The 72089-nt window shown below is 38.5% G+C and overlaps 4 protein-coding genes and 3 long non-coding RNA genes across 7 annotated transcripts; 4 read left to right on the top strand and 3 right to left on the bottom strand.

The window, feature by feature from the left end:
• Positions 1 to 41592: 41592 nt before the first annotated feature.
• On the top strand, positions 41593 to 43089 carry LOC110907232 (protein FAR1-RELATED SEQUENCE 5-like). The gene is made up of 3 exons (XM_022152242.2): positions 41593 to 41676; positions 41759 to 42328; positions 42427 to 43089. The coding sequence occupies exons 1-3, from the start codon at positions 41593 to 41595 to the stop codon at positions 43087 to 43089; spliced, it is 1317 nt and encodes a 438-aa protein (XP_022007934.2).
• Positions 43090 to 44952: 1863 nt separating this feature from the next.
• On the top strand, positions 44953 to 45430 carry LOC110905806. The gene is made up of 2 exons (XR_002573433.2): positions 44953 to 45040; positions 45118 to 45430. It is a non-coding gene; the product is annotated as an uncharacterized LOC110905806 (long non-coding RNA).
• Positions 45431 to 48057: 2627 nt separating this feature from the next.
• On the bottom strand, positions 48058 to 49277 carry LOC118486536. Its single transcript, XM_035983048.1, has 4 exons — positions 49225 to 49277; positions 49026 to 49128; positions 48516 to 48782; positions 48058 to 48430 (listed from the first exon to the last, which is right to left on the bottom strand). Exons 1-4 carry the CDS (start codon positions 49275 to 49277, stop codon positions 48119 to 48121), a joined length of 735 nt encoding a protein of 244 aa, XP_035838941.1. The 3' UTR covers positions 48058 to 48118.
• Positions 49278 to 50467: 1190 nt separating this feature from the next.
• Positions 50468 to 52773, bottom strand: LOC118486535. The gene is made up of 9 exons (XM_035983047.1): positions 52726 to 52773; positions 52571 to 52618; positions 52433 to 52489; positions 52302 to 52343; positions 52161 to 52217; positions 51309 to 52084; positions 50999 to 51208; positions 50652 to 50910; positions 50468 to 50553 (listed from the first exon to the last, which is right to left on the bottom strand). The coding sequence occupies exons 3-9, from the start codon at positions 52449 to 52451 to the stop codon at positions 50468 to 50470; spliced, it is 1449 nt and encodes a 482-aa protein (XP_035838940.1). The 5' UTR covers positions 52452 to 52489; positions 52571 to 52618; positions 52726 to 52773.
• A 227-nt stretch (positions 52774 to 53000) lies between these two features.
• Positions 53001 to 53923, bottom strand: LOC118486393. The gene is made up of 4 exons (XR_004878771.1): positions 53576 to 53923; positions 53440 to 53496; positions 53136 to 53213; positions 53001 to 53057 (listed from the first exon to the last, which is right to left on the bottom strand). It is a non-coding gene; the product is annotated as an uncharacterized LOC118486393 (long non-coding RNA).
• A 2815-nt stretch (positions 53924 to 56738) lies between these two features.
• LOC110909159 lies at positions 56739 to 58639 on the top strand. Its single transcript, XR_002575199.2, has 3 exons — positions 56739 to 56904; positions 57419 to 57485; positions 58393 to 58639. It is a non-coding gene; the product is annotated as an uncharacterized LOC110909159 (long non-coding RNA).
• A 4809-nt stretch (positions 58640 to 63448) lies between these two features.
• On the top strand, positions 63449 to 69626 carry LOC110909160 (glutamate decarboxylase). The gene is made up of 7 exons (XM_035982802.1): positions 63449 to 63796; positions 63997 to 64201; positions 66876 to 67076; positions 67175 to 67389; positions 68046 to 68299; positions 68392 to 68444; positions 68946 to 69626. The coding sequence occupies exons 1-7, from the start codon at positions 63708 to 63710 to the stop codon at positions 69414 to 69416; spliced, it is 1488 nt and encodes a 495-aa protein (XP_035838695.1). The 5' UTR covers positions 63449 to 63707; the 3' UTR covers positions 69417 to 69626.
• Positions 69627 to 72089: the final 2463 nt, after the last annotated feature.

Raw genomic sequence — 72089 nt, 5'->3', positions numbered from 1 at the left:
TGAAGAGTGTCAATTTCCTTAACCGTCTTAAACGGGAGGTTATTTTCACAAAACAAAACATCTCTACTTACAATGATCCTTTTACTTTCAATATCGTAAACCTTGTAACCTTTTGTACCAAAAGGATATCCTAAAAAAACTCCAGGTCTCCCCCTTTCTTCAAACTTATCCCCCTTCGTGTTGTGATTTTTATAATATGCTAGGCAGCCAAAGACTCTTAGGTGATCGTATTTGGGTTTTTGATTCCAAACTAACTCATAAGGCGTCTTATTTTTAATGACCTTGGAGGGCAGTCTGTTTATTAAATACGCAGCGGTCAAGACACATTCCCCCCAAAACCTTTTTGGGACATTTGCTTCAAACCTTAAAGCACGAGCCGTTTCAAGGAGATGCCTATGTTTCCTTTCAACGACCCCGTTTTGTTGGGGTGTGTGAGGGCAAGTAGTCTCCAATATGATCCCATTTATATTGTAAAAATCAATCATAGTGTTTGAAGTAAACTCTCCTCCGTTATCACATCGAACCCTTTTAATTTGTTTTCTAAATTGAACTTCAATTAATTTTTGAAAATTCATCAGACATTCGCTGGCTTGACTTTTGTGTTTTAAGAGGAAAACCCACACTGATCTACTAAAGTCATCAACTATGGTGAGGAAAAATTTTGCCCGTGTGTAGGATGGCGTCCTATACCCACCCCAAATGTCACAATGGACAAGTTCAAAACAATCATTGGTTTTAATAAAACTAGAAGGAAACGAGGTTCGGGCATGTTTTGCCTTGATACAGGAATCACAAAAATTATTACTAGGTTTAATAGAATTACTTTTGAGAAAGTCTATATTTGAGAGCTTTTCCTTTGAAGCATGACCCAATCTCTTATGCCACGTGTCTACCGTAACCATCATAGCTTTTCTGGTCATCTTCAAATGATACAATCCCCCTCGGCATTCACCCGCTCCGATCAAGTTCCTCGTACGCAACCCCTGTATGACAAAGAAATCAGGAAAAAAGGTTACAGCACTTTGTAATTCTTTACTCAACCGACTTACTGAGAGAAGATTGCATTTAAAATTTGGAACATAAAGAACCCCTTTTATTTTAATTCCTCCTGTAATGATGGATTCGCCTCTTCCCTTGACAGGAATGGCGTCTCCGTTCGGAATCACAACCGGAGCTTCGCAGGAGTTTTTCTTGGGATTTTCAATAAGTTCAGGCTGATGGGTTATATACTCGGTGCAACCCGAATCCATTACCCACGAGCCGCTTTTTATACCTGCCATGTTGGCCTCTGGTCTCACATTTTCTCCATTGCTACTTCCTGAAAAAAAATCCACAAAAGATTTGTATTGATCATCGGTTAGGCCAGGAATGGGACACGCTCCTGCCTCGACACACCCAGCCTTTGGTTTGGTTTTCTCTTCTCTCTTTCCAGGCCACCAGTCTGGATACCCGACAAGCTTGAAACACCCCTCGCGTTTGTGGCCATTCTTTTCGCAGAAGGTGCAGTAGAGATTTTCTTTGGTCTCCTTCGGCTGTCGACTTACTCCCTTTTCTTTTGATTGCCCAGATCCTCCGTCGCGTCTTTGGAAGGCTTTGAACGCAGCCTGTTCAGGCACGGTTCGGCTTTCGTTTGATACTGCCCTTTGTCTTTCGTCTTCCGCCACCATGTGGTAAGCCACTCCCAAGGTGGGAGTTGGTTTGGTGGCCAAGATCTGGGTCCTAATCACAGCAAAATCATTGTCTAGTCCCATGAGAAATTCATAGAGTTTTTCTTTCTCAAGGTGTTGTGTGATCTTTTTGCCCAGTTCACAGGTGCACTTGTTACAGGAACAACGTGGAAAGGATTGTGTTGCCTCGTCCCACAACGAACGTAGCCGCGCGAAGTAGGCGGAAACCGTGGACCCATCTTGTCTGGTAGCCGCTATCTTTTGTTTTAGCTCGTATCCTCTGGGCGCACTTTCTTTTCCGAACCTCTCCTGTAGATCCGACCATATCTCTGCTGCGGTAGCGACATATTTCACGCTGTCACGTATATTTTTCTCCATGGCTGTGGTGAGCCATCCCTTTATCATAGCGTCGCACCGGATCCATGGTTTGTATTCAGAAGCGGTGCTTTCCGATTTTGCAATGGTGCCATCAACAAAATCGATTTTGTTTTTGGCAAAGAGAAAGTTGGTCATCTCCTGTAGCCAATCGGCAAAGTTGCTGTCCGTGAGGACGTCATTGAGATGGAGCTGTTTGGGAACGTCGGAGGGGTGAAGGTAGTAAGGTGAGTCATGATCGATGGTGGTGGTTTTTTGTTCTTTTCCGGTCATTGTGAGTTGATGGGTTTAAGTTTTCAGTACCTGCTCTGATACCATAATAGAATTGGTATTGCAGAGAACAGACCCTTTGGTTTATTATTTTCGGATACATAAACAAGACGAATACATGTGAATAAATAGAACCTACCAATTACAAAGAAAAGGAAACCGAATAACATAAACATAGAAATAGGATCGCTGGTTGGCAGACAATAAGGAGAAAAATATGGAATGATTTTGGTTTCCAATAGAAGATGGGGGTTCTCATTGTGACCCCCCTCCGGCGTTAGAATAAGAAATCGCTTTGAGGATAAGTGTGTGTATAGAGTACGAGAGTGAGAAAACGAATTTTTAAACCTGGAGGTAAAGTCTTCTATCTATAGTCGGAGAATAGTGAAGGAGGAGACCTGCTAACTAGCCAGCGTTCGCCAGCTGTCCGACCATGAGGAATATTCATTCTGTCCCCTCTGACGTTGTCAGTCTCGGAGGTGACGTGGCGTACGGTTATTCGCTCTAGCTAGGCATTCACTTGTACTGGCTTTCGTCTTGTCCTCCCAGGATCTTACAACCGCTGCTGGCGTCTCGCTATTGGTGCCACATGTCGTCATTGCTGTCTGCTGGAGTATCTTTTTGTCACCAGGTGTCTTCTTCCAGAAGCTACTAGAACCTTCTGGATGCCTTTGTGTGAGGGGTACGCCAGCTTGGAGTGGTGTGGTCCCTTTAACATGTGTTCACATGTAATTTGAGATCATACCTTTGCAGTTAGATTTAAATTAATTTGGTTCTTCATGATCTACGCAATCGTTTTTCATCGTCTGGTCAGATTTCAATCCCATATGTTGTTGTTTGTTCAATGTTTCTTCTTCATCTCTTTGGTCAATTATTGGTTTATTAATTAATTTGTTTTCAGGTTCAAATATATTTGTTCGGACAGTTATTTGTTTGGCTTTGACATATGGTAAAAAAGATGGGTTCTGTTAGGGTATTTTAGTTAATTTACATTAATTTTTTTAGAATTTAAACATTCCATGGGCATGGCGAAGAATTTATAAATTCCCTTGTTTAGTGGAATTTGATGGAATATTTTCCAATTATAATTATCTAAAACCAACCAAACACAATTCCTTATGGAAAGAAAGATTTTCAATTTCAATTTCAATTTCATTTCATGAAATAAACTACCCATAATTCCTTTGAAACATTTTAATTCCGTTAAAAAAATTTCATAAACCAAATGACTCTTAGGCCATGGGGTATACTTTAACATCTAGAGTGTTAATAATGACATGACATGTTAACTAACATTGCAAACTTCTTCCTCCGTGTATTAAAGTGCATTAAATGAGTTATGTGTTAACATGTTAACCCAATGTTAAGAGATTGAATTAATTATTATTTTCTTTTTTAGACAAAAACTCAATGTTAAAGTGTATTAAATGAGTTATGTTAACATGTTAAACCATTTTCTTAGAGTGAGACAAAGTGAAATGAGGAAAAAAAGTTAATCTGTCAGTGTGTCACTTAGGTGGAATTAAATTAGATTAAATCATACCCAAAGGCCTTATAGTATTCTTGGTGCCTAGTTTTGGATCTATATAAAAGTGAGGCATATTTGTACAAGAGTAATGATAATACTAACATAGGTCTAATAAATGAATATAATCGATCGAGAATTCAATACTTCAATTGATTATAATATTCTTTCCCTTTTTTTTTAGTAAATTACTTGAATCCAAATTCAAAAAGTTTAACGCCCTAAGTCCTTATCCGTTCATTTTGTAACATTTTAAGTCCAATTTTCTAAAACTTGTGCTTTGATTTTGGACTCAAGTGGTTAAAACTACTAAGACACATGGACCCAAAACGTTATAAAATGAGCGGTTAAGGACTCAGAGCGTTAAACATTTTGATTTTGGACTCAAATGGTTAAAACCCCTAAAATACAGGGACTCAAAAAGTAATTTACTCATTTTTTTTTGTGCATGTCACACATGTCTTGTCTCATGTTTTAATATTTTTAAATATATGAATGGTTTGTTAAACTTGCACCTCTATGTCAACAAGATTAGAGATATAGGTTTTTTAGACATCGATTAGATAAATGTTATGGACTTTCAAGGGAGTGTATAGAGTTGTCTTACTCCTTTCCTTTAGGGCCTTAGCCTTTCATACACCTTGATGGTGTATCAAACGATTTAGTGACATACATATCTATCCGCTTTTATTTAGATCCAAATAGTTAACTGGTTTTTTTAGAATGAATAACTCACATACCCTCTGATTTTACTTTCTAAATCCACACCTTTTATTTATCAGAGCACTTGAACCCTTACCACTTTGCAATGGATATATTATCCAACATCTTGATATTGGTAGGCCAAACACGCTTTAGTATGGTTAGTCAGTGGGTGTTCATAAATTCTTCTCACAAAACTAAATAGTGATACAGACGTGCAGGTTTGTTTCGTTATCTCCTCCGCAATTGAATGCATGTGGAATAAGTGGATGGAGGTGCGGACCTTGTGATTGCAATTTTTGGCTTTAGATATTTATAATTGTTTTATTAAAAAATAAAATAAAAATTAGATGTTTATTCTAAAATCAAATTATCCAGTCTTATATTATATTTCCCTTAACTAATGGGTGATGGTGTATTGGTAAAGACAAAATCTTTAAACACTTTGAAGGGGTATGGTCCCAGATCTCGCGTCAGCATCGACCGCGAGTGACTATTACCCTTATCAAAACCCCTACTAGCTAACAACCTACTTATGTCCGTGCGGGAACGCATCGACACAGTGGTTGAATCCAATCTGTCCAGTGATGGAGGAGGACTTACCTGGAATATGAGAACGGTATAGCGATGCGGCTGGCACTGCATCTGGTGTATGAAAACGGAAGTATTCACAGCGATGCGGCCTGGCACCACATCCAGTGAACACTTCTATCAATACAGAGAAGCTGGATAACAGCAGCAGTCACCACAGACGACGATGCGGCCTGGCACCGCATCTCGCGTATTTCTTGATCAAAGAGTAAGACGCAGGAACATCTACAGTTACCGCAAACAGCGATGCGGCTTGCACCGCACCCTGTCTACTCGTCAAGTGGGACTGACACCACAGAGCAAGTAGCACCAATAGCAGCCGCCTGTCAGGACTACGTAAGCAGCAGACTGACGTGGCGTCGCCTCCCTGGCCGACATGTCTGACACACCTGCAAAGGTGCAGCATGCCGTCAGTCTATCCATCCACCTCCTCCTTCACTCCCCGGCAATAAATACCAACCCCAAACCAGGTTTGAGGTATCTCTTCACAACTCTCTCACTACTACTACTATCATACTTTGCTTCCCAAGCAGACTACTGATTCTTACGCCGGAGAGTGGTAATGTGACAACTCGAGTTTCTGACTTTCACTTTCGCATTTAATGCGCGTTGACTCTGACTGTCTAGCTGTTTGAATTATGGATTTGTAATTGTATTCGTTGTGTTTTAATGAGACATATCGTCATTTTGCCTATATGTGATTACTTGCCTATATGTGATTACTTGCTAATAGAAATTAGTATTGGAATTATTATTAGAATTATTATTAAACACTTAGTCTAGATCGAAACATAGTTCGAAGGATTCGAAGGACCACGAAGGATAACCTTCGACCCCGAAACATATCCTTCGAGCATGAAACATATTCTTCGACATTGTTCGGCCCGAAGGATCACGAAACATATCCTTCGATATGTTTCGGCCCAGTCTTTCCAATGGGCTTGGCCCATTACTGTGATACGTATATATGGGAATGCATGAAATCAGTAGTTATTTTTCTAAAAACCCTAGAGCATCTTTACTTGTGACGGCAACCACAACTTACGGAGACTTTGCTGATCAATTCTTTTGCTTACTATCCCGGTTAGTGTCCACAGTACATGATTTCTTGAATTGTTAACTGATTTGTAAGATGATTGTGTATGGGTATTAATCGGACTTGTATGCTAATCGATTATGTATGTTAATGGGATATGAATGTTATAATTGCCTAATCGTTTTGCAATATGTGTTTTTATGATCGGTTAGTATGGATGTTTTGAAAGATACTAGGGTTGTATGTTAATCGGTTGTGCATATTGGTAGGATTTGGATGTTCATCGGATTTGTATGCAAATTGGATCTGTTGTGATTAGGGTTAATGATAAGGCTTGTGGATTGGTTGTGATGTATACACTACGGATTGTTATTGTTCACTGTTCTTGAAAACGGAATCGTATAGGATAAAGTGTTATGCTTGTTAATCAAATTAGGGTTCTTGAGTGAAACCTTGTGATTATGCTTGTTTGATCCTGTTGACAATAACTGATTAGTGAAATTGTGTTAATGGATAAAACGTAACTGCCATGACCGAAAGATATCAATGGCCCGAACCATGGTAGTTTGACCGAACCATAATCTGATCGAACCATAGTTGACCGAAGGATACTGGTTGACCGACAGATAGTTGGACCGAAGGATAGTTTGGACCGAAAGATGTCATGGTCCGAAACATGACATTCGGTCCGAAGGATCATTGTGACACTTGTTTTCGAAAGATGATAGTATGAGTCGAAGGATACTAGGGTTTTGAATAATGTTTGAACAGTGGAACATACGTTGATTTAATTGACATGCCATGCTTAGTGATGAACGTGCAATACTACGTGCCGTGCTGATATGCAAACTGACTGCAATGTGAACAATTAATTGCATGCGTATCATTTTGAACATGAACTGATTTGTTATACGTGCATACACTAGGACGTGATTAATTACTTGTGAGTGCATAACTTAGCATACCGAGCAAACCAAGGTGAGTTCACACAGCCAAGGCATGGGTTCCCAGGGTGGGAATGGGTTGGATGATTACTTGTGCATACTTTGATACTGTAACGAACGATTAAACTGTTGATGCTTACGAACTACTCAACTGCCTTCGCACCCACCCTGGTCGGTAAAGACTATGGTCGCGAACGAACTGATAAATTGCCTTCGCACACACCCTGGTCGGTAAAGACTATGGTCGCGAACTAACGAACATAATCTTCGCACACATGCCTGTGAGGCCGCGATGGAACTGATACGATACGAAACTTAATTGAACAAACGCACCGTTACCCAAACTAAACTATAAACTGTGAACTCGCTCAACTAGTTTGTTGATTATCTGCTGCATGCCTTGCAGGACCTTAGGTACTTATGGAGCTTGCACTGGAGGAGCGGGACGTTGTGGGCAGTGGGTTAAGAACGCTATGTTTAAACATTTCGAATAATTGAACTTATGGTTTACTTGGGTTATTTACTTATGCTTCCGCTACTGATACTATGATTGTTTTGAAACGTCAATTGTATTGAATGGGGTTTTACGAATTACTTTATTTATATTATGCTATGTTCAATATGATTGATGGCTTGATCCTGGTCAGTCACGCTCCCAAGCGGTGATACTCCGCAGGTGGATTTTGGGGGTGTGACAGATTGGTATCAGAGCCATTGGTTATAGAGAACTTGGTTTTAATATGGGAAAACGTTTTATTAAAACCAGACTATAACCAGAACAGTGCTCTCAACGATCCACAACGACGCTTCGCTCCACGTGCAAGACTCAACTTCCTAGGTAATAAGGTTTATGTTTATTGCCTACATGCTAGAATTTGCATAGAACTTTGCTCGTAGTATGCTTACATTACCTTGCTCACAACTTGACATTGCATGAGAATACTTATGTGCTTACACTCTTCTGTCATCGCACTACTCGCGAACCTTTCTCACTTATGTTGCCTTTGATGTGAAGATCAATGGCCGCACGAATTACCATGACTCAAGCCCAGCTAGAGGCTCTCGTTGGTGCGGCAGTTGCAGCCGCCCAAGCAGGTAGTGTACCCTGCAGTATAAACACTAGGATCTTTAGATCCTACATTAATTCTCGTACTTAACTTTGCCCTATTCGTACACAATAGGTCAACCCGCTCAGCAACAACCTGGGTGCACCTTCAAGAACTTCATGGAATGTCGTCCCAGTTCGTTCAGTGGCACGGAGGGAGCAGTTGGACTCCTCCACTGGTTTGAAAAGCTCGAGTCGGTTTTCGAAATGTGTGAATGCCCTGAGGCTCGCAGGGTGAAGTTCGCCACTGGCACACTTGAAGGGATTGCGCTCACTTGGTGGAACGCACAAGTGCAGATCTTAGGGTTGGCAGCTGCTAACGCCACACCCTGGAATGAATTCAAAGAACTGATCAAGAGAGAATACTGCACTAGAGAAGACATTCACAAGTTGGAGGATGAGTTGTACAACTTGAAGATGGTGGGTTCAGAGATTGAAGCTTACACCAAGAGGTCGAACGAGTTGGCTGTGCTATGTCCAACCATGGTAGACCCACCATACAAGCGCATTGAGTTGTATCTCAAGGGGCTTGTACCAGAGATTCAGAGCCACGTTACCTCGGCTAACCTCAACAACATTCAGGAGATCCAGCGTCTCGCTCATCGCATCACTGATCAGGCAGTGGATCAGAATAAACTGCCAAAGCGTGTCGGCGCTACTGCTACAGCTGTTACTTCAGTCACTCCAACTGCTGCTACTTCTGCCACACCCAGCGAGAATAAAAGAAAGTGGGACGGGGATTCCAGCAGGGGATCAGCGTCTGTTCAGTCCCAAACTCAGCAACGTCGCACCAACGATTACCAGAGTCCGAGTCAGCAGTCATCGGGCAGTCAGGGACATAGTGGCTATAAGGGAAATCACCCGTGGTGTAACAGGTGCAACAAACACCACAGTGGAAGATGTCGCAGGAGTCAATGTCAAAGATGCCACAAGATGGGCCATGAGGCCAAAGATTGTAGAAGCGCGCGACCAGTGAATCAGAACCAGCAACTTCCACCGCCAGCTCCACAGAATCAGCAGCAGCAGCCACAGCGTGGAAACCGGGGGTGTTTCCAGTGTGGGGCTGAAGGTCACTACAAACGCGATTGTCCCCAGTTGAACCAGAATCGCAATAACAACAACAACCAGGGCAACGGGAATAACAACAATCAGGGTAATGGTAACAACAACAACGGGGGAAACAACAACAACAACGGCAATGAAGCTCGTGGTCGTGCTTTTGTGTTGGGTCGAGGAGATGCAGTGAATGATCCCAATGTGGTTATGGGTAAGTTTCTTCTCGACGATATTTATGTTACTGTCTTATTTGATTCGGGTGCTGATACAAGCTATATGTCCTTGAAAATGGGTAAATTATTAAAACGTACACCAACACCCCTAGACACCAAACACGTCGTAGAACTAGCCAATGGTAAAAGTGTAGAAGCCACACAGGTAGTCAAGGGTTGTAGTATTGTTCTAGCGGGTCAGACTTTCACGATTGATCTCATACCCATAGTCTTGGGTAGCTTCGACGTCGTCATCGGCATGGATTGGTTATCTCAACATCACGCAGAGATCTTATGCAAGGAAAAAGTTATTCGTATTCCTCGCTCCAGTCAAGAACCTCTCGAAGTTCAGGGCGACAAGAGTGGTGCTGTGGTTGGCATCATCTCTTACCTGAAGGCGCAGAAATGTTTACGAAAGGGGCATACTGCCATTCTGGCTCTCGTTACTGATGCATCAGCAAAGGAAAAGAAGCTGGAGGATATCCCAGTTGTACGTGACTTCCCTCAGGTGTTTCCTGAAGATTTACCAGGCTTACCGCCTCATCGTCAAGTCGAGTTTCAGATCGAATTGGCACCTGGAGCAGCGCCAATAGCCCGCGCACCATATCGTTTAGCTCCAACCGAACTGGAAGAACTGTCGAAACAGCTGCAAGAGCTCTTGGAAAAGGGCTTTATTCGTCCAAGCTCTTCGCCTTGGGGAGCTCCAGTGTTATTTGTGAAGAAGAAAGACGGTACGTTCAGAATGTGTATAGACTACCGTGAACTCAACAAGGTGACGGTGAAGAACCGTTATCCTCTTCCGCGCATAGATGACCTATTCGACCAGTTGCAAGGGTCGTGTTACTATTCCAAGATCGATTTGAGGTCAGGGTATCATCAGCTGAGAGTCCGGGATGAGGACGTCTCCAAAACTGCTTTCAGAACTCGTTATGGTCACTACGAGTTTCTTGTCATGCCATTCGGGCTTACGAACGCGCCAGCAGTCTTCATGGATCTTATGAACAGGGTGTGCAAACCCTATCTCGACAAGTTTGTTATCGTCTTCATCGACGACATTTTGATCTACTCCAAGAGTCAGGAGGAGCACGAGCAGCACTTACGCCTTATCTTGGAACTTCTTCGAAAGGAGCAACTGTATGCAAAGTTTTCAAAATGCGACTTCTGGCTTCGTGAAGTCCACTTCTTAGGCCATGTGGTGAACAAGGATGGGATTCATGTTGATCCATCCAAGGTTGATTCGATCAGAAACTGGCCAGCACCACGTACACCGACAGAAATACGCCAATTCTTGGGTTTGGCAGGTTACTACAGGCGATTTATTAAAGACTTCTCCAAGATCGCGCAACCACTCACTATGCTTACACAGAAAGGTGTCGTTTACAGATGGGGTAATACACAGGAGACCGCTTTTCAGTACTTAAAGGATAGGCTTTGCAGCGCGCCTATTCTCTCACTGCCCGAGGGCACGGATGACTTCGTGGTTTATTGTGACGCATCGATACAAGGGCTTGGTTGTGTATTGATGCAACGGGATAAAGTTATCGCATACGCCTCTCGGCAACTCAAGGTTCATGAACGGAACTACACGACGCACGATTTAGAGCTGGGAGCTGTTGTTTTCGCGCTTAAGATATGGCGACACTACCTGTACGGTACCAGGTGCACGATTTACACCGATCACAGGAGTCTCGAGCATATTCTTAAGCAAAAGGATTTGAACATGCGTCAACGAAGATGGGTTGAACTTCTGAACGACTACGAATGCGCCATCAAGTATCATCCAGGCAAGGCCAATGTTGTGGCTGATGCCCTCAGTCGGAAAGACACTCTACCTAAGCGCGTGCGAGCGCTACAGCTTACCATTCAGTCCAGTCTTCCTGCACAGATACGAGCAGCTCAGATAGAAGCACTAAAACCCGAAAACGTCAAGGCTGAAGCCTTGCGCGGTTCAAGGCAACAAATGGAACAAAAGGAAGACGGCGCCTACTATGTAACGGGGCGTATTTGGGTCCCGCTTTATGGCGGTTTACGCGAACTTGTGATGGATGAAGCGCACAAGTCTCGCTACTCGGTACATCCAGGGTCGGATAAGATGTACCACGATATCAGAACAACTTATTGGTGGCCAAACATGAAAGCTCTTATCGCAACTTACGTCGGCAAGTGTTTAACTTGTGCAAGGGTTAAAATCGAGTACCAGAAACCATCAGGCCTACTTCAGCAACCAGAAATACCACAATGGAAATGGGAGCAAATTTCCATGGATTTTGTTACTGGCCTACCTAGATCCCAGCGTGGGAATGACACTATCTGGGTGGTCGTTGATCGGCTCACAAAGTCTGCTCACTTCTTGGCTATCAAAGAAAAGGATAAGTTTTCTACCCTAGCAGACATCTACATGAAAGAAGTTGTTTCGAGGCACGGAGTGCCCACCTCTATCATTTCGGATCGCGATGCACGATTCACGTCAGAGCTATGGCAAGCAATGCATAAATCCTTCGGCTCACGATTAGACATGAGCACAGCATATCATCCTCAGACGGATGGGCAGTCTGAGCGAACTATTCAAACTCTAGAAGACATGCTTCGAGCGTGTGTCATCGATTTCGGCAACGGCTGGGAAAAGCACCTCCCTTTGGTGGAGTTCTCGTACAATAACAGTTACCATACCAGCATTCAAGCCGCTCCATTCGAGGCATTGTACGGACGTAAATGCCGGTCACCTCTCTGTTGGGCAGAGGTGGGGGATAGTCAGATTACGGGTCCAGATATTGTTGTGGACGCCACAGAAAAGATAGCACAGATACGACAACGCATGGCGGCAGCACGCGACCGTCAGAAAGCCTACGCGGACAAGCGTAGAAAGCCATTGGAATTTGAGGTCGGGGACCGGGTTTTATTGAAAGTTTCACCCTGGAAGGGTGTGGTACGTTTTGGTAAACGGGGCAAACTCAATCCGCGGTACGTCGGACCGTTCGAAATCTTAGAAAAGATTGGCAAAGTAGCCTACAGATTAAACCTACCTCCTGAACTCGGTGCAGTTCACAATGTATTTCACGTGTCCAATCTGAAGAAATGCCTATCAGATGAGACCCTTATAGTTCCTTTTAAGGAACTCACTATCGACGAGCGGTTGCAGTTCGTCGAGGAACCAGTTGAAATCACGGACCGGGATGTTAAGGTCCTCAAACACAAGAGAATCCCTCTTGTTCGAGTTCGTTGGAACTCCCAGCGTGGTCCAGAGTATACCTGGGAACGCGAAGATCAGATGCAAGAAAAGTATCCCCAGTTATTCGAAACCAATGCATCCACTTCTGAGGCTGAAGCTACTACTACTGAATTTCGGGACGAAATTCCAAACCAACGGGGGGATGATGTGACACCCCAGGAAAACCAGTGAACAATGTAACTTGTAACTTACCTAGCTTCCTCAGTGAGTGCGTACCAAATTTCGGGACGAAATTTCTTTCAAGTTGGGGATAATGTGACAACTCGAGTTTCTGACTTTCACTTTCGCATTTAATGCGCGTTGACTCTGACTGTCTAGCTGTTTGAATTATGGATTTGTAATTGTATTCGTTGTGTTTTAATGAGACATATCGTCATTTTGCCTATATGTGATTACTTGCCTATATGTGATTACTTGCTAATAGAAATTAGTATTGGAATTATTATTAGAATTATTATTAAACACTTAGTCTAGATCGAAACATAGTTCGAAGGATTCGAAGGACCACGAAGGATAACCTTCGACCCCGAAACATATCCTTCGAGCATGAAACATATTCTTCGACATTGTTCGGCCCGAAGGATCACGAAACATATCCTTCGATATGTTTCGGCCCAGTCTTTCCAATGGGCTTGGCCCATTACTGTGATACGTATATATGGGAATGCATGAAATCAGTAGTTATTTTTCTAAAAACCCTAGAGCATCTTTACTTGTGACGGCAACCACAACTTACGGAGACTTTGCTGATCAATTCTTTTGCTTACTATCCCGGTTAGTGTCCACAGTACATGATTTCTTGAATTGTTAACTGATTTGTAAGATGATTGTGTATGGGTATTAATCGGACTTGTATGCTAATCGATTATGTATGTTAATGGGATATGAATGTTATAATTGCCTAATCGTTTTGCAATATGTGTTTTTATGATCGGTTAGTATGGATGTTTTGAAAGATACTAGGGTTGTATGTTAATCGGTTGTGCATATTGGTAGGATTTGGATGTTCATCGGATTTGTATGCAAATTGGATCTGTTGTGATTAGGGTTAATGATAAGGCTTGTGGATTGGTTGTGATGTATACACTACGGATTGTTATTGTTCACTGTTCTTGAAAACGGAATCGTATAGGATAAAGTGTTATGCTTGTTAATCAAATTAGGGTTCTTGAGTGAAACCTTGTGATTATGCTTGTTTGATCCTGTTGACAATAACTGATTAGTGAAATTGTGTTAATGGATAAAACGTAACTGCCATGACCGAAAGATATCAATGGCCCGAACCATGGTAGTTTGACCGAACCATAATCTGATCGAACCATAGTTGACCGAAGGATACTGGTTGACCGACAGATAGTTGGACCGAAGGATAGTTTGGACCGAAAGATGTCATGGTCCGAAACATGACATTCGGTCCGAAGGATCATTGTGACACTTGTTTTCGAAAGATGATAGTATGAGTCGAAGGATACTAGGGTTTTGAATAATGTTTGAACAGTGGAACATACGTTGATTTAATTGACATGCCATGCTTAGTGATGAACGTGCAATACTACGTGCCGTGCTGATATGCAAACTGACTGCAATGTGAACAATTAATTGCATGCGTATCATTTTGAACATGAACTGATTTGTTATACGTGCATACACTAGGACGTGATTAATTACTTGTGAGTGCATAACTTAGCATACCGAGCAAACCAAGGTGAGTTCACACAGCCAAGGCATGGGTTCCCAGGGTGGGAATGGGTTGGATGATTACTTGTGCATACTTTGATACTGTAACGAACGATTAAACTGTTGATGCTTACGAACTACTCAACTGCCTTCGCACCCACCCTGGTCGGTAAAGACTATGGTCGCGAACGAACTGATAAATTGCCTTCGCACACACCCTGGTCGGTAAAGACTATGGTCGCGAACTAACGAACATAATCTTCGCACACATGCCTGTGAGGCCGCGATGGAACTGATACGATACGAAACTTAATTGAACAAACGCACCGTTACCCAAACTAAACTATAAACTGTGAACTCGCTCAACTAGTTTGTTGATTATCTGCTGCATGCCTTGCAGGACCTTAGGTACTTATGGAGCTTGCACTGGAGGAGCGGGACGTTGTGGGCAGTGGGTTAAGAACGCTATGTTTAAACATTTCGAATAATTGAACTTATGGTTTACTTGGGTTATTTACTTATGCTTCCGCTACTGATACTATGATTGTTTTGAAACGTCAATTGTATTGAATGGGGTTTTACGAATTACTTTATTTATATTATGCTATGTTCAATATGATTGATGGCTTGATCCTGGTCAGTCACGCTCCCAAGCGGTGATACTCCGCAGGTGGATTTTGGGGGTGTGACAGGTAACAAGGAGCACCCCCCCCCCCACCCCATCCTCCTTGTTACGAGTCACGGTTTGCTTCCTTGTGCAGGAGATCGACCTGCCGGTGATCCAGCCAGCGATCCTCGAGAGGAAGGGATTAACCCTTCTTGACGAGACCAGTGAGTTAACCCTGCCCGGTTAACCATTGTTTCATCATTGGCGCCCACCGCTACTCTTAACACTTTTTCAACCATCCTTCTCCCTCTCAAAAGATCATAACTGATCACCAAAACAACACTACCGTGGATAATCTACTCCCCACCAACCCAGGAAATGCGGGGACTGCTCCCCCGGACCTAAATCCGGGCCCCATTGGCACATCAACGCAAAGGGGTCCATCCCTAACGTTCGGACACGACCTATCACAGTACGCATCTGTGATCCCTCCGGACATGGACCCTCACACCTGGTATGACCAGCAGGCCGCCCTGCTGGCCGCAACATATAACCGAGCTTGCGCTGAAGCGCAAATACAAGCCGGGCCTACCCCGGCACCGCACACACCTGCGGGTCGTATTTTACAATATGACGGCAGGGCACCCTCACGTCCAGCCTCCAGAAGCAGGCGTGAGGACCGCGGATCCTCTTACTATGAGGTCCGCACAATAAATGAGGACGATTCCTTATATGGGTTCCGCACCAGGGCCCAATACAAAGCCGTCTGCGCCCCCAATGCGATAACAGGCGGCAATCCACAGTCCACCGCAGTTCTGGCATCCACAGCCGGCTGAGACTGCTGCCCTAGTATGAAGGTTATGGCCGTACCGACCCGGACGACCAGAAGCAGACCGGGAGGACGCAACTATATTCCTCCCACTCATCCACGCAACACATACCTCAGGGCTGCAAAGCGCCCTGAGAACCAGCCCTACAGGCCAAAAGTTGCGGCCGAAAACACCAAATTCGCCCCGCGAATTGCCCACGCCCATGTCACCACAACAAAATTCCCATTCAACGTTGGGAAATACAACGGTTCGTCCGACCCTGACGACCACATGAACGTTTTCATGGGCGCGGGATGCAACGGCCAGTGGGACGAACCCACTTGGTGCAATTTTTTCCCCCAGACCCTCACAGGTCTGGCCAGGGCTTGGTTCGATTCTTTGCCAGTGGCGTCACTGGCCTCATTCGAGGACTTGCATGCAAAGTTCCTCGCTCATTTCAGCCAGCAACGACGTCACGAACGTGATTCATTAGACGTAATGAATATCTGGCGCAGGGACGACGAATCTCTAGAAGCATTCGTCGTCCGATACAATAAAGAGTGCCTAGAAATAGGTGACGTGACAGACCAAATGGCACGGAACCATTTCATCAAGGCCGTCAGGGACAAGCAGATGGTTATGACCATCTCTAGCAATGAGGGCTTGCCTAAAAAATGGGAAGATGTCATGGCCGCAGTCAAGACATACGCCCAGACACAGCGGTCCCTTGAACCGCATATGGCAAAGGCACAGCCCTAAGCCGAAACCTCCCACCAGGGGTCCAAGCGTAACAATAAACGCAATCGGGACGTTGGAAATCGCGACAACATTTCCAAACCATACTTCCCGCGAACCAACCCGTTTGACCCAAGGAACCTCAATCCCCAACGGGACAACCGGGTGTCAATGAAATATTCTCGGGACCGCAACTGGACCGAGATCACTGTGTCGCCAAGCGAAGTCCTTCTTACGGACGCACAGCTCTTGCGACCGGCCCAACCAATAAAGTCCAAGAAAAATCAAGATCTCACTCTCTATTGTGAGTATCACAAGGACTCGGGCCACACCACAAACAACTGCATCAGTCTTCGGCTGGAGATTGAGCGAGCCTTAAAAGAGGGGAAACTGCAACATCTTTTGCTAGATGGGCAGAAACCCACCAAGCGCATCATCCCTCATAGCGAAGGAACCTCCTCAGGGAAGAGGACCATGTATGTGGCCTCAACCCACATGATCAACGGAGGTAAAGGTAGGCCGCGCAAGGCGGCGAGAAGACTGGACAATGACTGGAAAGACGAGCAAGTCGTCTTTCCAAAAGTCCGAGGCGGCCCGTGCGACCGACGCGCCGTCGTTATTACAGGCCAACTGGCTCATTACTGTACCGAGCGTCCATTCATCGACCCGGGCAGTACTTTCGATATCATCTATGAGCAATGTTTCAACCAGTTCGATCAGGAGGATAAAGATCGGTTGCAAGCAGTGGACTACCCGTTGGCCGGGTTCGCAGGGGAAACTGTCTTTCCCCTAGGCCAAATTACGTTCCCTGTGCGCCTTACCAGCGGAAGGCACACACGAACAGAAGAGGTAAACTTCATGGTTTTACCTCATACTTCCAAATATGACGTACTCCTTGGGAGAGAATCACAGGGTGATTTCAATATGATTACGTCCGTACCCCACTCTGCTATCGGTTTCCCAACCGAAACGGGGGTCGCGATAATCTATGCACGCAGAGACATCATGATGTCGGACGAAATGCGTCCGACCAAGATAGCAAGGCCTACCCCCAACAACCAAATGGAAAAATGGGTTCTCAACGCGAGATATCTAGAACAAAAGGTTACGTTGGGCCACGCCTTGTCCGCTAACACCAAAGCGCACCTGAAGCAGCTTCTCTTCAGGAATCAAGACATTTTCGCGTGGACACCCGCAGACATGACTGGTGTCCCGCGTGAAATCGCGCAACATTGCTTAAATACCATGCCAGGTATTAAGCCGGTGATCCAAGGCTAACGCCACTTTGGATCCGCTAAAAACCAGGCGATGCATGAGCAGGTGGAAGAACTGCTCTGCGCAGGCATCCTGCGGGAAGTTAAATACCAGACTTGGTTATCCAACCCAGTCATGGTAGAGAAACCATCCGGGGGCTGGCGCATGTGCGTCGATTACAAAGACCTCAACAAAGCCTGTCCCAAGGATTGTTACGCACTTCCAGAAATCGACGAAAAAGTCGATAACCTCGCGCCTTTCAGATGGAAGTGTTTCCTCGATTGTTATAAAGGCTACCACCAAGTACAGATGGCAGTCGAGGATGAAGACAAAACGGAATTCCGCACTCCCACCGGGAATTACTGTTATACAAAAATGCCGTTTGGGTTGCGCAACGTGGGCGCAACCTATCAAAAACTGATGAACGACACTTTCCGCGGGCAAATAAGCAAAAGTGTTGAAATCTACATGGATGACCTAGTCGTCATGAGCATGGAGGAAGATACCATGCTCACTGATATTGAACGAACATTCCAAACTCTGTGAAGCGTTAACATAAAGCTCAATCCAGGGAAATGCTCGTTTGGAATGGAAGAAGGCAAATTCCTTGGATTCATCGTAACCAAAGATGGGTTCATGGTAAACCCGGAAAAGGTTCAGGCGATCGAGCGCATGCCGTCGCCTTCAACGATGAAAGAAATGCAACGGCTGGCCGGCAGGCTAGCCGCACTAAATAGATTCTTAGCCAACCATGCAGCTAAGTCATATCCGTTCATCAAGACCCTGCGGAACTGTTTAAAGAAAGAACAATTCCAGTGGACCGCAGAGGCCAAAAATGCTTTCCGGGAAATGAAGGAGTGTTTGATACAACTCCCAACTCTAACCGCACCACGCAAGAATGAACCACTCATATTATACTTATCTGCCGCAGACAACGCGGTAGGTGCGGTACTGATAGTGGAGCGGGAGGGGGTTCAAACGCCCATCTATTACATCAGCAAGATGCTCAACGACCCAGAGACAAGATATTCAATAATGGAGAAATTGGTATTAGGACTAGTGCACGCATCAAGACGGTTGCGACCCTACTTCGCAAACCATGTTATCACGGTGCTAACCAATTACAGGATCGGCCCGATCCTATCCAAACCTGACATTTCTGGGAGATTAGCGAAATGGGCAATCGAGCTAGGCGCGCACACGCTGAACTATAAACCGCGCCCCGCGATTAAAGGCCAAGTCTTAGCTGATTTCGCCGCCGAGGTATCGGCCAATCGCATTCAAGAATGCGAAGAAGCACAAAATCCCCCGCCAGCACCATCTTCCTCGGAAACTTGGGCACTTTTTACTGATGGTGCCTCCAACGAGGAAGGTGCAGGCGCAGGTCTGCGACTCGTCAGCCCTGATGGCCAAGAACTTACATATGCAATCCGCCTCGATTTCAAAAGCACAAATAACGAGGCAGAATATAAGGCTCTACTGGCAGGACTACGTTTAGCAGTCAAACTCGGCGTGCAACATTTGTAAGCACATGTCGACTCTTTGTTGGTGGCAGGGCAGATACGCGGCGACTATGCCGTAAAGGGGATATCATGATCCTCTACCTCGAGCAAGCCCTGCAACTAACATCAAAGTTCACTTCATTCAATATCCGACATATCAACAGAAGTGAAAACAAATCCGCAGATGCACTCTCAAAGCTTGCATCCACCAGCTTCCAACACCTGGCAAAAGAGATACGCATCGAAATTCTGCAGAATCCTTCGGTACCCCTGCGCCAGGTCAATGTCATCCAATACGGCACAACATCTTGGATGACACCAATTATTGCATATTTGCAATCAGGTGTGACTCCCGAAAGCAAGTCAGAGGCACGCAAGCTACAATACAAAGCGTGCCATTATCAAATGGGAGACGGTATCTTATACCGTAAATCATACCTAGGGCCACTCCTACGATGCGTCAACCCCCAGGATGCCACATACCTAATCAGAGAGATACACGAGTGAATGTGTGGCATACACGCAGGACCACGCATGGTAGTGGCCAAGATCATGAATGCTGGGTATTACTGGCCCGGCATGCACCTGTACGCCGTCAAAGAGTTGCGCAAATGTATTAATTGTCAACGACATGCTCCAAAAACTTTGCGCCCCAAGAACAACTTGGTCCCGGTCACCACCGCATGGCCCTTTCAGAAATGGGCAATCGACGTGGTCGGACCCATCCCAGACGCACCAGGTGCGGTCAAATTTATCATAGTAGCGGTTGATTACTTCACAAAATGGGTAGAGGCGAAACCGCTAGCCTCAACCACTGCTATGATAACAAGGAAATTTATTTGGGAACACATCATCTGCCGTTTCGGTCTACCAATGTGCATCGTTACCGATGACGGCACCAACTTTGCTGCCGATGAATTTCAAAAATGGCTAGAAGAACTACACATTGAACACATATTCTCATATGTGGCGCATCCGCAAGGGAATGGCCAGGTTGAGAGTATCAACAAAAGTCTAGTTGAAGGCATCAAAGCAAGGTTGGGAACAGCCAGGCGTGGCTGGGTCGATGAACTCCCAAGCATCTTATGGGCTCACCGCACAAGCCCAAAAACGAGCAATGGGGAGACACCTTTCAGCTTAGTTTATGGCTCAGAAGAAGTGATCCCCGCGGAAGTAGGCATCCCTTCACCCAGAATGTTGGCTATTGAAAAAATAGACAACAGTATGGAACGCAGGATTGACTTGGACCTCTTGGAAGAAAGGCGTGAAAACGCTGCCATCAACGAGGCCAAGTACAAATCCAAGCTTGAAAAGTACTACAACTCACGCGTCCGTGTTTATACTTTCAACCCGGGAGACTACGTCCTCCGCAACAACGAAGCATCTAATGCTGAACGCCCAGGAAAACTTGCCCCCAAGTGGGAAGGACCCTACCTCATCAATGAGGTCTTGGGAAAAGGCGCGTATAAGGTACAAACGTTAGAAGGCGAACCTATCGCACGTACATGGAATGCACAACAGCTTAGACGCTGTTACATGTAAGCCATGTTTTTACATTTTCATGTAACCTATCGGGCTGCAGGCCATTTGCAAATAAATAAACGATCAATTCAATGCAATATTGTTTGTTACTACTATTACAAATGCGTGTTCCACTTTACGGTAACCGCAAAAACAGATTGTAAAAATCTTCATTCGCGATACCCACACAAAGTGCTAACCACACACAAATATTGTAATAGGCCAGCAAAAGGCAGAATATTAAGTGTCCCACCGGCTGGATAGACAAGTTTTTACAAAACTTACACAATTCCTAAACCCTAATAAGGCAAACAAATGGAATTGACCCAATACTCATACGACAAAGGCATCGAGTATACTCAACCCCATTCACAATGGGTAGAGTTCTGAACAAGCTTTTACAAAACTTGCACAATTCCTTAAACCTAACAAGGCAAGCAATGGAATTGACGCACACTCATACGACAACGGTATGGAGTATACTCAACCCAATTCACAATGGGTCGAGTTCCGGACAAGTTTTTACAAAACTTGCACAATTCCTAAAACCTAACAAGGCAAGCAATGGAATTGACGCATACTCATACGACAACGGTATGGAGTATACTCAACCCCATTCACAATGGGTAGAGTCCCGCATACACACGTTCAAACATGCAAGAGGTAAAAACACTTGTACAAATTGAACAACAAACTTTATATTCAAAAAATTCAGGCACTCACCCGGTGCACAATGGATTTACATAAAGTTCCAACATATACAAGAGGAAAACAAAAAAGGGACACACAGACCAACCTAAGTCCTATTTTGTACCACTGGTACCCGCGCCATCTTGGCCGCCACCAGCAGGATTTTCCCCTTCCGCGTCGGCATATAGCATCCGCAACCGGTCTACATAATCCGCGGCTTCTAAGCATTCGTCAAGCTTCTCCACACAGAAGAGAGACGTGTCATAAAAGGATGCAACGGCCGCATCAAGAAGCGCTTCGGTGTCCACATCACGGAACCCGGACCGTTCTTCAGTATAGCCGCCTGTAGACATGACGTTCATATGACCGATACAGCGGCTATAACCAGCTTTAAAACCAGCATCACGGGCACTCTCCTTGACCAAGTCTAAACCAGTTGCGGTTTTAGGGGCATCCATGATGGACTCAACAATCTGCAACACAAGAACAATAAGGTCATCACGTGCTAAACATTTGATACAAAGGCACGAAATACTTACATGTGCAATATCGCGACTCCGCATCCACTCGCGGTCAGCCTCAAGCTGGTTAAACGAAGAGGTCAGAGCATCTCTGGCCTCGACAGCCTCATTAGCCCGCTTTTCAGCAACAGTCACGCGGGCCGTGAGGTCTGCAACCTTGACCTCGCGAGTCTGAACCTCAGCCTTTCAAAAGCAAGAAACAGTTTGCACGAAATTAGTAAACATTCACAAAGGGCAGAAGGAAAGATAAAATAAAGAGACAAATCATACCTGAAGGCTAGCAACAGTCTGGTTTAAGCGAGTGCGGTCAGCATTCGCTTCATCAAGGGCATTAGCAAAACGAGCCCCCGCTTTCTTGGCCTCTTCAAGAGCCTTAGCGGCCCGGGCCTCATCCTCCTTAGCCCTGCCTGCAGCCGCCTCGGCCACAGCCTTCTCTTTGGCCAAAGCAGCATTTGCCGCCCTAAGATTGGCCAACTCCTGGCGAGCACGAAACAAATTTTCATTCTGTTTAGCCCAAGATTCTTTCCAGGTCTTGCGCTCATTGGAAAGTTTTTCATTCCAACTCTTGCGTTCATCAGAAAGTAACTTAGCAAGAGTACGAACCTGTTTCAGCTCAGCAGTGGCAGCCCACTCTGCGGTCTGTTTCTGCTTCTCAAAAACAGCCCTATCCCTTTCAAGCTGCTCCGCACCCGCACGAGCAGCCTTCACCAACTCTTCCGCTTCGGCCCGTAAGCGAGCAGCTTCCTCCTCCCTGCGGCCTAGCACCTTGTAATCTTCTAGAATGGCATTCGCCACTATGGAACTTCCCACTAACATGGTGGAAAGTTGGTTGAGCAGTTCACGGGGTGCGGAACGGGCACGATCAGTTTCAAATGGGGTGCCCAGACCACCCAGAATCTCCTTACATGCAGAAGGATCATTAGAAATATCACCCCCCTGCATAACAGCCCAGGGGGGTCGATGATAACACGTACTCCGATCCGGGGTGTACGTACGGTAGTAATATTCCAACTCAGACTCTCCAGGCTGAATTGGAGGTCCTTCATAACCCGCACCCCCGGATGAGGAACCAGAAACCTTCTCAGCAGTTGGAGACTTCTGCGATCCAGCCCCAGATTTTTGTGGTCCAACATCAGAAAACCTCAAGTCCAATCCTTCACCATCATTTGGACTGATCAGGTTGTTGGAGGAATCCACAGTATCAAAAATCTGGGACGCAGTCTTCTCCACCGTTTTCTCCACCTGCACGGTGGGATCAGGAACCACCTTAACAAAAGGTGCAGCAGGCTCCTTTGGTACCCCCGCATCCGCAGCTGTGGTATGCGAGGGAGACAAAGGAGCATCAAAGAAAGAAAATCCTGCATCTTGTGGTTCTGCAATACAAGGAAGGCAATCACTATTAATAAACAAGTTGTGCTTACAAAACACTTGCAAAAGTTATACTTACCAGCAGCGACCGCAGACTTCTTTTGCGTCGGAGCAGCCCTTTTAGACTGCAGCTTCCGACGTTTCAATTCACCACCACCAGTAGCTGTCTGCTCCGGTTCCTTCTTTTTACCGGCAACAGTAGAACCCGTAGCGGTTCCACCCACAGCCACACCACTACCTGGAACACCCAAACCCTCAAGGGTGTCAGATACTACCACGTAATCGGTACATCTGCGGTAACAAGAACGATAGATACCTGCGGCCTGTGACACCAAGGGAGGGGCAGCAGAACCCTCAGTCTTCTCCTTACCACGAACCCGCGCGGTTTCTTCACTTGCTTTTTCTCCACGTGTTTCTTGGGGAGACACTTTTCAAACTTCCCCAGATCCCCAAGAATACCTGCATTGAAACAATCAAGCAAACAAGTTACAAAGGTGAACTTTGAAAACAAGAGCAACTTAGAATATACCTGCGCCTTCGGGCACGGGTGCCTTCAACACATCACGTGTGGGAACGCGGAAATTGCCAACAATCTCCAGGCTGAAACCTTCCCGTACCTCACACGGAATTAGCTCAACTTTGCCCTCAAAATCGGGCTCAAACATCCTCCACAGGCCAACCGCATTCACTGATAAAACACACACATTACTAAAGGGATAAAGAAGCAAGGAAAATAATCAAGAGTAACAGGCTTACCACCACTCTTTTCCCGCAGAACGGGTCTTGCCTTCCTATCCGGCCTACTGAGCATCATCCGCAACACCCACAACTGGTTGTTGTCTAACTTCTTGAGTTCAATAGGCCGCAGCCTAGAGAACCAATCCACAGTCTTCGCGGTGGCGACAGGAATATCCTCATCGGTAACACCCACATTTACGTTTCGGAAAGTCATATGAGCGTAGACCGCACAGGCTTTGACGTAAAAAAACTTTGTCTTCCACTTTGAGACACCCTTGGGAGGTGTCATCAACTTCAAACTCCCATGACGTTGATTAAAAGAAAAAAATCCGGTGTTCACCGTTAATTGGTAAAACCGCCGGAAATTCTCAACTGTAACGTCCAACCCATGGGCACGAAAGGTGTACTCAAAGTTCCTAATCCGGAACATCCCAAATGGACTTAGTTGGGAAATATGGAGATGATAGTACTCTAACACCTCAGCAACGAACACTGTCACCGGCAATCGAAGGTTGCCCTCGGTGAGAAAATCAGCCCACAGGGTGATATAGCCGGCCGGAGCATCGGCACCAGTATCACCCTCTTGTGGGTAAGTGGCTTTCCAATCGTCGGCCATCTGAATACTGGTCATCAGGGTTCTAAAACCACCCTTCGTCCACTTCAATACCGGTAGACCACCACCGACGGCACCACCATCATCATCATCATCTTCTTCATCTTCTTCAGCCCCTGCCAGTGGCTGCTCGGGGTTTTCACCCTCCACATTGTGTACATTTGATGGTTCAGCCATCAGAAATATAGACCAAGGGAAGAACGTGAGTGGAAAAACTCAAAAACCTCAGCGGAAGTTCAGAAAATCTTTTCGGAGAAGACAAAGGAATTGTTTCTCTCAACGGAAAATTTTGAAATTTCGAACAAGTGAGGGGAAACCACGAACGGTTTTCGCTTATATACTCACCGCAATAAATGCAGCATGGAAATTGAATCATCACGTCCAAAAAGAGCGAATTATGCGGCACCACGTGTCAAGCGACGTTTCCGCTAACGGTTATCACGCGCGCGTGGCCGCCCACGCACCTGACAAAAGAGACGTTTACACTCCTGCTACAGTGCATTTAATGACCTCGGGCAGTGCAAATGTCCTTTCATTTCAGCACATGCCAGAAAATCTCACCAACTTCCACCAACTCACACGTGCGCTCAGCCACGTATACCACAAAAAGCTACAACATTATCCAAACACAAGCGGCATGCGGTTTCTCTGGCATACCGCACCTTAACCCATACCGCATGTCGTTTTTTTTACATACCCCATAAAATAGCCAAAAAAATTATATCTTTCCATGGTTAAGGGGGTATAAACATGTCCGCACATACCCACGAGCACACGTGGAATATGCGGAGATGACACACACGAGCCCGTACAGGTGTGTCAGATACTCAGAACCAGCGTTGTTCTTTGGACTGAACCGCATCTCAGAAACAGGTAAACCGCATTGCCTTCATTCTCTTCAAGCTTCAAATCCCTCCTGTCCGGTTCACAACCACAGAGGGTGCATAAACAACTTCTTCAACAAGAAGAAGGAAGGGAATGTACGCGCACGCACATCAGCAACCCTGACTCCTGATCCTTCAAGAGCCACATCCGAGCAACACACCCGTTTCAAACGAGTATGGGGTGACAAAACCGCAGACACTCATGAGTCGCTGCGGACACACCCATAGCTCCGCAAATGGTTGCTACGGAAGAGCCACAACTAAGTCATCACATAGATGAACGAAGCTACTTCAAGGAAAACTCCTCGGTATTGGAGCGTGAAGGAAGGTGGCTAAGGAAGAGGTGTGGACGAGATCCCCAATGATCATACGAGATCTCGTCGAAAAACAAGCGGCCGAACAGCGGTAACAAGTCTGCTTACGACTTTGTTACCCTACTTGTAAGACGGATAGAATAAACAATGGTGGGCATTACCATGCCTATGACCATGTTTATTTGACCATTATCCAGATTCACATTGTTCGACCAAACATGGCCAACAATGATGCAAGTACCCAACATTGTTCACACAATCGTGGCCAATAATGTCAAGCAATGAGGTAACCGCAAAGGACGTGCGGTTACTAGAGAGCTAATTGGAAGAACATGAACACCCCACAAAAGGGATCATCATTAGATGTCCAATTAGGACAGAGGAACACTCTCTTCTTCATTCACCACCTCAAAGGTTGGTTCGAAGTTTGTGCACACCTTCAACCACCATCTCAGAGATTGGTTCGAAGTTTGTGCATACGCCCAGCAAGGTCTCAAGGTTGGTTCGACACACCAACAGGTGGCACCCAACCCGAGGCTGAGAATTTCGCATCAGACGAAACATTCTCACCGGTACGGAAGAGACATCAAATGACCCTTCCAGACCTCCAGCTTGATTTACAAAGAGCAAAGACCATCTACATGGCCTAGGATCTTCTCCAGACTCCAAACTACCTTCTAAACACCATAGTCCAGTACTCCTCCCACATGCAACTTGCATATGGCAGCAACACTAGACTGGTGTGACTTGAATGGGTATGGTCCCAGATCTCACGTCAGCATCGACCGCGAGTGACCATTACCCTTATCAAAACCCCCACTAGCTAACAACCTCCTTATGTCCGTGCGGGAACGCATCGACACAGTGGTTGAATCTAATATGTCCAGTGATGGAGGAGGACTTACCTGGAATATGAGAACGGTATAGCGATGCGGCTGGCACCGCATCTGGTGTATGAAAACGGAAGTATTCACAGCGATGCGGCCTGGCACCACATCAGTGAACACTTCTATCAATACAGAGAAGTTGGATAACAGCAGCAGTCACCACAGACGACGATGCGGCCTGGCACCGCATCTCGCGTATTTCTTGATCAAAGAGTAAGACGCGGGAACGTCTACAGTTACCGCAAACAGCGATGCGGCTTGCACCGCACCCTGTCTACTCGTCAAGTGGGACTGACACCACAGAGCAAGTAGCACCAATGGCAGCCGCCTGTCAGGACTACGTAAGCAGCAGACTGACGTGGCGTCGCCTCCCCGACCGACATGTCTGACACACCTGCAAAGGTGCAGCATGCCGTCAGTCTATCCATCCACCTCCTCCTTCACTCCTCGGCTATAAATACCAACCCCAAACCAGGTTTGAGGTATCTCTTCACAACTCTCTCACTGCTACTACTATCATACTTTGCTTCCCAAGCAGACTACTGATTCTCACGCCGGAGAGTGGTAACAAGGAGCACCCCCCACCCCATCCTCCTTGTTACGAGTCACAGTTTGCTCTTGTGCAGGAGATCGACCTACCGGTGATCCAGCCAGCGATCCTTGAGAGGAAGGTATTAACCCTTCTTGACGAGACCAGTGAGTTAACCCTGCCCGGTTAACCATTGTTTCATCACACTTGAATTTTGAATAGGGCTGACAAATCGTGTCTTATCGGGTTTAACAGGTCTCTAACGACGCATGTAACACAAGTATTAAACATGAATACAACTCGTTTAACTACTTTATATCTCAGTTTTATGGTTTATGTACCAAGAAGAAGAAATGATGAATCCTAACCTCATAATTATATATATTTTTAAAAAGTAAAAAAATCACTTTGTGTACCTTTTCAGTAAACATGTCTAATCGTGTCTTATACAGACATGGGCGGACCTACCCTATAGGGTGGGTGGGCGGGCGCACCGCTTGAAAAAAAAATCAGTGGTATTTTCCGCAAAAAAATCCCGACCGCACCCCTTGGAAATTTTCGTCCGCACCCCTTGAAAATTTTCGTCCGCAACCCTTAGAAAAAAAGTTAGGAATTTATATAAAAAAATTGTGAACACGGATTGAAACCCGACCCAATTATGTAAACAAATTGGCCCACTAGCCCCTTTAATAAAATTTGAATTCATTCTATCAAGCCCAATAAGTTAATAAAATTCAAGCCCAACCCAAATACATCTTTAATTAAACAAAATCCCTGTTTACAAAACAACCCAATCGACTGCGAGCTTTGTGCGACTCCCGCCCTCCCTCTGCCTCACCTCACTGCCAGGAGCCTGCGGCACCCCCACCCCCGACGATGACTGCAAAATTCCATCCACGAACAGCGCAATTTCGGCCACGAACAGGTACATGTTTTGTTTCTTGTTATTTTGATGTTTATGTGCTTTTGTTAAAGACTCATGAGATAATAGCATGGGTTAAAAAAGTTTAAACTTTTATGTGTTTTGAGGTAATTTGGTGTTGTTATAGTCTTTATAGGATAGGTTTGTTGTCTATTAATCTCTTATTGATTATATGATTCTAGTATAGGGTTTGAAACGTTGAAATTCAAAACTTTTATGTGTTTTGAGCTAGTTTTTATGTTTTTTTTTTGTTGTTGATTTTAGTTGATATAATAGGAGAAAAAGGGTAATAAAATTTTTAAATGGGTTTGAAATTTCGTGTGTTTTGACGTTGTGTATGGTTGTTTAGATGATTTTTATGGTGATTATGTTGTTTAGATGATTTTTAGGGTGATTACACACGATTTCTTAGGCTTGAATAGTTGAAAGTTAAAATTAAAACATTATGTTATGGAGCAATGAACTTATAGATCAAAAAATGATGATTAAATTGAAACATTATGTTTTGGATAGATTTCAAAATATGAAAACCCGTAGGGCGTTGTTTTAATTATGTTTGTAACAAGGTTTGATGTGTTTTTTGATGATTATATAAATTTAGTTTGATGTTCTTTTGTTTTACATGACCCAACCTGAACCGACCCGATACGAACTGATTTTTTTACTTACATACCTAGGGGCCTAAAATTTTTATAAATGTTCCGCACCCACATGGAAAAATTCCTGGATATCTATTTCCAGTCTTAATTTTGAATGAAGTGATCTTGAGTTCAAGTCTCAAAGATCATAGTGATTAAAAGTAATTTGCCGTTAAAAAATATTATATTTCCTTTATTTTGCATATTTGATATAATAATAATATAATAATAATAATAATAATAATAATAATAATACGATTTCAATTTCCAAGAAGTTTTAATTACACATTTCCTCGTAAGGCATTATTGTCTAAAATACTTGTATATAAACATTGAACGCGCGCGTGGCTTTATAGGCTAGTGACATTTTAGAGGTGGGATAAAGCTTTGGGACCACTAGGTTCTGAGTTCAATTCCCACAAGGGGGTTTTCTCATATTTATTGGGTTTCCTCCTGAATTGGTGTATAAACATTAAGCCTAGTGGAGATGGATATGATCGGGTGGTTCCGCTGGTGGTACGATAATACTCCAGTGGTCCGTCAGTGATCCAAATTTACCGTTAAAGAATAACATAAAAAGTTTATTGTGAAGTTACAAAATTCGGATAAATTAAGGAGGAACGATGTCATAATTATCAACAAACTATAGGGACGATTAATATAATGCATGTTAATATAAGTTTCAATAACATAAACTTATATCTTTTTTATTTCGTTGATAAATAAGTTTCAACAAAAAGTAATGAACATAAACATTAAATCAACGTACCCTACAATTCAATTTTAAGCGACTTAGATTTTTATAGGAATAATAGAGGACTCCTCGGAATACTATTCAAATTATTTGACTTTTCTAACTATAATGATAATCATAATGATAATTCATAAGACAATTGAATTAAAAACGACTCGAGTTGTCTGTGGGTTGTTTTGAAAACTTCATTACTTTCTTTTCGCCTACCAAAAAAGAAATTAAGGTCTTTCTTTTTCACTAGTACTCGATTAGGATTAGATGTATGTGTTTTATGTTAACCTTGGGTAATCTCTATGATCCAATATAGTTCCTCACACCATTTCAGTGATGCATATTTATTAGAGGTGTGGATTCTGACACGACATGAACTTAACTTAAAATTCGTGAGTTTGAGTTTAGTCTAAAAAGATTCGGGTTAGTTTTGGATCGTAACCGTGATTACATTTAGAGTTTAGATAAACAATCTAACGAGTTTGCGAGTGCCCATTGGCTTAATTTTATTTAAACTAGCATTTCTCTACCGCGCATTGCGACGGGGAATCCGTGAACGAACCAAATAGTAAAGAACTATTTCTTTTACACTATTTTATTATATTATTATAACATGTATTAAAAAGCAACTTGTTATAATTAGTAATGACCCGTTTTAAAACATTCTTCAGATAACATCCAAAAAATACAAAATAAATTTTCACACACTACGTAATATGATTTGTATAAATATTTGTAATAAGTGAATAATAAAACTTTTGAGGGTGTCGTTAGAAATAGTAAAATTTGTGAGACACTCACATTCCAATTTAATTGTATATTAGTACTCATGACTATTTTTAAAATTATTTATATCGTGACGTAGATTAAAATAGGTTTATTGGTTTTTTTTCTTTTATGAATTTCAGTTTAATCATTAGTTGAATTTAAGTAAAAATTAAAGATATGCTAGACGAAAAATTAATAAATGATTTAGATTTTTTTTTTCTAAAATCAAATAAAATTCAGAGTTAATTACATCATTTGTTCATATGGTTTGTGGAAAGTAATAATCTCAGGTACTAATAATTTAAGATAACAATCTAAGGTTTTAACTTTTGCTTTTGTAAATCCTAGGGCCTTAAGGCTAACGACCGTTAAAAACCAACTGAAAACTTAATACCCAACCTTGAACTTTGGAGAAACCACACGGACTAACCACGAAATTAACTCTTGTAATATGTAAACACAATTTTTCTTTTTCTTCTATTATTTAATTAAACCTTTTTAATTATGTAAGTAAACCATTTTATTAAATAAGAGCATGATTGGCTAAGTTTTTCCAACCAACTTATTGACTTATTGACTTAATCAAAAAGCCAATAAGCAGTTTTAGTGTTGCAAATGCAAAAGTCCTTTTCAAAATGACTTTTTGAGAAGGAGAAAAAGTCATTTTTGAAAAGTTAGAATGTTGTGACTTTTTGAACTAACTTATTGACTTATTAGCTTTTAGTCATTTTACATCAATAAGCTAAACCAAACACTTTTTAAAAAACAACTTATTGACTTATTGGCTTTTCCCATCTCATAAGCTAATCCAAACACTTTTTTAAAATCTCCTTTTCAAAAAGTTATAAGTCAATAAGTCATTTTCCCAAAAGTCCTTTTCAACTTAAATAAGCTTAGCCAAACATGCCCTAAATATACGTAATTAATGTATTAAAGCTAATTTTGTCGCAACCCCTGTCCCCTATTCTACCCAGGAACGGGCGGCCGCAACCAGTTTCAGTGGTATCGGTGTTTATCATTTTGGCAGCGGAATTTACATCAGGATCGTCCTCTGGTATTGGGTAACGTTGCTGGTAATCCCTATGGTCGTCAAACCACGGGTCGTAGTCTGGGTCTAAGGGATTGGGTGCTGGTACTCTAGGTATCTCAGTGGGGTCAAAATCAGGCATTTGGATTTGGTTTTCTGAGTTGAATTCAATTTCCATTGGTTGTGTGGGTAACAGTGGTAATGGTTGGGGTGCTATGAGTTGCTCTAAATTAGGGTCTGCAGCTGTAGTTGCTAAAATATGAAAGTTTGTTAGAATCCTATTGAGCATATCCTGGGTGTGAGCATTTGTTTCTCTCTTAACGGCTGCTAAAGCACGCTGTTGTTGTAACCTTTTCCTACGTTCATGCGCTCCTCTGCTGAACCATCCTCTCTTCTTGTGAGGGAATGGTTCTTCAGATTGGGCCTTAAACACGAATATCCCATCTTTATTGTCAGCTGAATACCCTAAGAGGGTAGGCTGTGAAGAGGTGCCTTCGTCCCTAGGTGAGCTGGACAACTGACGGTAAGCGTCGGAAGGTCCTTGGTCGCTCATATTGTAAACTAACAAATAGTCAAATAACACACAGCAATAAAATACAGATATGCACGTAGTTTCGTAGAAAATTTCCTAACATTTTGAATAATATCTTGTTGTCAGCGGAACACTTCTGTGGCTGAATCAGTGGCTTAGCTTTGATACCACCTTCTGTCGCAACCCCCGTCCCCTATTCTACCAGGGAACGGGCGGTCGCGGCCAGTTTCAGTGGTATCGGTGTTTATCATTTTGGCAGCGGAATTTACATCAGGACCGTAGTTAGGAAATGTTTTATCAGAGTAAAATACCATGCTTTTATAATATTAAACACATGGGAAAATCCCAAGTTTCAAGTACACACATTTTTATAGGGATAAACCCTATTTTATTTAAATAAAACATCTCTTTACTGTAGGTAACTTTATAGCCACTTTTCCAAGCCTTCAGTGCTGTCCAGCTGGCTTCTATTTGGCTTTCACATTTTGTTACCTGAAACGCGTTTAAAAACATTTTGTCAGTGGGAAATACTGGTGAGTGAATCCCAGTTCAATCAAGATAAGTAAAACCGTTTTACAGTATTGAGGGCGGTCGCGCAATTACATTTGTTTCCATCTACTTTATTACCACCCACGGTATTGTCAACCCGACTTGTGGTCATGTTACTACTCACAATGTAGTAACAAATTTTGTATACAAAACCCCAACATACCGACAATAATTGTAGAATACAAATACTCAATCACTATTTAATATAATGTAAATCAATTGAGGTTTTGTAAAAACAGTTTGCAAAAAGGAGGATTACTCACATTGCGATCTTAGGGTTTTCCTTTAGGATTTCCTGATGATTATCTATTAATTACACAATGCACACGAGTTAGTATAATAACCCAATATTTACATTAGTAATACCCTCCCCGAGATGGCATTCCAACGACTACGTCAGGCAGAACCTCGACAGCCATTACGGAACCCTAAATCAATCGGGCAGCGTATCTAATACGTAACCGGGGGTTATGATACTTACAACGAGGCAGAGCTTCGCTAATTTAGGGGTATAATGCCCGGGTATAGTGTATACTATATAGAAATTGAGAGAGAAAGAAAGTTGTGAACGATCGGAATTGAAAGCTGATGGCCCCTATTTATAGGGTTGTTTGTCGACCTCGTCGCGCCCCGCGACGGAAACCAGGGAAGGCTTCGCGGCCCGCGACGCCAGCTAGGGTAGGCCCTAGCTTGGCTGACTCAGATGCTAGGCTCGACACGAGTCCGACACGTGGCGGCATCGGGGGAGGGCGGGTGGCCAAGCGCTCGCGCCCCGCGACGGCACTCAAGGGCTCTGTCGCGCCCCGCGACGACCCACTAAATTTTGTTTTTAATTAATTTTAATAAAAATAAAGGTATTTGGGGCCTGTTTTCGTATACGGGTGTATTTTAGGACGTATTGGGAAATTTTAAATATTTTTAGGGTGTAGAAAAATTTAGGAGGGTTGTTATAAATTTGAAGGCACTTCCGTAATTAGCTTACAAGTAAATTAACGGGAATATTTCACAAGATGATAACTGTTTTGGTCAAAAATCAAACAAAGGATAATGTAATCAAATCTGATTTTGTGAGATAGTGTGCTTATAAGTTGAATAAATGAATGATCAAATGTGAAATGTTAAGAACAATGAACACAAGGATTTGTACGAGGAAAAAGCCCTTGATCCTTACGAGATCTCCGGCACAAAAAACCTCGGATAGTGAAAACTATCACTATTAAGTGTATTGAACAAAAAATGTATACAACTTCGGATGTTGATCAAGTGTGGTACAATGTTTGCTAATGTGAGTGTATTCGAGAGCTGGTATTCGAGAGTATGTGTGTGTTTATGCTAATAGCAATCTATCTATCTAAACACTTGATCAACCCCTTTAAATGGAAATAACAACTAAGTCCGAAATTGTAGGGTGACCACGTCCAAGCTAGTTTACGTTGAACCAATTCCGCACGTGCAGCATCTTCAACGAATGTGGACCGAGATTCTCGCCATGACTTGGTCCATATCGTCCATGACCTGCATACCACTACATGAAAACACAGAGAACAATTGTTAGTGAAGTTGTGAAATAATAAGGATCCGTGAACCTCAGACTTCCTGCATCAATTGTTAAGGATCACTGATCCAGGTCGGTCTAAGGATATGTGATCCATAGTTAATAAAAATTATCCCCTAACAATAACCAAGTTTCAGGAGTGTTTCAATTTGACCACTCATAAAAAATTGTTCTAATTAACTCATTAAAGTTTATTTTATTTGCTAATCCTATATAATTAACCTGAATGGGAGGTAAACTATTTTAGGTGACATTTATTTTTTATTTTTATTAAATATGTTGACATAATTTATTTAATAAAAGAGAAAAATAAAGTTAATCAAATAAAAAATAGATACACATTGTGATTATTTAGTACTGTTGCACCACCACCTAACTTTTGAACCACCATCGCACCACCCAACCGTCACCGAGCGTAGCATCCAACCGTCGCACCACCAAATCGTTGCACCACCATCGTACCGTGGAACCACCACCGGCACCATGCCGTGGAACCACCATCGGCATCGTGCCCTGGAAACATCCAACCATTTTTTGGTGACCACCATGCACATGAGAGTTTAGTTCTTGATAGATGTAAAGTGATGAATTGATAAGAACAAAGATATGCTAAACTTCATAGAAATTTAGTTCAAACTAAATTGTGATGAATAGATAGGTATATGATGGATATAAACAAAATTGTGATGAATGGATGTGTATATGATGGATATATGAATGGACATAAACTTCATATTTGCTTTATTGTATGATGACCACCTTCAAACAAAACTTTATATTGGTCAACGATGTGCAATTTTTTTCTAATAAAGTTGAATTTAATTCTTGATGGATATAAACTTTAATTTTTTTGTTTACTAAAATTGAATTATGTGTAAAAAGGCGTAGAATTAAAAGTGACTTATTCCATGGTTTCGAGAAGTTTTTTTTTATAACTCATATTCACCATTTTGGATTTTATAAGTTAGAGTGCTTTGGTTTGTCCTTATTTTTATATTTTTTTTAGTGAAAGAAAAAGAGAAAAAAAATCAAATTTGTGTTTTAAATACTATTAGAGTTAGTTGCGGGGCGAGTCCCTATGGTTTCTTCAATTAACAAGGTTGGGTACTAAGTTTTTAAATGACAAAAATACCCTAAGTTTTCAGTTAGTATTTAACAACCGTTAGCCTTAACGCCCTAGGATATTACAAAATCAAAATTTAAAACCTTATATTGTTACTTTAAATTATTATTACCTAAGGTTGTTACTTTTCATAAACCACAAGGACTAATGGTGTAATTAGTTCTAAAATTCACGTACAAAAAAGTGTATATATATGTGTGTATGTGTGTATATGTGCGTACGCATGTATTAGTAATAGGTATATAAAAAATTTATATATCAGTATTTTATTAATCAAACGCATTTAGTTGATTTTTGTGTTTAAAAGAAAAACAATAATAAAGTAAATTGGATTGAAATCTTTTGGACCACACAAAGCATAACTTCACCCAAAGTCTCTTTCACCTTCATGCTTTCTTTCTCGTTCCACCCTTTAGCAATCGACTTTTGTACCCTTCTTTCCATACATTTCTAGTTGACCACAAATTTGTGATGGCAATTTCGTAATTAAATCTTAAAATTGATGGCATTGTCTCTCCTGTTGTAGTAGTGTTATGTTCTTTAATATATACTAGGTTGTTCGGGGAATCGGCCTTTTTTAAAAAGCAAAATTAATCATAGTAATTAAAAATCTAGTTATTGACAACGATTTATGTTTCGACTACAAATTTTTAGTATAATAACATAAATTAATATTATTTTAAATAATATATAAAAAGATCAAACATGTAAAAAAAATCATGACGTCACAACGAAAATTCGTTTAAAATTTAAAGCGGTAAGTTTTTTTAAAAATTTGGGGGTTGTAGGTAAAGCGGGTTTAAAAGAGTAAAAATAACTTTATTAAACTTTATGGGACGTGTGATAAATTTATTAAAACCCAGGGGTAAGAATGTAAATTGATTTAAAAACTTAACAAACTTGATCAAAGTCCAAGAACCAAAACCTTTGTGATCAAAACATAAAAAATAAAGTGTCATGTAGGATGATTAAAATGCCACAAAAATTGAGTAAATTTCATAAATGTAATAAAAAAGAAAAGTTAAATATATAAGCATAGATAGCATTATTGTAATTATAAACAAAATTGAGACCAAAGCAAACATGTTAGTTTAATAGTAAAACAAAAAAGCACAAAAAAAAATGTGGCTATAATATAATATAATACAATACAATACAATACAATACAATACAATACAATATAATATAATATAATATAATTAAGTTTATGTAATAACTTAATCCAATTGGGTATCAAAATTTAAAAGGCAAACAAGAAATAAGAATGGAATTGAAAAGTTTAAACGTAATTATTTTAAATATATTTGTGCCTTTGCCTTTGTTGTGACTAGTTTTTGCCCCACCCGCATTGCGGGGTAATAGGCCGAATATTTCTCTCTCATAACATGTATATCTGTACAGAGAGTAAAATTGTAATTATATTTTGAACTGGAGGCGAAATCATAATTTTAAACTGAGAGCAAAATCATAATTTTGAGATAGGGGGAAAACATAATTTTATTTTGAACTGTGGGAAAAAACGGAATTTTGAACTGATGGCAGAATCGCAATTTTGAGCTAGAGGAGAACAACATTTTATTTTGAACTGGGGGCAAAAACGTAATTTTACACGAAGGACGAAGGCGTAATTTTAAATTGTGAATAAAATTAAAATAAAAATGGGTTGGTCTAATAGGGAAGTGCCAGGCAGACGTAATTTTGAGCTAGAGGAAAAAACAACATTTTATTTTAAAATGAGGGCAAAAACATAATTTTAAACGGAGGGCGAAACCGTAATTTTAAACTGGGAACAAAATTAAAAATGAGTTTTTGAATCGGGGGCAAAAGCATAATTTTGAGCTAGGGGCAAAATTATAAATTTATTTTGAGCTGGGGGCAAAGACGTAATTTTAAACGAAGGACGAAAGCGTAATTTTAAACTGGGAATAAAATTAAATAAAAAAGAGGTTGGTCCAATAGGGAAGTGCCAGACAAGCTGCCTGGCACTATTCCCTGAGCTTGTAAATGTATATGTTGGTAATATGTAATTTTAGAGTAATAATATATACAGAGTAATTATAGGGAGAAATATCTTATGAATTAGAAAAACTCATGAAACTTGATGGATGAACCCAGCTTGCCTGATGTAACAACTTTTTTATATTCTGATTTTTGTACTTTTTATGTCACGAGGAGAGAGAGAAAAAAAATATGTTACACCTTTTCACTCGTTACATTATATGTAACTTCATCTGTTACATTTTCTTTAATTTCAATATTATAATTTTCATATTTTATGAAGTGTAACAATTTCGAAGTTAGATTTTACAAGCTTTTTAATTCGTAGTGCATGAAAAAAATATGTTACGTGTTTTACAGAAAACTTTTAGTGTAACAAATCCAACTGTTACACCATTTTACAGAAAAAAAAGTAGCTTTTGTAAAAAGTCAATCTCCACCACAGATCCCACATCCCATGATAAGCACTAGGGAGTGTTACACATCGGATATACAGAAAACATAGTAACCAGAGAATTCACAACGGAAGTTTCGAACTTTAACTAAACGTTAAAGAGTATTATACATATGTACTATTATACAACAACATTTTCATCAGTTAAACTATACTAGAGATCTAAATCTCCAGCAACCATCTAGACCTCTTTCTCCTTATATCTCATCATCCTCGATTCTTGCAATCACATGGCACCTAGGATGTGTGCCCGAAAAATATTTGGGACTCAGCATAAACTGGTGAGTTCATGAGCATAAATGATCTTATTCAAAAACATACTTTTATCGACTATAACATCAATCAGATATAATCATGGCAAACAAATAAGAATAGAGTAAGCACAGTATGCTCACATAACCAGGCTATGTATACAAACTCTATTGGCTAAATCAGATACATACAATCAGCCCTCAATCATCCTATCAATCATTGCCAAATATCAAAGATGCTATAAATAGTCGATTACATAGTTATTACCAATCAGTTAGAACAACACATCCTATTTTAGAAACGGTTCAGAGGAACTCACCTTGCTAGCTAGTAGTTCTTAAGTCTTCAGATAATTAAGTTTCTTGTAAATCTATAGTCCTGGTTCTAAGTCTTCTGATAGTTAAGCATCTACTTCATCCGTGAATTACAGTTTTAACCCTTCTGATTCTAACCCCTAATTTCACATAATGTAATCCATATTAGTGTATAAACCCAACTCAAACTTTAACGATAATCACGAGATCAAAACCTCAACGTAGTTAACAAAGTATAGCCTTATTCAGGCAACACTTTGGCATTCGTTGATTGGTTTCGGATCAATTAGACAGGGTGTCATTTCGGTGAGTAGGGTTTAACACACGAGGATACAAAGAAACAGGGTTATGAGAGATCAGAGATCGATTTCAGAATTCGAAAATGAGCAACTAGATATGTCCCAGACCTGGCCCTTATATAGGCCAGGTGGACCTCTCCTGCGCATCGCGGGAGGAGACAGGGTATCTCCTGCGTGGCGCCAGGGAGGTCAGTCTAGCCTAGACCGGCCATGTGTCCAGCATAAGTCTGACACGTGGCGCATGGGCGTGACACGTGTCCTCCGACACCTTTTTCGTCCAATTATGCGTTTTCTCGATTTTTGTGCCTATACTTATCGTGTATGCTCGGGTGTTGATCCTAATTGGTTTGGTTTTTAATTGTGAGTTTATTAAGGGTATTTTTGTGAGGGTTCGTTCACCGATCGCAAGTTTCGTCGCACGCACTTGGGGTTTTGATTACGGTTTATTCGGGACATTTGGATTTGATTGACCAGTAGCCTCGGGATGTTACAAATTATATTTAAATAGATGGTGTAGATGAGGTTTTCTAAGTTTCTTAAACTCACATGAGTTTTTTTTTATATTCCTCCCCTATATATATATATATATATATATATATATATATATATATATATATAGGCTAATTATAATGAGAAAACTCAGTCCAGTTGACTAAACCCTGAAAACTCTAATATGTGGCTAGGATTGATCCACGTTTAATCTTTTATTTGAAAGAGCCAAGGACAGGATAGTAATTTTACATGTTTAATTGTTGACATGTGTTGATGGCTTTGGTGATGTCTGCACACGCAGACTTCTTTCTACTAGTTTCAAAGCTTCTTCATTAATGCATATTGTACTTTCTTGTGTAGACTTTCTTCATATCTCACTTCATCTCTCACTTCTCACTTTCACAACCTTCCATTTCATCAGCTTTTTCATTCATTTACTATCACAACCTTCCATTTGAGAAGCTTTTTCATTCATTTATTCACACATCTTAGAGAATGTGTTAAAGAGAGAATCCTTACTCACCATTGAATAGATTTTGCATTTAAGATGGCTGATTCTAACAGCCAACAACATCGAAATGTTGCCGGCGGTACGGAGTTACCGAACCTCAATGATGATCCCGGTTCACCCTTAAATGTTGTTCCACATAATCTTTCACTTCATTTTGCATTTAATGAAGATGAAGATGCCTTGGTTGAGGGTAGAGTTTCACCAGATCCTGAACCTATTTCTTCAGAGATTCCACGTGAGTGTTTTTTTTTTTATGTTTCATTAAGTGTATAGCTTTTAAATGCTTGTGAGTGATTTTTTTTTTATTTGTAGCGTCACTTCTGAATCAGCATGTACCAAATGATGATGAAGATGGTGTTCAAGATTGTAGTTTTACTCGGTTGCTGTCAACAGGTCATTGTTTTCATGTGAAACCATGAATTTTTTATCTATAGTTTTATTGCAACACCCCATTTTTTTAATGTTTGTAGTTTTTTTATTATTATTATTATTATTAATATTATTAATATTATTAATATTATTATTATTATTATTGTAACAGATGATGTTTTGGTTAGTTTGGTTGAAAATGTGGTATTTTTTTTTCAAGGAAAAAACAAGTGTAACCATTTTTTTAGAAACAAGCTTTTAGAAAACATGTCGTTACACTTGTATTAATTTTTTATATTTTTTTGGAAACAAAGGACTTGAAATTGGTAATATGGTTAGGTTATATATGATAGTAGGTATTGAAAAGGTGACACTATCGCACACCATAATAATAATTTAGTAAGGACAAGGATACGTTAACAAAGTATGACATATGGTCACCATAAAAAAAATGCAATAGCATCTACATTTTTTGGCGTCATCAATAAAATGTATTTGAATTTTTTGGGAAACGTGTTAATGTTGTATTTTTGGAAACTACAGTATCAGTTTGTTAGGTTTCATGTTACAATTAAATTTGTTTTCTTAACCTATACGTGTTATAATTTATTAAACAATACATTTTTTCTAGGTGTTCATGCGGACGAGGAATTTTATGTTCACCACACACCCAATGGGACTCGAATGTGGTGTCCTAATGTTCCTCTTGTTTTAAAGCCTGTTGTTGGTTCTGTTTATGAAACGTGGAAGGATGTGTTCAGTATGTACAAGGACTATGCTGTGTATTCTGGGTTTTCTATTCGTAAGGGGCAAACCAAGAGATGGAAGGGTGTTGTCACTCACCAGTACCTAAGGTGTACTAAATATTCAAAACCACAGATTAAGCGTAAAACTGATACCTTAGAGCATTCAAGCTTGACTATTAGGCAAAGTAATTTCACAGTGACAGATTGCAAGGCTAGTATACTGGTTAAGTTTTGTGAGGGCAGCTCTACGTGCACAGTGGTAGGGTTCAATGAGCACCATAATCATCCGTTTGTTGAGCGTTTCAATCGTGACCTAAGTAGGATTTCAAGGAAACTACCATTTGCATCTAAACAGTTTATCCATAACATGAGTTTGAACAGAATTGGTCCGATTGTTTCTCACAGAGTTTTAGTGTCCCTGATGGGCGGACATCACAATGTACGTGGCACGCCAACTGATTTTAAGAACTGGAGCCAGTCGGTTAGGCTTTATATTGGCGATCGTGATGCGCAACTTGTTATAGATCATCTCAAAGAAAGATCTGAGAGCTTACCAGACTTTTAATATGAGTTTGTTGTTGAGAAAGGGCAATTGAGATCGATTTTTTGGGCCGACGAAATTTCCAAGATAAACTACGAGGTGTTTGGGGATGTGTTAGCTTTTGATGCGACTTATCACACTAACAAGTAAGGTTTTGGATAGTTGTACTTTTTTCCCTTTAACATATTATTAACTTTTTGTTTTTTTTCTTTGTCGCACAGGTACAACATGATTTTTGTTCCTTTCACAGGCGTTGATAATCATAAACAATGTGTGACATTCGGTGCTGGCTTGTTATTCAATGAAACCACCGAGTCTTACAAGTGGTTACTTGAATCATTTCTGAAGGCACACAAGAAGCAACCAAAGTTAGTTCTGACGGACCAGGATCCTTCAATGAAAGCTGCCATTTCAGAGGTTTTCACAGACTCTCGCCACCGCCTTTGCATGTGGCATATTATGAAGAAACTTCCCACCAAGGTTTTATTAATTTATGAATCTATTTTGAGATTTTTTTTTGTTTCATTTATGTTAACAGTTTTTGTGTTTTTCATATGTATAGATTGCTGGAGATCTGTTACAAAACTCTGAGCTAAGAGCATTGATGCATCGTTTGGTGTGGAGTATTCACATGAAGCCATCTACATTTGAGACGCGTTGGCAACTTTTGATGGAGGAATATGGGTTACAAGATCACGACTGGTTGAATGACATGTACTCAATTAGGGACCAATGGGTACCTGCCTACTTCCGCGACATTCCAATGTGTTGTCTGATGAAGACTACATCAAGATGTGAAAGCTCTAACTCAAGCTTCAAGGTCAACTCTTCTAGCGCTAACACACTAGTTCAGTTCATGCTATGTTACGAAACTAGGATAGACAATCAGCGTTACAGGCAACGCGTTGCAGAGTTTAAAACTTCGTCTAGTGTATTCATGGACAGTACTGACTTAGTTATTGAGAAGCATGCTTTTGAGTTGTATACACATGCAATTTCTACAGAAGTAAGAAAAGAGATATACAAGGGGAAGTTGTTTTGTTACATTGTAAACACGGAGGATTGCGATGATGGTTGTGTTTACTATGTGAATCAATTGGACAAACGTAACAATGCAACCAACACATTCACGGTAACTTTGCCGTATCCTTATAGTTGCATTTTTTTTTAAGCTATTCATTATGCTTTTTTTCCATAGAAGCTTAATTATGTGTTTTGGTGTTTTTATAGGTTATACTTGAGTTGAGTAACCAGTCGGTATCCTGTTCATGCAACAACTTCATCCGTATTGGATATCTGTGTAGGCACATTTTTTGTGTTTACCGGGTAAACAATATTGAAAGAATCCCGGCCCAGTATGTTGTTAAGCGTTGGTCTAGGGACGTGCTTCCTAAAAGTTTATTTTCTATTGAAAGTAGATATGGTGTTGATACTCGTCCACAAGCTGCTGCGAGAAGTCAGATTCTTGAGATCGTAACTGAATGTGTGGACGCATTAAGAAGCGATGTTGGAGGACTTTCCTCTTTCGCTGAGCAGATAAAGGAACTGAAATGCAAGTTACTAAATGGAGGACCAGTTGATGACGAAGCCAACAATGATAACTATGCTGCTGTTGAAGAATTGCTTGGTGTTTCCTTAGATGGGGACGTAACTCTTGACAATCCAGACGGGATCAGGAACAAAGGACGCGGCAAACGCCGACGATTGACTAGAGCACCTCAGGATGGTTCGAGCAACTCTGCTGTCAAACCTCCAAAAACCCCCCGGCTTTGCCGAACCTGTATGAAGTATGTGACTGGGCATGATTCAAGAAATTGCAAGAAAAAGAGGAACAAGAACAAATCGGTTAACGAGGACGAGGACTCAAGCTCTGCGAGTCAGGAGTCCACTTGATTTGGTATTTTTATGTTGATGTGTGTGATATGCGTATTTTGAAAACTTTTATGACGCCAGCTTTTTGGTCTCCATGTGTGTGGAGGCGCAAGTAAACTTTGATCATCCCTTTTGGACATGCACATGTTTGCATGTGTAGATTACCTGAAAAATCGATGCACATGCATATGTTTGCATGTTAGGATGTATTTTGCTTTGGTATGTCGTATGTTTTTAAGTTTAATGACTATGGTTTAACTGATCACTTGCATTTATGAAATGATATCCCTAATGTTTTGTGTTAGAAGTAAACGTTGCATTGTTCGTTGAGATTAAGAAATGGGTAGTACTTAGTTGGATTATCCTTGTTAGTATGCTAATGATATTTTCCTTAGTATGTACTTGTTGATGTTTCGTTGAAGCTATGATATTTTCCTTAGTATGTACTTTGTTGATGTTTCGTTGAAGCTGATACCTTTTTGTGCTATGGATTTTTTTGTTTTTTTACTATGTTACATTTTTTTTACCTTGAGTTTTTTTGTAGATTTTTTGCTGTTTTGATTCTGAATTTTTTCAATCGTATGGATTTTTTGGTTTTTTTTTATACTGTTACATATAATTAGAAAATTGTTTAGAAAATGACCTTTTTTCGTTACAAAAGCCAGTAACAAAAAAAAAAATTCTAAGCACATATATAGTAGTTTGTTTTTTTTTCTGTTTGTTACTTTTTCCTTTTTTTACCTGGCGATGCATTTAATTTGTCATTTACTTTCATATCTAATCACCACCATCCTCCCCCAAAGTTTTATTTTTTTCATTATAAATAAGTTTCAGCATCCCCCAATGTGTATATCCCCAAAGCATTGTTACCTACTTATCACACACACAAGCATAACAATGCACAAGAGGCCATGCTTGGTTTCTAAACTTCCGGATGTTGAGGCGATTGATATCAAGCCTGAGAAAAATGAGTTCATTAATGTTGGCAAGAGACTTCGAAAGTATGCATCGACTCCAGTCGGTGGTGGCAATATTCCTGAAACAACCCATCTACCCGCTATGCCCATACGTACGCTTAGGAAGATTTTTACCAGTGATGGGCACCCCCGCGGGAAGAGAAGTAGTTTTTCGACCCCCAAGGTTGAACCCGATCTGAAGCCTACGCCGCGAGCAATCCCGAAAAACGAGCCTACTGTTAACGCTACAGTCAAGATGGAGCCAAGAGTAGTTGAAGATCCCACAACTAGCGATTGGGTAGATGATGTCGCGTGGATGAGTGAAATTGAGTGGGATTCATATTTCCCAATAAACATATCAGTTTCCCCTGTGCCAACAAACCCATGCAAGTGCAAAAAATGGTTCACGTGAACAAGCTCAAGTAGAAATTAGGTGTTGTTGGTGTGTTTTATTTAATTATGTTGTTTTTTAAGATGTATGTATGTTATTAGGTTAATTAGAATTTAGGTGTAGTATCAGGTTATCAACATTATCTAAGGAGTAATTTATGTGTCAAATGTTTTTGTAAATTTTTGTGGTGTAATATCTAATGGAAAAAAAAAACTATCTAGTTTGTGTGTTGTTACTTTCTTTGTTGGGATGTATTATTATTTTTTTTTATTATGTTTTTGGTTTATTCAAGTAGATATGTGGTAAACTTTTTCCTAGGGGTGGGGGTAGGCATATGGACGTGGGTAATGACAAAAGGATATATGTAGAATGGGACCCACAAATGGTTTGTTCATATCTTTATATTAGATCACTAAAGGCTTCCAACTATCTCCATCTCCAACAACCCAAACTATATTTAAATATATGACTGCCTATATATGATTTTCTCATCTATCTTTTTCGTATACAATTCATCTCTCTCTCAAAAAAGATGAAAAGGTGTTCATGTGGGAGGATTGCTGTTATCCGGACATCATGGACCGACGATAACCCAGGAAGAAGGTTCTTTTCATGTCCATTTAAGGTAAAAAATTCGAACCCTGTTTTTAATAAGCAAATGCGTGTTCTAATCGTGTTTTTTGCCTATTTTTTTTAATGTAGCCTAGCAACTGCCCTTTCATTGGTTGGGTCGACCCACCGATGTGCTTACGGTCATCTAGGATCATACCCGGTCTTTTGAGGAACATCAACAACCTGCAAGCTGAACTGTTTACCCGCGAACAAGAAATTCGGAAGAAGAAGAGGGTTATATGGTTACTGATATTAGCGTTAGTGTTTGGCAGCTTAATTGTTAGGGTTGTTTGTTATCATTAAGAATTAGTTAGTACTTAGTTGGATCATGCTTATTAGTATGTTTAATGACATTTTCCTAGTATGTACTTGTTGATGTTTGGTTGAATCTGAGTTTTTTCTATGTTATGGGTTTTTGGGTTTTGTTTTTATCATGTTACATTTTTTCCCCTTAAGATTTTTATGTAGACTTTTGATGTTTTCAATCTGAGAATTTTATATGATAGTGTTTTTTTTGGTTTTTGGCTTTACCATGTTACATTTTTTTTGACTCTGATTTTTGTACATTTTTGGTGTATCCGAGATACATTTTTTTTCAGTGAGATTTTTTTGTACATTTTTGTTCTAGGTGTGTTTGATCATTTGCTTTCGTTTTTGATCACGTGACTCTTTTTTTTATTTATTTCTTTTTTTTCCCTAAAGTGTGTAAACTATGTATGCCCTTTTTTTAAGATATCAATTTTTTTTTTTTAAATCATATAATAATGACACGAATTTTTGAATAAGATACATTGGAAAAACATAGATTTAACTCAATAGTTGAGTTCATAATAACTTCAATACTAAATATGGTAAACAACATAGGATAACTAAAGTAAACAACGTAGGATAAGTAAAGTAGCCCTATATTGCATGAGAGAGGGAAAATTGGGGCACTTTTTAGTCAAGAAACGATACATTGGAAAAACATAGATTTAACTCAATAGTTGAGTTCATAATAACTTCAATACTAGATATGGTAAACAACATAGGATAACTAAAGTAAACAACGTAGGATAAGTAAAGTAGCCCTATATTGCATGAGAGAGGGAAAATTGGGGCACTTTTTTTTTTCACACCGATAATAGCAACTTGATGTAAACATCACTTTTTAGTCAAGAAACGATCCTGGAGTGCCATATTGAATTTCAGCGCTGAATGGTTCTGGGCTAAGCTCACTCTCCCACGGGTTGTGATGGGCCCACGAGATAAGAGTGTTTGGTGAGTAGCACGAGTAATCATCATTTATAGGATCATCTTCTGGATCATTGGTAGGCTTTGGATCAACTGCCGGGGGGTTCACTTGTGCGGTATTGACTGGTTTAGCTTCGTCAGCGAGCATCACAGTTGAAGAGCTTTTGACAGGGGTAACTTGTGTAGTGAAGTAAAAAGACCCCCAGTCAACATCAAAAAGTGCATCATCTAAGCACATCTCATCATGTGTTGTTCCTTCAGGTTTAGTGTTAGTAAGGAGGTCACTTATAAGCTTAGCATCGATACCAAGATTTTCTTCAACAGCTTGCAGCGTTGTCGGAAGAGAAGGGGTGTTTGTGATTTGAGAACACTCTGGGTTGGCATCTGATTTTGGAGCTTGGAGTTCAAATGAAAGAGTTCTCCGCAATCGTTTGGTAACCCGTTTCGAGTCGGATGGTGATGCTGGACTAGACATAATAAGTTTTTTTTTTCACTTCTTTTTTTATGGGGAAAAAGTGATGAAACAAATGTTTACATTTCACCCTAATTTATAAAGAAGCAAATGATGTTAGGTGGATAAATTAATTAGATTCTTTACATCAGTTTAAATCAACATTAAATGTTGCCTTAAATGTAATATCCTAACCATTATAGAAGTTAAGTATTTTTTTGCTCTTTGTTTGTGTGTTAAAGCAATTAATTGAGAAATGTAACATAAGGGTTATGGTGTTAGGTTGAAACATATAAGGCTACCCATACATATAATTAGCTAAGCCTTTCAATCAGTAGCTTTTTACATTTGATATAACAACTTTCTTTAAAGTTTTGTACTTTTGATTCTTCCTTCCTTTTGTTCACCCCACGTTTGTAGGTGTATATATATTTTATTTTATTGTTATTACGGGGTTTGTTATTACACCACAAAGAGTATATTGGGATTCATTTAATGCTTGGGATATCAAATCACAAGAGGGCTGCCCATCACAAGAGAACTATTGATGCATGTGCATAAGATAGAGATAGAAGTTGACATTTTGTTTTTCAATTTTTTATGCTTTTTGCTTTGGTTCGTGTAAACATCATTTGACTTTGTACTTTATACTTGCTTTTTGTCCAATTTAGTTTCCCTATAATGGGTGATTTATATCACCTTTTGTACTTGTTATTGTTTATATATATTATTATAATTTTGAATCAGTACTATGATATATTTTATTGGGCATGGTGTTGGTTTGCGTGTTTGTTTTTGGTGCAGATTAGACTAGACACTTAAAAGTTGGCAGCATTAATTTGTAAGACTTTTCTTTTTTTTCTTTATATAAAATGCCCCATAAAATATTTTAAATAGGAGTAGTATATGCTGTGTCTGCCTTATATTATGTTACATTTTTTATTTTGTACTGTTTTTTGTAACGAAACATGTCTTTTTTTTCTATTGTTTTTATTTTTGTATCAAACTAGCTTGTAATGATAATTACCACTGCTTAAGAAATTAGCTTGTTTTTGTAACAAATTAGCTTGTAATGACAAATTTTACCACAAATAACAGACATATTAGTCATAATATTTCTTTTTAGATTAGTCAAAGTGATAAAAAAGTTATCATATGAAAATACTGCATTTCTACACCTTTTGTTACTACATCTTTTTTGTATGCTTTTCAAATTAATATATCTTAGTCAAGCTTTTCCATTAGTGTGCTTATGGGTCGCCAAAAGTTAACATTAAACATACATATAAAAACATTTGTTCCAAAAGCAACGACATAGTCTAATAGTGAAATACATAAATAGGCAACTGGCAAAGTACGAGTTATATTGTTTCAGTTCTCCACAAAAAACATAACACTAGCAGAAGCTTACACTGTTAATGCAGCCTCGCGAACCTTCGCGTTCATCAAATTCACATTAGAGAGTAGCATGCGTGTAGCGAATTTTTTTCGGAGGGCAAGAATCTGTTTTTGCTTTTTCTTCCAGTGGCTGCTAAAACCACATTCAAAAGGTTCATTGATGCCGTTAAATTTCTGCATGTGCTGCATAAGGAATACCGCACTATCCATTGGATGCGCAGGGGTCGCCCATTTGATATTACACCTTTCAATCTTGGCTGCTGAGATTTCATCTTTTGCCGGATGTTCGCAAAGCTCCAAATAAACGTCCATCATATGCTTCTGTTAAAAACAATATACTAATCAGTTTTGGTATGAGTTAATTTGTTCCTCATCATGAAGTTTACAAGAACAGAGAATGACTAACCACTTTGTACGGTGTGTCTTTAATGTAGTAGTCTTGATGATCCCTAATGCCAACTAAGGGTGTGCGATCAGGCCTGTGGTCTATCACTGTTATTGCGCCTTTTTTCAGATCGAAGACAATCAAGTAATATTGATCATTCTCAAGGATTGGAAAGAAAACCATTTTCAACCCAATGAACTCATATGCGCCCGCATCCGTCACCCTTTCGATGAACGTTTTCATACGTTCATCATCATCACAAGCAGAATCTGTCAATAACCAGCTGTCCTGTAATTTTTTTTCAAATAAGATGTGTCAATAAGTTGGTGCAAGACCCGAATTCCAATAATTAAAAAAATTCTTTTTGAATAGGCAAGCTGGTTCAAGAGCAAAAAGACTTAATAAATTCAGAATCATAGACAAAGATCAAAACAATATACGATGAATACTCACTATCACAGTTGTTCTAAAATAAATACGCGTCAAGTCGCCGTTGCTTCTTTCTACTTCTTCAAAATTCATTAAATCTACCCAAGCATCAACCACGTCAGGGAACACCTTCACTTCCTCCCTCAATGTGCGCATCAGCGTCTTTGTGATTTCGGTGCCGTAAATACTATTGAATATAATATCTCTACGCAAGATAATGTTAAATTTATAAATTAAATTCTAGACATAAAAAATCTACGAATACTATGTTTTTACTTATTTTTTATATAACTGAACTTACTCAGCAGATTCACCAAATTTTCTTGTTACCCCGCTAGACAAAGAGACGACCATTTTCCGTGGCCTGTATGTTGTTTATGAAAAACGTATGCTGTTATACATTTAAAAGAAAATAGTGTACTTGTAAAAAAACATTCTATTTTGGACCAAAACATTCCATAATCTACCTAGAGCAAAGCCTTGCTTAATGTAACAACTAGTATTTTATAATTTAAACGGAATCTTACATTGAGTATTTGATATCGAACAGAAAATCCCATATATGCTGTTCTTCTGACGTTATTTCAATTTCCATTCCGTCATCATGGTCATCACATGACCGGTTGAACCTCCCAATTGGTTTTATTCGTTTTGATTCAAGTTCCTTTACCAAAGCGTTATTTCTGATATCATTTTCAGCCTCTCCCTTGCCTGCTTATTTTTTTTGGTTTGTTAGTATTAATAAAAAAATCATAAGTTTTATTATAATATAGTAATGAAGTAAAAAACATGTAGAACTTACCATTGATTTTATTCTTGGTCTCTTCTTCTTTCGATTTTTTATCTTCTTGATTCATGGCATCCGTTGTTTCATCGACATCAGCACCTGCACATTTTTTTTTGGTTTTTATATATATGATTATATGTTGTGTACAGGAATAACACATGTTACGGTATTTTTAATTTTTTTTTATTTTTGGAATCATGAGTTACCTAGGTCGGTTTCTTGTGTAAGTAGGTCAAAGGTAGGGCCATCAAGCAATTCTTCCATGTTTTGTGTTTCGTTGCTGGTGTCCAATTCTATTCATTTACATGTACACATACATGTATGTGTTAGTTTTTCTGTATTATCGGTTCATCTTAATTTTTGTACACATGTAACAGGTTATACGTGAGTTTTTATAAAATGGGTGATTGAAACAAAAAAACATGTAGAACTTACTTATCGGTGAAGCTTTCTTCTCTTGATCTTTTGCCTGACTTTCTTCGTCGCGTGTCACTACACATGTGACATTTTTTTGTGTAGTAGTCGGCGAATCTGGTATCTTCTCTTGTGTTTTGTCACCCTCACCCTCATCTACATATATTTTACATTTAGTTTGCATTTATAGGAGATACATAAGGCGTTAACTTTACTTTTGGCTGATTAGTTTTTGCCATTAATTTTTTACGTTATTTTTAATTAAATCATGCTACATTTTAATTAAATCATGCTACATATATGTAGGGTTTTTTAATGGTTGTGTTATGTTTGTAAGATTAATTTAATTGAATTTAAGTAGGTATGCAAAAAAGTTCATACCATCAACGTTTGCCACCTCAGTTGCAGTTGCGGCATTATCTTGATCTTCTGCATTTAGACCAAAAAAAAAAAAAACTAATTAATTACCATTTGTAGTAAACGTTAATACATATTTAAGGTAGTGATTTACCCGTCATTCATATTACCTTCCGTGTAATCATTTTCAGGGGTTTCCATTGTCTTCTTGAGAGACATGAGGACCCCGGCAATTTTTTTCTGTGGGGTATCAGGCACAAGCCACACCCTTGTTTTCCTGGAGTGAACAATCTTCTCATACCGTTGTATCAATTTCTGAACTTGCACATTGCGTGGATGAGCATTAAACACAACCTCCAACTTTTTTTGTACCGTTAGCTTTTTGGCTTCCATGACATCCAAATGCTTTGTAATAGATTCAATCTCATTCTACAAAGAAAGTTTTCAAAAACATTTTTTGTAAGTGATGTTGAAAGAAGATAATTATTCTGAAACTGGTTATGATTAGTAATCTTACATTAAGAACTTCATCATTAACTCGTAACTCAGTTTTCCTAAAATCCCGTTTAACCACAGCAACTTCATGCAAGCTGCCTCTTCCAAACCCACCTGTTTTAATCTCCAATCTTTCTCTCTTTTTCAATTCGTTTTTATTCCACAATACGATTGGGTTGATTGACCGGTCCACTTCAAGTCCGGTGCATTTAACTCGGTCAACGTACAACAGCTGTGTAATGAAAAAAAAAAGAATTGAAAGTGGTAAGATAACTAAACAAATGTTTGTATAGCTATATTTTTAGTAAGTTTTTTTACAGAAAAACACTTACAGCCAAAAGCGTGAGTGGACCTGAAAATGGAGAATCAGGATCATACCTCTTCCATCCGTCTTTACAAGATTTAATTTGCTGAATGACGTAGGCACACCAATTAATTTTACTGAAATCCGTATTTCCAGTTAAACTTTTCAAAATCCACTCCTTCATTCGCCCATTTCTATTACACTCAACCATGACGGTTAAGAATAACATCAGGAAGTCTAGACGGAAATTGAAACTATTGTCTTCATCACTTGTGCTTATAGATTGTGCCAGTTTTGTCGGCGCTACAAATCGTGAACGGTATCTTTTTCGCCATGCCATAACAGCACCATCAAGCTTCTCAGATTGTTTTACATTTTGCATGTTTATGCCTTTGTTAGGAATTCCAAAAAGGTCATGCACAGACTCAACATCAACACTTATTGACCCACAGGACATCTCGATAGCCATTTCTTCTGTATTGAAGTGATCCACAACATAGTGTGCAAGCTTTGCAGGTATGCTACTGATGTTGAAAGATAGCATCTTACCAAACCCCATCCTCTTCACATCCTCTTGTTGATTACTGGTTAGAGACTTGATGCATTTGTACAATTGCATAGGCGCTGAACGTGTTTTTATTTTTGGCCAATTATTGCTTTTTGGTGGTTTCCCACTTCGCCTTAGCACCCGTTCTTGTTTTTCTTTTTTTGTTTCCCTCACCACAGTTGCATGTTTCTCTGGCTCGACCGCATCGCCTTTGTGACCCAAGGTGAATTCTCCAGCCATCTCTGAGTCGCTGTCGACTGAAACTAAGACACCAACTGTCAGATATGATTTACATATTTTTATAAAGGAAGGAAACAAGTTGTGTGTACATACCTATTAATTTCCTTTTCACGATTTTCTTTGTTTTGCTAACCGCCCGTGATTGTTGACCTGTAAATTTAGGTTTTATTAAGAAAGTATTGAAACATATATTTATTTAGATTCCTAAAGATGACCTCTAATACAGTTATGTACCTGCTCTAGTACGTGTTGCTGGCCCGCCCGCATCGACATCAACTGGAATGTTTTTTACAAATTTAATGTACATAAATATTAGATATATAAAAAATGTAACGAAGAAATGTATATAGAAATAAAAAACATACCTTTTTTCATTTTCTGCATGTTTCCCCCGGGTGTGTCCAAATCACTGTCTGGTGAAACTGATACACCAACTTTGTTTTATTATTTATATAAAACATAATTATGAAACAAACAAAAGAAAAAAAAACGCTTGTACGTACTTATTAGCTTTCTTTTATGCAACTTCTTTTCGCGATGTGCTTGCTTACCTACATTTATACGAGTTTTATATAAATCCAAATCTATTAACAACACTTTACAAAATATATGTCTTAACAATATAAAGATAAAAGACTAATTTTAAAACATTTTTTACCTCCTCTTGTCCGCGTTGCTGGCCCGCCCGTGTTAGCATCCGGTGTCACTATTTAGAACGCTTAATAATTAGCATTAAGGTATCGAAACATATATATTATTTAGATTCATAAAGATCACATCTAAAACAGTTTTTGTATATTCTCCATGTTTTTTCCGCGTGTGCCCACTCGAATCGTTGCCAACTCAGAACGTTTTTTTCAATGTGCAAGTACATAAACATTAGATTTTAAAAAAATGTAACAAAGAAACTTTTATACGTAAGAAAAAACATACCTTTTTGTATATTATCCATGTTTTTCCCGGGTGTGTCCAAGTCACTGTCTGTTGTAACTGAGACAATAAGTTTGTTTTATTATTTTTTTCCAGAACATAAATGTAAGATTAGTGAAAAAAAATGCTTGTGCGTACTTATTAGCTTTCTTTTTTGCAACTTCTTATCCTGACGCGCTTGCTTATCGACAACCGGCGTACAGCGAGTCTTTTTAGCTGCATTTTGTTATAATAATTAGCATTAAGGTATCGAAACATATATATTATTTAGATTCATAAAGATCACATCTAAAACAGTTTTTGTATATTCTCCATGTTTTTTCCGCGTGTGCCCACTCGAATCGTTGCCAACTCAGAACGTTTTTTTCAATGTGCAAGTACATAAATATTAGATTTTAAAAAAATGTAACAAAGAAGCTTTTATACGTAAGAAAAAACATACCTTTTTGTATATTATCCATGTTTTTCCCGGGTGTGTCCAAGTCACTGTCTGTTGTAACTGAGACAACAAGTTTGTTTTATTATTTTTTTCCAAAACATAAATGTAAGACTAGTGAAAAAAAAATGCTTGTACGTACTTATTAGCTTTCTTTTTTGCAACTTCTTATCATGATGCGCTTGCTTATCGACAACCGGCGTACGGCGAGTCTTTTTAGCTGCATTTTGTTATTTGTAAACAACATTAATAAACTAATTTCCAATTTAATGCGTAAGCATAAATTATGAAAGGTTTTGTAATTGTAAACACCTGGGCTCATTTTTCCTTGGATTTTTAGTCGTAAATGCGGATGACTGCAAAATGTCACGTATGCCAACAAAGCATCAGTTTACACATCAGAGCAAAATGTCACGTATGCCATCAAAGCATCAGTTTACACATCAGACGACCATTCTTCGGACAATATTTATGCCCTTTATTTTTTATTATCCTCAGAATTCTTGATTTTTTTTACTTATGATTTCTGATTATGTATTGATAAACCACGAATAGCCGTTTTTTCTAATTACAGATTATTAGTGTAATTTATTTTCTCAATCAAATAGAAGCAAGAAACATATACTACACAAAAATTGTGATGTTCAATACATTCAAACCTAAACCCCCAAAAGTCAATTCATTTAGAACCACACACAAACTCTAACCCTTATAAAAATTAAAGAAACAACATTAACAACAAATCATAAGCCTTTAAAAAACCAACTGGGGTGTCCCAGTTGGCCAGTCCCACCTCTACTCTTCACAGAGACCCGGGTTCGAGTCCAGGCAGGGGGTATTCTGCCACCTTCTTCCCAGAGGGAAACGGACTCAGCTCGGGATGGGGTATTAACCGCCAGGCAGCATTGGGACGTTGCTAGCTTGTGGAGTGGGATCACTCCAGCGGCCGGGAGGTCCGTGCAATAACCCCCCCCCCATAAGCCTTTAAAAAAATCCAGAAACAACAAATCTATGAAACACACCCAAACCTGTATATATAAAATTCCGGATTCTACATAAACAAAGGCTTACAAAATATATAAAAAAAACTTCATTTTTACCCCCCCCCCCCTAAAACAAACCAGTTTTAGTCGGCACCAGGCTATGCAAATGGAAGAAATTTTTTCGGGGAAGAACCATGTCTTTTTAAGAAAACCCAAATATTATTTGCAGAACATAATCGCCATAAAGTCCATTGTTTTTAACATCCTTCATTGTTATGACGCACAAGACTAAAAAAACCATGGCAAACTGTGAATCTATTTTACACTTACATAAACAAAGAGTAAGTAAAAACCTGAAACGACGTGTCGGACCCCTAATTTTTCCGGCGAACGTTCTTTTCTTCGGTGATTGTCGGAAATCTGCGTCGATCTATGAAGATTCAAGAGACTCAGTGATGAAGATGAATGTCAGAGCGTGAATCTCAGGTGATTTTGGGGTTAATTTCAGAGGTTTGTTGAAGACTACGAGAGAGAGAGAGTTTTAGGAATTTTTGAAGAATGTGACGGTTGTGAGTCTCCGGTGAGTTTTGGGTATTTTGAATTTTTTGTAGACTGAGATAGGTTTTGTAGATTAGGGGGGTAATGATGTAGTTGATGTAAGTTTGATGTAAACTTCTTACACCATGCAGTCTTTTTGTTATAAGAGCTTATATCACTTTCGTCTTTCCCATATTGCCCTTCAAGTACCATCAATATATTAAAAAAATGTACAAAAGGCATTCAAAATCCAAGAATGAGAAGATTAAATCTCAGCCATCCATGAAGGTTAATCAATGGCCAGTAATGGGTTTTCAGGGTTTAGTCAACTCAATTGGGTTTTCAATTTATCCTTGCCCTATATATATATATATATATATATATATATATATATATATATATATATATATATATATATATATATAACACTAAAAAAGTGGGGAAACAGGGAATAGTGTAATTAACATGTTAAAAATATCTTAAAAACTATATTTAAAATGCTAAAAACTATTTTTTTTCAAAGTTTTTTGGAGCATATGCATATAAACATGTGTAGAAGCTATTCCAATAAAAATATTTTTGTAATTTTTTTTATCTTTTCTTATAGTCTTCTTAATTTTTTATTAGTTATTGAAAAACTCAGATTTTTTTTAAATTGATTTTTAACATGTTAGGTTGAATTTTTAACATGTTAAATGCATGGTTGACCACCTTTTTAGTGTTCTCTGTCACCCGACCCATAGCGGATTATTGGTCGGAGTGAGATAATTGTCCAAAGCTTCTGGAAACTATTAAAATTTTTAATATTTAATCATGTCATAATTAAAAATGTCACATAACATATAAATATATAATAATCCATACAATATGCGAAGTCATAAAAAAACAAAAAATCTAGTTTATTGGTCTATGACAACTCCTATGTGTTGACATCCTCATCTCGTCACACTTGATTTCTTGTATCATGTGTAAAATAAAGAGATAATTACATCATTAGTCCCTTTGGTTTGTGAAAAGTAACAAGCTCAGTTATTAATAGTTGAAAATAACAATTTGAGATTTTAACATTTGATGTTGCAACTTAATGCTAATGGTTGTTAAAAACTAACTGAGAACTTAAGGTATTTCCGTCATTCAAAATTTAGTATCCAGCCTTATTACCTTGGAGAAATCATATGGACTAACCGTGCAAATAACTCTTATATAATATTTAGAACTCATTTTTTTTTTCTCTTATTATCTAACTACTTTTTTAACTAAATAATTTTGAAATGGTAAAACAAGTTATATATTTTTAAAGATTTTATATAAGTTCTAAATTCAAAACTAGCTTTAATAACGTTTGAATATATAATACTCTTGTAAGATTTTTTTTTCATTTGAGATATTTTGTTATCGAAATTAATATAGATACCTCAATATTATAAGGACTTATGTAAGCGTTTATATATATAGGATTCGGTTCAAATGAAAACCACTATGAGACATGGGGTAGTAAGGCGTAACGAATAATATAAAAAATATAATTTATAAGTGCCAAACATACGATGCTAATTTAACACCTCTAAAAATATTAAATTATATATGCATGTATACATGTATAACTATTACTTTCGAAAATAAAATAGTGAAATTTAAACTAGAAATGACTAACCTAGTTAAAATTTTGTTATAAAAAGATATGAATTTAAGGGATTTTGACTATTTTTATACACATTAAAAACTAAATGGACTAAATTGGTCATTTTGAAAGAAATGTTTTAAAAACACTGGATAACCACAAAACTCACACACCTTATGTGAGCTGTGATCGACCAAACACCCCTGTACAAGAACTCATCTTTTAAAGACCCTAAATTCATCAAATTACCATCAAAAATCAAAGAAGGAAATCAAATTGGAATCAATTTCAAGTGAAATTAGTGATCATTATACTTAGAAGGATCACAAGGTATGTTTAAATTGATTTTTGGTGATGTTTGATTGTACATGAACTTTCATAATTTAGATTCTTGAATGATAGTTTGATGTTATGGTTAAATAAGAATGATTACAAGTCTAAGAACAAGTCTTAGACAAGAATTTGATATATTCATGTTATAATTTATTGATTTCAATGTTTATCCTATGGGTGATTATATGGGTTTTGTGAATAGAATGAAGAACACTTGAATTGTAAGAATGATTTAGTGTTACTTGATTGTTAGGATGTAAGTTTAAGTGTGGTTATGGTATTCTTGACATATGAATTGAAATACTATACTTTAACATGGTTAAAGTCATTAATCATGAACATGATAGTGTTAGGATACCAATTTCGCACACAAGATGTTTGATAAAATGTCTAGATGAACTTAAATAAAGTGATAAACATGAAAGAGTTACTTAATTGAATTAACTAGATGCATTGTATGGTGAATAAAAAAATACGAATGCTAAGCGATATGTCCGAATTGGATTTATAGGCAATTTGGGTGGATCGTCTAGTAATCAAGGAGGAACGGATAATCGTTTGAAAGGAAAGCTTTAAAGGTACGCAGCTATACACTTCGTAAAATCTCGTTATTATTTTATGTTTAGTTGTTTGAATAATAATTACATCGTTATGATGTTTGGTTATTACTAAAACGGAGGATTTCGTATGTATTAACCGAACAAGAATAATTAGAAACTAGCGATAAAGTACAAATGTAAAAGTGGTGGCTTCCACTTAAATGTTTAAACGGGTCAAAATGACTCGAATAATACGTGGTTGGTTGTAATAAGCGATGGATTTCACTAACGAAATCAAACGGGTCAAAACCACCAAAGTAATGAACTTTGGCGAGTTAAGGCGATGGATGTCGCTAAGTAAGCTAAACGGGTCAAATAGGTGATATGCACTTAAATAACGACACATAAACTTTACATATAATGTGCCGTAAATATAAGTATGTTGACGTGTATTGTTTCTTTTTTATAGAAGTTTTGAAGTCATAAATCAAGTTTATGGTTCATAGTTCTGAACGGGTCAAATAAATTGTAAATAATTATGACTCCGATAGCCTAAAGTTAAGAAATTTGTAAATCATGATATTGGATTTTGATTCTATATTATAGAGGATCGAAATACGATCACGTAGGAAGAAATGTGACCCAATTCGGATCAATATCGGACAAGTTATGTCCATTTTCGTAAAAAGTAGCATAGCTGGGAAATGCAGGTCTGATAAACAAACTCGCTGGAAAATGTTACCCCTCGCGCTATGCGACCGAGGACACGTTTGTCTTCGTGACACGCGAGCGACGTCGCCCCACGCGACAGAGAATTAGAACTCTGTCGTGACACGCGACAGCAACCAATTTTAGCTTTTTGTTTGTTGTTCATTGTTTGAAGCATAAAACTTGTATAAACATGTTTTAATGCTCATAACTAACAAGTTTGGGTGTTTTGTTTTAGGTAGCTTACATGATATTGCGGATGACGATCCATCATGATAAACGAACCGAACACGCGCACAAAAGAAGCTTCCGCAAATGAAATTCATAACTTTTGTTATTAAATACTTTGGTGTAGTTTTATCAAATGTTTGTAAATATGGTACAAATGTTTTGCAAGTTAAGTATGTGCTAGTAAACAAGATGTTCTAAATCTTTGTAAACTTCGTTTTGAAGGTTTTGAACTCTATGTAACTGTCGGTTTATCAGTGTTTTTGCAATAACGGCATTTTAAATGTGATATGTACTATATGAAATATTAGAAGGTGATAAGGGTCTTACAACTAACCTCGTAAGTGTAGATTGTCACAATACGGACTAACATAACTCATTAAATGAAGACAGAGAAAAAGGAGGCACGGGGCCGTGTAAACTGTCTGCTTCCAGCTATAAATCGGGATGCTTGGTTCAATTACAATCCATCCCTTGGCAAACCACTTCTCTCACACCTGCCACCACTCTTACATCACTTGATGAAGACAAGTCTTTTATGTATTATTTTTAATTTCCAATGTGACAACTCGGATTCCAAGTCCCCTTGGTGGGCATCGTTCCTACTTGTTAACTATTATACGTTGTAACTACGCGTTCGTTATAAAAAGTTAGATAGTGGTGTTTGATATACCTTGATTGTTTTACATGATTAATTAGTCGCACAAGTCTTCGAGTCGCACACCACTCACCGAACCGCACACTTCTTTACTTGGTTAGGATAATTGGATCCTCAGCCTTAAACCTTGAGCCCAACTTTAAGCCCAATTGGACCCGGTTCGCGTGGAAGGAACGTACACACACATACACGGTTATGTGTGTGGTATTTAGGGTATTGCAAACATAATGAATAAAATCTCTAACCATAAGCTCTCCTTTCTCTCGAATAAAAACCGACGACAACCTTTTTCTTTCTTTTCTCGAAGATCTGCTCGGAATTCCACTACATTCATTCGGTTAGTATGTTAGAATTGATTCGCATGTGATGATCTTGATTATGTAGTGTTTATTTGATTATGATTAATGAATGCTTTGTGACTTTGTGGAATATAATTTTTTCCGATTTGTCTTGGAATTGTATGCATGGATTTGTATGAATTATCATAATAAGTCATTCATATCTGGAGTTATGATTAGACCTTGTTGTTAATGAAAATTAGAACAACAGGGTTACGAATACATGCTTATTGATAACGAACTGAATGGATTAGGGTTTCTGTGTGCAAGATGAACTGGTAAACTGCATGATGACAAAACACTCAGGTGTTTCGCCATCCTCATTATGACGAAACATGCAGGTGTTTCGCCACCTTCTTGCCGACGAAACATAGTGTTTCGCCACCACACGCCTCCACGACGAAAAACCTAATGTTTCGTCTCTGTGATGCTTGAAATTTAAACTTGTTACACAGAATTGTATGTACGCATGAACTGTTACTTTGTTCTTGGGGGTAGCATGTTGATTGATCCAAGTTGAAATCTGATTTGATGATATTTGACGTTTGCGAATAATGTGGAGAAGTATCTGTGATTAAACCGCACACTTGAGAGATTGATTTTAAGATTTGGACCATACACACACACTAAGTGGGCTTTATACAGTTGGGTTGCCCACCTGCTGTTGGGCCACGGACGGGTAATGGGTCGCACAATGATAACATAGTCGCACACCACTAGTGTAATCGCACATTTCTGACATGATGAACACCTGATTGGGCTTTACATTTTAGATGGGTTGCACCATATACGGTTGGGCTCATAAGCCCAACGCAAAGGACCCGAACCGCATCCCTAGATCGGACCCCATACTCTTGAATTGGGCCAATAACTTGATGAAATCGCACACCTTGTGGGTGACAAATAAACTGTTAGGTGATTTTGTAAAACTTGAACGTGTAAGGTGAGCTTGTATGTGATATGAACATCTGTTATGTGTTAAACGATAACTCTTGTGGTATATGCAACCTGTTAAGTGTGTGATCTGAATGTGTACATATAAATATATACGAATTTGATTATCATTGGTAACCATGTTAGGATTTGGTTGACCAACTATAAATAACGTGATGTAACATACCGAGCAATCTAAGGTGAGTTCATTGCTCTTTTTCCAAGCATGCGTCCCGGGGAGGGACATCTGGTAAACGTTCCGGAGAGGAACGTCGGCTTAATGGGATGTTTGTTAATACTCACATATCTATCAATCAAGTCCCTTCTACCGATTGTTGCCAGGGAGGCAACGGGGTATTAGTTAATAGCGCTATTTAGGTTTGGCAACCTCACACCGCACCGGGGAGGTCGGGAGTGAACTAATGATCCCAATCTTGACCATTGCTTTGATAGAGGCAATGGGGTTTGGGCAAATAAACTGTAAGCCATCAACGGTAAACGAGTTATTACAACATCAAATCATTGAATTGTTTTGTACTCATATCTGGTAACTAAAACGTGTTAACAAACTTTGAACTCACCAGCGTCGTCTGACACACTTGTCTGCATGCTTGCAGGTCCATAGGGTTATATCATTTGGAACTTGCTGTCTGGAAGGCTGGAGTGGTCATGGGTCGAGATACATGGGATCGCAAGACAAGTTTAAAGGTTTTCGAACATGTGGTTATTGACCACTTAACAAACGATTTATGCTTCCACTGTATACAATGAATTACATTTAATGTTTTGTAACACTTTATGATAATGAATGAAAGTTTTTATTTAAATATATATACTATAGTTCAATGTGATTGGTGGCTTCGATCCTGGTACGTCACACGTCCCGCGGTGTTTCCGCATGTGGTATTTTGGGGGTGTGACATCCAATCTTTGGTTAATTCTTTAATTGGGTTTGTATTAATGACTTTTATTACTAGTTTTTTATATTGAAAGTGAACTTTATTCTACCATCTCTTCATGCTTTGTTGATTTACTCATTCGTATCTTTACGGTCTATATAAAGCGCGTTAACTGCCTGGAAGGGGGTTAGAAGGGTGGTTTGGGTAAAGTTCTTGCCTTGTTCAGTGTATAGATCCCGCGAGGACTTGATTCAAGCTTATTAGGACTTCCTTTGAGGCAGATAGCATCAAATCGGGAGAAGTAAGAACAACTTGAATCCCTTATAATTAAATTACTATTAAAACTTTAAACCGGCCCTGAGAACTGTATCCCTGCTGACTCAGACCAATACGGCCGAGGGTACCGTTGGCTCCAAAAGAGGGACATGCCACATTCTGCATTAATAACTTACTTAATTATCTTCTAATATTCCGGCCTTGCGGGACTGTATCCCTACTGACTCAGATCAATATGGTCGAGGGAAGTGTTGCCTCCAAAAGAGGGACGTGCCACTATAACTAAGATAATCTCTTAAAAACCCTAAGTACTGAAATCATCAAAGGATAAGCAAAAGATAAGTCAGAACCAAGTGATTCTATCTTGTCTATTTGTTTCTTTTTATTATTTTAGTTTCTTTCTTTATTTTAACTATTAAAAATCTTTACTCAAAATTTGGTTAGATTAGACGTTGATGCTATTCCAGTATTAAAAGCTCTTGTGTTCTTGGACGACCTCGGTATCTTACCATCACTATACTACGCCAACGATGGGTGCACTTGCCCTAGCGTGTTGTAGAGAGTGATAGTGTTATATCGTGTTTTATAAATTTAAAGCTTGATAAACGAATAAAAAATGCTTAAAAATATATCAAAAATCGTACACCCCACTCACGTCAACATCCCTAAACAATGTAGATCTAAATCAAAGAGCAGTCACAATGTAAAGCACACTTTGATTCACAGATCCAAGAATATTAACAAACTCGGTTTTGCTCATCCGCTCCACACATGCCAACATCCAAATATCAACTCACATGCATGTTGGTCAATGGGGTCCCGACTAGCAATTAATTAGGATAAATTGGATTGAATTTTTTATATGTGATTTTTAGTTTTATCATATATACACACATTTGTTTATATTTTTAAGTAGGCGGGTTTTAACCCTCCTCTACCCGTTTTTTAAGTATACAAGATTAATCGCCAGAATTTACATGTTTTGGCCCGAATTTGGTCGGAATCCGACCGGAATCTCGCCAGAATTGTTTATTCCCGACCAATTAGAGAGCCGATTTTCTGGTCGATTAGGCTGACTAGCGATTAATTCACCGATTACCTAAAAATTAATTAGTGGTCGGCCGACTAGCGATTAATCCCGATTTTTCCAATACTGTCGTCAAGATATAAAGATCGGCATGATCAGAATCACCTCGCCATGATCCGAAGATTGACAATTGTTTAAGTTAAGAAACTATCAAGAAAACCCCCCAAATTTCACATCAAAGAACCCTAGAATTTCTCATCTTCTTCGAGAAACTCGAGTAATCTAACCATCGGCACCAAACAAACCATTGCGGAAAAGGAGGAACAGACGAAACGAGCGAAGAGCCCGCAAACATGTCCGTTGGAGGTCCGGATTTGCCGGACTTGATACGAACCGGACTAGTGTTGCAATGTGGCCGAGTGAGGTAAGTGGTCCGTCCCACATGCCATGGTAAAACGGATGAGCAAAACCACTAGATTGTGGGTGCTTTTAGTGATCCTACCAAAGAGTGGTTAGGATATATATCACCACCTTATTAGTGAGACATTGTATATCTGATCTCTAAAGCGTTTTGATGAAAAGAAACTCTTAATGGTCGACGGTCAATAAGTGAAGTATTAACATCAATCTAACCTCTATAAATCGTAAATATACATTAGTTTTAAACGTCTCACATCTTATCTAAACTTAGGAGAAGTATATTCTTAACATCGTGGTATGGTATGTTATGATTGGAATTTGGGTGGTGATGAGGTTGTGGTATTAATTAATGTATCAATCATGACTTTTCCCAATTTTAACAAACACTTTTGTATAAAAACAAATATCAACTAATGTGAAAGCTAAACTTGTGTATAGAAACAAATATCAACCAATGTGAAAGCTAAATGTTCCGGTACTTTGGAATAAAAATCCTTACCAATCTCATTTTGTACACGGTACTCTGGAATAAAAATCCTCACGGTATTTTGGAATAAAAATCCTTACCAATCTCATTTTGTACAAAAAAAAAAAAAAAAAAAAAAAAAAAAAAAAAAAAAAGTTGACAACATAATAATTTTCAAACGCGTCCGTCTGTCATCCCACATTCTTCGCCATTATAAATGCTCTCGTTCCCTTAATCTCCTCCCCACATGATCCAAGTGTCTCTCTCTCTAGAACACACACAAATATACACACAGTAACTCAGCAAGCATGGTGCTATCAAGAACCGTTCATTCAGAGTCCGATGTCTCTCTACACTCAACATTTGCGTCACGATACGTTCGCACTTCTCTCCCGAGGTACATCGTCCAAACGGGCCAGATCTAACAAACTTTCCCATGCTATAAAGTATAACCATGGGTCAACCGAAAAAAAAAATTAGTGTTATTTATACCTTTTGGTTAAGCCCCTGATCGTCCCATGAAATAAATTTTTGGGCATGCTACTGCTTTTGCTATGACATTTGTTTCGAGATTGATTTTTGGTGATATGATTTCAGGTTTAAGATGCCGGAGGAATCGATCCCTAAGGAGGCTGCCTATCAAATTATAAATGATGAGCTGATGTTGGACGGGAATCCGAGGCTGAATCTGGCTTCGTTCGTGACAACGTGGATGGAGCCTGAATGTGACAAGCTTATGATGGCTGCGATTAATAAGAACTATGTTGATATGGATGAATATCCTGTCACTACTGAACTCCAGGTTTGTCATTTATTCTTCTACATCATTTGATTGTAGTCTCTGGTATCACTACTAGAAAACTGTCACACGTTTTTAACCAACATTTTTATATAAGTTTTTAGTTGGAAAATGGTCGGAATTTCTGTAACAAGACTTTTTAAGTTTTTATGAAAATCGACAGTTTTGTTGCAGTGGATACTTGTTTAACACACCAGAATTAAACCTTCAATAGATCATGAAGACATAGAGATATTATATTATTTTGCTTAATATGTAATCTAATTATACAGTAAAATATTGCCAAAGGAGATATGTTGTGTTAACTTTTATTGCCAAAAGCCGGTCAGATGAAATGAATTATGAATATAATATGTGGTCAATAAAGAAAAAGAGATATTTGAAGTTGAACGGACAAATGATACTCAATTCATAACTTCTTGATTAAAAAAACGTAACCCTATAGCTTGTCATGTCTTTAATTAACCATCATTGCGGTTGCGATTACATTAAGTTTTTACATATTCATTCCTTTATGCTATCATATTTCATATTATTGTAATTTTATTTATGGTTTATTCGTAACTGTGGTCCCTAAACTAACAAGGGGGCGGTGCGTATCGTTTTAAGTTTTTCTAGCAAAAGTCTCAAATCGGATCCCATTTTTACTGGCTTTTTGTCCTTAACCTTGCCTTTTGTCATTAGCTTAATTCGGTGATGCCAGCTGTGTTTAAAAATATTTATAGTCCCTATCTATATGTAACTTATATTTTTTAAATAAAGTCTTGAATAAGCATCAAAATAACAAATCGATATATTTAATTAGAGCTAACTTGCAGAAATGTCAACAACTAATTCTTTAATATCTTTTAGATTTGTAAGTAACAATATATTATTGTCAATGGTACTGTTTTTTCAAAGAATTATAAACAACTTCCATAACAAGTCCTTATAACAATTCAAAATAATAAGGGGTTTCCTAATGCTCTTGTTAAGACAACCGATTAACATGCACATGGACATACAAATATTGTTTCCAAAGAGTTAACACAATACTATATAAATGGTTTGGTTTAAGAGGTCATTGGATCTCACAACTCACATACAATGTAAGGAGTTGGTCAAACGTTAATATATATTTGAATTGTTATTTTCTTTTAATACAATTAGTATTATATTATGTGTGTGTGGGTGTGTAGAGTAAAATGAGATGTTTTTTTAATTACTGTACAACCTTTTTAAACAGATGCAAAAGTTTCAAATTAATACTTTCTATTTAAATTTAACATTATTACATATTGCAACAGTATAAATACATCAGTTTTATTATCACTCTCGTTTTATTTCCAATCATTTCCGTTGAATAAGAATTTTCATATTTTTAAATAATCATTAACAAATCAAACATCATATATCATTTTCGTCATGTCTGTGTTTCAATATCAGTCATTATATAACTTTTAAATATGTGGTTTTCTTTTCTTTAAAAAATAAAAATCGAATATTCATGGCTCATCTGATTAAGATAAGTCTCGACAGGGATTTTGAATTTTAAAAGACTCAACGACTTTGCGTGATTGATTTCTTTGCTTGCCAATAATTTCTAAGTCTTATTTTTCATTTTGCATTTATACTTTAAGAAGACTAAGATATTTTTGTTTCATTACATTATTTTCTTTTTCATTAACGTGTGTTGATTATAGCATATTTTTTTAATTAGTTTGAGTAAAAATAAAAATAGAAATTTCTAAAGTGGTACGAATATAAGAAATAATTGATTTTGGCAGATATATATAATTTGTTCGATCTTTTGGGTCTACAACGTGGATAACCGAGTAAATACAAAAGATCATTACAACTTTGACAATTCAAACGGAATAAAAATACAATCCATGGTACACTTTACAACTATTTATAATAGTTTTGTGTCTGAAAGATATCTATTTTACTATATGTAATAATAATTAAAGTATGATAAATTATTTGAAATATTTTCTAGTAATTAGGGCAGGTGCCTTTGTTGATGCTATCACGTCCTACTACCATTGGATTAGTAATTTTAGGTCATGGTCATAAAATATTAACAACGCGATACATGCTATGATATATACATCATGGTCCACTGTAGTTCATCATTTAATATGAAATACTTTAGTGAATGGACGGCATGATAATTGCAACTTTGTTTTCTAATATAATATTATATGATATGATTTATTTAATTGTAATTCTCTGTTTCAAGCTTTTTAATTTTGTTGATTCCTTGATTTTTTATCAGAGTTTTTTTTCACTGTCCATATTGGTAATATATAAACTGAAACCACATCAATTTTGAATAACCCGAATCTTAAATTCAGATTAATCTTGATCAACTTTAATCTTATTAATTCAGATTAATAAGAGGATAACTAGACAGTCTAGCTGTTTGGATAAGATTGTAATTATATATATATATTTGTGAATAGAATTCATATAGACAGTGGCATAGAATGTTGGCTGTTAAAAATAAAAAAGGAGTAGAATCAATATATTTTGGGAAAAAAACACTTGAAAAGGGTTGACTTGAACTATGTATTGAAGTGACACGATTTCTAATACTACAAAATAAAATGTTGATCAATAACTTAACTATATTTTTCTTTAATCATATTTAATCATATTTGATTGAGTATGTTAACATTGTTATATATGAATGCAGAACCGTTGTGTGAACATGATAGCACATCTCTTCAATGCACCACTTGGGGACGAAGAAACAGCGGTCGGGGTTGGAACCGTGGGCTCATCGGAGGCAATCATGCTTGCCGGACTTGCTTTCAAACGAAAATGGCAAAACAAAATGAGAGCACTTGGCAAACCTTGTGATAAACCCAACATTGTTACCGGTGCCAATGTTCAGGTAAATAAAAATTTTTCACTTTCTTTTTAATTAAAAAAATATTAGTCAATTAATTTATTGAAATTTGATATATAATAACATTATCTGAGAATAAATAGGTTTGCTGGGAGAAATTCGCAAGGTATTTTGAAGTGGAGTTGAAGGAAGTGAAACTGAGTGAGGGTTACTATGTGATGGACCCTGATAAGGCTGTGGAAATGGTTGATGAAAACACCATCTGTGTGGCTGCAATTTTGGGTTCCACCCTCAATGGTGAATTTGAAGATGTTAAGCGGTTAAATGACCTCTTGGTTAAGAAGAATGCCGAGACTGGGTACGCCACCCCCCCCCCCCAACCCGTTAATACTCTTGATTTACATTATTATCACAACTAGAAAACTGGGTCTTTTCCTCAGCAAATATTCGTTGGAAATTTATAGGAAACGGCCATGGATCGTTTCCTAAGCAAATATTCGTTTGAAATTTATAGGAAATGACCATTTTCCGACTAAAGTGATTTTGTCAGAAAGTGGTCAGTGGAAAAAGAATTTCCAACTAAAAAAAATCACACAAGTTTCTAAACAAAATTTTTTCTCAACGATTTCTAACCGAACCAAATTAGTTTCCGACAAATTTCTGATCGAAATGTTCAATACTAGAATAGTTTCCGACCAATTTTCTACCAAAAAGTTTTCGACTAAAACTATTCATACGATTTAGTTTGTTGGTATTTGGTCGCCAAATTAGGGTTTCCAAGTCAGATTTGTGTCGGGAATGGGTTGCAATTATTGACCCATTTCATTTTCATTGGAATTAAATCTTTTTCTAGCAGTGTACTACACAATCGGATATTAGCTACATTTTTTTGTGAAAGAAAAATCCGTCTTGCGACGAAACTTTTATCGATGATCAAGACCGTTGCAATCCAGTTAGTACTAGTGTGTTTGTTTTTATTAATTTGTACCTCATGACACTTTTTATGGAATGTAGATGGGATACACCAATTCATGTGGATGCTGCAAGTGGTGGTTTTATTGCACCATTTATTTACCCGGAATTGGAATGGGATTTCCGGTTGCCGTTGGTAAAGAGTATAAATGTTAGTGGTCACAAGTATGGTCTTGTTTATGCTGGAGTTGGGTGGGTGATTTGGAGGAACAAAGAAGACTTGCCTGATGAGCTCATCTTTCATATTAACTATCTTGGTGCTGATCAACCAACTTTCACTCTCAACTTCTCTAAAGGTAAGTTTATAGTCTTAAAAAAATCTAATGTTTGGATGAACAAATTTTATTTCTTGTTATCGGATTTTAACAATCGCGCAATTATTTTTCAGGTTCTAATCAAATAATTGCTCAGTACTATCAGCTCATTCGATTGGGTTTCGAGGTTAGTTTGCATCGATTATAAAGCATGTTGTTTATAATCTCAATATTTTCTTTGACACCATTTTTTTTTTAATTTTTGCAACATAGAACAAGGGTTCTTTTGTTAAATTTTTTTAACTGAATTCTACATTTTTTATTCATTGTGGGATAACAATTTATGGATTTAGTAGAAGAAACTGATTATGGAAAATTTTATTAAATTTTTGAGCGTCCGAAAGAGTGGATCAAGGCCGCTCTGAGACCAATTGTTGTGTACCAATTGGATTTTGATAAATGATAACCTATTGAGCGGGTCAGACTTAAAGAAGTTAGACAGAGGAACAAGACTTTGAGATATTTCTCTTCACTTTTCATTCATCATCATAACATTAACACAATAACCTGGTTAAAGACTTTGAAATAAAATAACTAACCGGTGAATTTTATCTATTTTTCTTTTCATAAAAAGACCTAATATAGCAATTTACTAACATTTGTACGATTGATATATGTTTTTAATTAGGGATACAAGAACATCATGGAAAACTGTCAAGAAAATGCAATGGTCCTAAAGGAAGGATTAGAGAAAACCGGGCGCTTTAACATCGTGTCCAAAGACCATGGTGTCCCACTCGTAGCCTTTTCACTAAAAGACCACAGTGAGCATAACGAGTTTGAAATATCAGACATGTTAAGGCGGTTCGGGTGGATTGTGCCAGCTTACACAATGCCACCAGATGCCCAACACATCACGGTTCTCAGAGTCGTGATAAGGGAAGACTTTTCAAGGACATTGGCTGAACGGCTCGTGACTGACATCCTGAAGGTGCTTCACGAGCTCGATACATTACCAGCTAAAGTCACCGCTAAGATAGAGATTCATGAAGAGAAGGGGTTAGTGGTCAAACAAACCGAACTGGAAGTGCAAAGGAAGATTACAGATTTTTGGAGGAAGTTTGTAGCTGACAAGAAGAAAACTAATGGAGTGTGTTAGATGCGGTTAATTAATATCTTGTTTTGAAAATTTTAAATTATGGATTTTAATTTTGTATTGTGTAACGCTTGCATTTGAACGAATTTCAAACCCATCTAATATTCGATTATATTTTGTGTGGGTTTAATACTTAATTAAATTTGGTTTTGTATTATGTCAAGGATGTTTGCAACTTTTTTGTAATTTAATAAAATTATAAATTGGCAAGGATTTTGTTTGTAGTTTATACTTTATACATGGTTCCTTACCGTTTGTAACTTATTAGATTGAAAATGAGTATATATATTTTTTTAAAGAGAGAAAAATATTGGTAACTAATAATATTTTTATTTTGTTTTCAAATTTAAAGTACAATGGTATTTCTACTAACAAAAGTATATTGGTATTTCTACTAACAAAAGTATATTGGTATTTCTCTCTTTAAAGTATCTTTTACTCCCTCTGTCCCATTAAAAGTGTCATATTTTGAATTTTCAAAGTCTTTATTTATAAACTTTGACTTTAATTATATATTTTTGTGTTATATAAAACTTGATAAAAATTAACCCGATAAAAACACTTGTAAAACACAATCAAATCATATAACTTTCATCAAGTATTATCTAACACAAACAAAATTATTTAAGGTCAAAGTTTTAAATAAAGACTTTGAAAATTCAAAATAAGACACTTTTAATGGGACGGAGGTAGTAATATTTTTATTTTTTAATGCGTACATTTGAAATACATATCTAGCCATGAGACATTTCCCAAAGCAAATAGACACAAATTTATATCTACTAATGTGAATATTATTATTTATTTTCAAGTTGATATAAAAAACTATTAAAGTATTTTTATTGCGAATCACCTATTTCACCCTTGAATAAAAGATAAATATTGGGATCTTCTTTCATCAAACGAAATAAGCTGTTTTGCAAAAGGCTAATATAAAAGATACTAAAGAGTAAAGATGTCATAACATTGTTTGCATAAATGATCATGTGTGTATATAATAACCAAAGTAAGTAGACTAGACGATAATCAATGAATACAATATTTTAGGAATTAGGATGATGAAAGCGAAATTACGATCTTTAAGGTGATAAAGGTATAATTTCAATTTAATTTGTAACATTGGTTATTTAGTTGTGTTTATATGTCCAGCAAAACTAATTGATAAAAAGGTCTGGGTGTGCAACATTGAAAAAGGTTACTAGTTGTAATGCATAAGTCTAGATGTTGGGACTGTGTCGTGAATAAGGATTTAGGAGCACGGCTATACAGTGTTGTGAATTGTATACGTTTTTTAAAACTATTTGACAATCGGTGCATTAAACATATACAACGATTTTTAAACACCTTTTGAAAATAATGATCCAATTACGAGTACTTAAGAGATTAAAAAAACAAACAAAGAGAGTTACACATCACAACAATTGAAACGTGCGAACGAGTCGTAGTAATGGCAAGGAATCGAATGATTCCATGTGGCAATTTCCACACCAAACAAGTAACGGTTCAAATGGTGTTAGGTTCAACCCAACCCTGTGAACGTGTATAATACATTGAAATGAAAAAGTGCATCCTTCGTTTTACATAAAGTCAAACGAGTAGCGCGATTGATGGCCAACAAAGTGCTCCATATACGCGTGAAAGGTAAACAAATCAAAACAATAAAGCTTGTTTACTTTCTTGTATATATTAATTAAACGTAATTAATACACATTAAGATACTTTAATGGTTGATAATTTGATGTAACAATTTCAATAATTTGACCATGTAAATTAATTACAAAATTAGATGAAAAAAATCTTCTATACATACTAAATAAAAAGCTGGTTGCGACACGTATCACAATTGTGTGAGTCTCAATATTCTTTTTCCGCTTATTTTACTTCGTCCATTCACATTCAATTTCTTGATTTAAAAATATACGCGTCAATCATTTATATATTCAGGAGTAAATTGCGGTTTTGGCCCCTGTAATTTAATGCTTATTGCTATATTTTACGAATTCAAATATTTTGCAATTTACATACCAAGGTTTCTATTTTATTGCAATTTAAGTCCACCAGAATACTCCATCAAACGTTTAGTTAAATTCTGGTCACAGTAGTACTTGGCAAGGAAAGATGTGGATTTTTAAAAGGCACTGACTATGGAATGACTTCTAGGGGATATTGGCATGTTCCTCAAACAGAAAGATCAACAAAGGAATGAATTGCACAAGTTGAGTTTGAAATTTAAAATGGGAGAGTTGAGGCCGAGAAAAAAGAACAACAATTTCAGGTACTATTCAAGTAGACAACACACACCGAGGAAACACTTAATAAAATTTTAGTACAACTGGCTGCACAAGGCTTGCAACTATCAACTCCCAATCTTTGGCAAATAAAATGTAACAAACATAAGTAAGTGAGTTATTTTAGTGACAAGTTCATGCTTTAACATTTGTCCATTTGTCTATACATTTTGTAGGTAAAATCTGTAGACAATCGTGTTGGGTCTAACCAAGCATTAAGCAATAGCCACACATAAAACTATAAAAGTTCCCGTGGCTTTACATGCACATTAGCCACACCAAATGTCACTTTGTTTTTATCTGTGTGACGGAATGATAACAAACGTCATGGGCAAAATAAAGTAAGTGTGAACAAAGGTTACACAATAGCCACACTAAAAGTAATCAT

Source organism: Helianthus annuus, chromosome 14 (assembly GCF_002127325.2).
Source record: "Helianthus annuus cultivar XRQ/B chromosome 14, HanXRQr2.0-SUNRISE, whole genome shotgun sequence".
In the NCBI taxonomy this organism is placed as follows: domain Eukaryota; kingdom Viridiplantae; phylum Streptophyta; class Magnoliopsida; order Asterales; family Asteraceae; genus Helianthus; species Helianthus annuus.
This window is presented reverse-complemented; position numbering and strand designations above follow the sequence as displayed.

Bases quoted from the DNA above. Each gene is read 5' to 3' on its own strand.
- LOC110907232 (XM_022152242.2), top strand. From the start codon at position 41,593: ATGAAAGCTGCCATTTCAGAGGTTTTCACAGACTCTCGCCACCGCCTT. The intron at 41,677-41,758 runs GTTTTATTAATT...TCATATGTATAG, and splicing joins TGAAGAAACTTCCCACCAAG to ATTGCTGGAGATCTGTTACA. The intron at 42,329-42,426 runs GTAACTTTGCCG...GTGTTTTTATAG, and splicing joins ATGCAACCAACACATTCACG to GTTATACTTGAGTTGAGTAA.
- LOC118486536 (XM_035983048.1), bottom strand. From the start codon at position 49,277: ATGGTCGTCTCTTTGTCTAGCGGGGTAACAAGAAAATTTGGTGAATCT. The intron at 48,783-49,025 runs GTAGATTTAATG...AAAAAATTACAG, and splicing joins CTGACGTGGTTGATGCTTGG to GACAGCTGGTTATTGACAGA. The intron at 48,431-48,515 runs GTTAGTCATTCT...TGTTTTTAACAG, and splicing joins AAGACACACCGTACAAAGTG to AAGCATATGATGGACGTTTA.
- LOC118486535 (XM_035983047.1), bottom strand. The intron at 50,911-50,998 runs GTAAGATTACTA...CTTTCTTTGTAG, and splicing joins TTAATGATGAAGTTCTTAAT to AATGAGATTGAATCTATTAC. The intron at 50,554-50,651 runs GTAATATGAATG...GTCTAAATGCAG, and splicing joins TGAAAATGATTACACGGAAG to AAGATCAAGATAATGCCGCA.
- LOC110909160 (XM_035982802.1), top strand. From the start codon at position 63,708: ATGGTGCTATCAAGAACCGTTCATTCAGAGTCCGATGTCTCTCTACAC. The intron at 64,202-66,875 runs GTTTGTCATTTA...ATATGAATGCAG, and splicing joins CTGTCACTACTGAACTCCAG to AACCGTTGTGTGAACATGAT. The intron at 68,445-68,945 runs GTTAGTTTGCAT...GTTTTTAATTAG, and splicing joins TCATTCGATTGGGTTTCGAG to GGATACAAGAACATCATGGA.